Source organism: Bos mutus, chromosome 15 (genome assembly GCF_027580195.1).
Source record: "Bos mutus isolate GX-2022 chromosome 15, NWIPB_WYAK_1.1, whole genome shotgun sequence".
Lineage (NCBI taxonomy): Eukaryota > Metazoa > Chordata > Mammalia > Artiodactyla > Bovidae > Bos > Bos mutus.
The window spans coordinates 23,807,016-23,879,104 of NC_091631.1; the positions used below are offsets into that span (position 1 = coordinate 23,807,016).

Genomic DNA, 72,089 nt, shown 5'->3' on the forward strand with positions numbered 1-72,089 from the left:
ATCCAGTCATTTTCTCAGTCAGATCTACGCGTAGGGAGGGGAGGGGAGGGGCTGGGAGGGGAACGGGGCGGGAGGGGCTGGGCTTGGGGGCGGGGGATTTCTGATCAGTCTGATGCAATTCCAAGCGTGCTGCAAAGGAACTCCAAGGAGTCCGCATCACCGTCGCCGCCCACCCTTCCCAGATGGTGCTGTTTTAAATACGGATCTGCAGGGCTGAACGCAGAACTGGGAGATTTATTGCAAAATCCCGAGAAGGGGGGGAAACGGGGAACGGAGGGGCAGAATTTAAAGGTGCAACACTTGCTTTTCCCCAAATCAAGCGGCAACCGGTCGGCATTTTTTTTTTTTTTTTTCCTCGTCTGCCTGTCTCTGGATTCTAATTCACCAAGGAAGAGGTGTAAATATTGTGACATTTTGAGGCGGTTTGATGGATGAGAAAAAAATCATCTGTCACTCTAAATTGCAGAGTTCCCTGTCTCCTCGAAATGCTTTGCTAGCGAATACTCGCTGCTGCCTAATACAGTTGCTAGGGCTTCAAATGAATGCACCGTTAAGGGAATATTATCCTTTTAGTCGACTTGCCAATTTATCTGACAGTCAAATGGAGAAAATTGTAGATTTCGAGTCTTCGGGAGACAAGGAGGGAAAATGCTTACCTAATTCTTGTAACCTCGGGATCTTTAATAACTTAAACCTCAAAAGTGTCACGTCATCCTCTCTCACACGCGCTCACATGCGTATCCTTGACTTGTAGGTGAAATGGTTTCGCCTGCTGTTGTGAAAATGAGTGTCACTTTAAGAATAGTGCACCTGATCGTCACTGTTTATGTGTATTTACATAGAGCTCTTCAGTACGAACGCAAGAAATTTCAACTGTCCTGTTTGAAACTAAAGAAAACATTAGAAGGTGTTAAAGAGAAGAGGGGAAGAAAGAGGAAGGGGGTATTTTGACCTTAAAAAAAAACGAAGAGTAAACTAGCCTACTTTTGTGCCCCCTGGTCTTGCATGTTAATATTTCTGTGTGAGAGACTTCAGCTTGGTCTAGCTCCCCCAATGGAATATATCAGTATTGATTCAGATGAAAATATATTCATTTTGCCTGTAGCTTTTTCAGTGTCATTGATAGTAAGACCTACAACACAGCAATTTTTGGAGGATAGAAGAGAATGTCTGAAAGAGCTTTGCAAACTGGGAAGAAGACACTCCATAAGGGGGAGGTATCACTATGCCATTCTCTGCCTACAGCATTTCCATCTCAACCAGAGTGCTAGTTATTTTTAAATATCATCTAATATGTATGGTAAGGCAGTAAATGGGATTTGAAAAGCAAGTTCTTGTTGGCTTACAAAATATTGTTTGTAAAATTGCCTATCTGTAAATTGGAAAGAATACCTTTAAAAGATTTAAAATCAACATTCATATGCTGCTTCGTTCATTCACCAGACTCTTTCCCTATTGAATCTGTAATATGTATTCTTAATAAGAGGAGAAGCTAGTGAATTTAGTTTCTTTCCTTTTCCTGGCCTGTCCTCTAGGGGAAGCTTAGTAAGAAACAACATTCCAGTATCAGGCAATGTGAGAGGCAAAGGCCTGGATGACCACAAAATAGATAATAAGCCACAAAAACCAACAAATAGAAATGAGGAAAAAATCATCACTGTGGCATGACTTACAAAGGATTTTCATTTCTAATTCTGTGATTTAGGGACAAGGCTCCAACTTGCTCAAATAACATTCATTTAATCAAACTGCTTACAATATGTCAGTTAAAATGATGTCTAACTGAACATAGTTTTTATTAAATATACTTCTATCAAAAGCCGGGAAAGCTAATTCTTTTCTTTAATTAGGAAAAGCTAATCTAACCATCTAACTGATTCTAGTGAATATGAACTGATATAATCTGATTTTAAGATTCTGCTTAAAACTAAATTTGTTCTAAAAAGCACTGACTTGCCAGAAAAATATCTATTTTTGTAGCTTTCTTTTCACTCTATGGATAATTTAATGAGTTGCCTATTTTAATTTTACAACTGCTACCTCAGAAGTATCTCAAATTATCTTTCTTTGGCTGGTGTCTTTCTCTGCTGATCTGCTACTGCTGTGTATGTGTGTGAGTGTGCACTTGTGTGTATGGGTGTGTTTGTGTGTTTCTAGAGAATTTAACAATCGGTGAGTCTCTTAAATTTACATGCCTTGATCCATGTAAAGGATACTTCGTGGCATTTAATAAATAACAATAAACATTAACATTTAGTGAGAGCTTACTGATATTGAATCCTATGGAAATGGGGAGAGAGGCTGTTACTTTTAAGGGGAGAAAGATTAAATTCCTAAATAATAAAAAGAAAATTTCTCTCCTTTTTGGCCAAAGAGTGGCCATATTTCAAAAATATTAAATCTTCTTTTACTTTGGATGTTAAAGCTACTGCTTGAACAAGTGTGTCTTGAGAGAAACATGTAGTCCCTAAAGACTAATACCCCCAAACACCAGGGTGCAAAAATGAAAATGTCAAATCTTTATCCCTGCCTCCATTGTCAGTTGGCAATTTTTGGAGTGTTCATTCTGAGTTTTCTAAAGTTCAGATTGACGTTTCCCCTTTTTTTCTAACATTCTAAAGGAGTCCTATAAAGAATTCAGGATAATGCAGACTTTATGTGTATTTCTACTAATAATACTTTATACGCACATAGTGGTTTGAAAGTTCTCACAGGTTTCCTAATCTGATCTCAGCCAGGAGGGAAGGGTAGGAATTATTAGTCACCTTTCACAAATGAGGAACCTCAGGTTCAGGGTTTCCCAAGAGCACATTGCCAGTAAGAGGGAAAGACTGACTCAGAGTCTTTCTTCAGATTTCAAGGACCACACTTTAGCTCTCCAGCCCATCCTGCCTCAAACCCCACTCTGGCATCTGAGGGGCTTGTAGGCATTATTTTCTCCTGTTTTGATTTCTTTGATTTAAAAGGGGGAAAAAGTTACCTACAAATCATTCCCACAATTCTATAGGCCAATGAAAAGTTTTTGCCAGTCTATGACCTTTTCTTTCTAAGCCATTCTTTCACTCTCCCATAATTGGAGGCTCAAAGAAGGCAAGGATATTTCTAGGGTTGATATACTGTCTAAGGAACAGGCACTAATTCCCCCCAAAACAACACAGAGAATAAGAACAGCTGAAGACAAAACAGGACTCTTGTGAGTTGTAGAATCTGGGGCCTGGGAAGGTTCTCAGGGGTCGTTTCCGATGTGTGGATTCATGCTGGCATATTTTCTTCTTGTTGTTTAGTTGTCCAGTCGTGTCCAACTCTTTTGCAACCCCATGAACTGCACCCGGTCAGGCTTCTCTGTCCATGGGATTTCCCAGGCAAGAATGCTGGAGTGGGTTGCCGTTTCCTTCTCCAGGGGGTCTTCCTGACCCAGGGATCAAACCCATGTCTCCTGCATTGGCAAGCAGGTTCTTTACCGCTGAGCCTCCTGGGAAGCCCTGTTTTCTTTTAACCCTCTGGAATTTCATCCTAGTGTTGAATGCCTGGGATCTTGCTTCTCTTGGTAGGTACTCTGATATTTATGGGGATCATGAGCTTAACAGGCCATTTTCCATTTGCCCAAGAGGAATGCTTTCTACAGAGACTCTAATGTTCATAAATTTATTTTGTAAGCTTTAACTGACAATCTACTATGTGCCAGGAACTATGCTAAAGTCTGGAAATTCAGCAGTGTGTAAGACTAAAAGGTGCTTAGCTTGGTGGACTTACAGCTTAGAGATCTGATTTGTCCTTTAATTTCCCTAGAAGAAGATAGACTTCTGGATTCTTATCTTTTCCAAGAGAACACAGTGAAGTAGATTAAAAGCCTGAGTTCAAGCTCTGCTCCCAACTAATTACCAGTAGCTAGAAAAATCAATTAATCCCCCTTGATCCATATTTCCTCACACAGAAAACAAGGAGGATGTTCTTAGGATAAACTCTGAGTTCCATTTTAGCTCCAAGTTTGAGTGATATGATGGCTAACTTATTTCTTGGGCCTAAGTTACCCTAATCTTTGATGATGCACAATTTTGGGTGTCACCAATTTTTAACTTTTTTGTTAGGAAGTACATTATGAAAAATCAAAGCAACTTATTTGAATCTAGCATAGAAAGAATCTGGATATTGAACCAATCATTTTTTGAGAAAGAAACTTGGAAAGTTTTCATCTGAATGATGATCTCAAACTTCTGCAGGTTATTTTTTAAAGGGATGGGCTGATGAGAGACTCACTAACAAATTAAATGCTTATTTTCTTTGTGCCAGCAGAAGTTCTCATTTTTCAGGTCATTTCCTTTTAAAATCAAAGATATTACACCCTGAAATTGTCTGGGCCTCATGAATAATGCATTATATACACATGATAATAGGTAATTAGATAGACCAACCAGGAGAAACATGAAAGGGAGCTGGTAGCCCAAGGATTGCAGAAGGTGTGTGGGCATTTTGACATCCAGGAAATGCTATAGGTCTGTCCTTAGCTAACTCAGCCTGGTGGAGATAATTAAGAAAAATGTGGGTGTAGAAAGGCTGCAAGCCATTCCTTGGGATTGGCTAGATCGCTGCAGTAGTTCAAAAACAATTGGCACAGCCACCCACACTGGACATGATTGCCCTTTGATGAGGCAGCTATTGACTTTTATAAAGATGCCATATTTAAAATAACTTCTGATGCACTCAGGATGACATGCATCATTCTCGAATTCTATTTTAGACAAATGGGAAAATATATTCCAAAGTATTAATTTAAAAATAAAAAACTTAAAAGTCGAGTTGCTAAAAATCAACAGTTTAGCAGTGTGTGACCTCCAAATTTAACTTTCGTCTGTAGCTAGGAGAAACCTATGGCCTGTGTGAGGCACTTTTGACCATTTGTGAACATTTTCTGGATCACCCCAGGAGGTAGAAAGTACTTTGCCACTGTTTTTAACCTCTGAGTGAATGTTAAATGCACTTAAAAACCTTCTCACACTGGAAAAGGGAAACCCAATCAATTGCCTGTAACAGCAGAAGAAGATGCTTTGAGATCTTTGTGCCCAGAGTGCATGCTATGATGGTATGGAATTCAGGATTCCTTCAGAGTATGCTAAACCCCATACCCATCAGCACCCGCAGGAGTTGGAACTGACTTGTCGTATCTCCCTCTTCAAGGACAATAGCAACTATTACTATCCCTAGGTAATAACGTGACTGTGGGAAAAAATACCTAAACTGAGGGATTGCAGAAAGGCTCCATAAACATCTGAAGCCTGTGGGACAGGACATTACAGGGCAAGTGAATGGGAAAAAGAGAGGAAACATGGGGAAATTTGAGCAGAGAAGTAGAAAAGAAAACCAAAACAGGGTTAGTATTAGAATACTGGATGTGTTCTTAAATAGATGTGTCGTTTCTCAGGGTAATCTTCACATCCATTTGTCCACTGAGCTAGATCTCTACCATCCTTACTCATTACCGTTCTGGTTGTGTTGATAGGAAACAATGATTTCTTCTACTCTTACCTTCCTCCTCCAGTAAGGGCTTCTTTCTCCCCCTACAACTTCCATAGCCAGTGTTTGAGAATGGCCTTGCTATTACTTCTCCTTCGGGTGTGTTGGATTCACAGCACTTGGATTACCACCAAGTGGTTGGTAACCACTTCTGTGCCATGGACTCCCCTCTTTTGGCAGTTTGGTCAAGCCTATAAACCCTTCTCAGAATGTTTCTAAATGAATAAAACTTAAAAGTATACAATCACAAAGTCAATTACATTGAAATATCGTCATACAAATATTTAAAAAGTCAATTTGCATGATATAGTAATAGATACACAGTGCTGTGCTTAGTCCTGTCTGACTCTTTCGACCCCATAGACTATAGCCTGCCAGTCTCTGTCCATGGGAGTCTCCAGGTAAGAGTGTTAGAGTGAGTTGCCATTTCCTTTTCCAGGGGATCTTCCCAACCGGAGAATTGAACCTGGGTCTCCTGCACTGCAGGCAGATTCTTTACCAACTGAGTTATGAGTCAGATGCCCAATATATGTGCTTTCTTAAAGACTAAATAAGATCACACAGCAAGGTGAATACTGTAGTTTTCCAGGAATGATAAGCGTCTGTGTATTTTGGGATATCTGTAACACCTGACATATGGTGTAAAGGTGACTGATTTCTATTGGTGGCAAAGTCTGGCGAATACTACTGAGTTGCATTTCCCAAACATATTTGACAATAGAACACTTGGGGAAGGGGGTACTTATTAACATGGCATAGATTCAGAAATGTTAGTTTAGTCTCTCCCTGCCTTTCAGTATGAGCCATTGAACGTTCCATCCTGGAAAAAGGAAACTGGCATTTGGAGAAAACTTTTAAAGTTCACTTCTGCCATTTAACAAGTTGCCAAGTGGATAAAGAACCAGCAGATGAGATGGCTAAGGTGTAGTAGACATGTTTCTATTAGCTGAGCTTGCTATTGTTGTTGTTTAGTATGTCCGACTCTTTTGTGACCCCATGGACTGTAGCCTGCCAGGGCCCCTCGTCCACGGGATTTCCCAGGCAAGAATAATGGAGTGGGTTGCCATTTCCTCCTCCAGGGGTTCTTCCCAACCCAGGGATCTAACTCACGTCTCCTGCATTGCAGGTGGATTCTTTACCACTGAGCCACCAGGGATGCCCCTATTACTCTGAGGTTTATCCTTATTACCACTAGCACTACCCTCACTGCTCTAGAAGTCCATCACTACACTGATAAAGAGAAAAAGTTCAGACTCTGGTCATTAACTTAGGGAGCATTGCCTCAGATTCCTGGTGTGGCTTCAGTAACCTCAAGAGGTTATAAAGACTTCATTTCTGTCATTACTACACTATGAGAAAGCATGTGCACATTATGATGGGATGGGATAGCATTCATTTTGCATTTATCCAGTGCTAAGTTGTTTCCTTTGCATTTGACATTTATTATTTAACCCTCAAAGCAATTCTCTGAGACAGATTATATTATTGTATAAGGAAGGAAACTGGAGCTCAGAGAGTGTATTTACCCCAAATTATACAGCAAATCTTAAATGGAAAAGCTAAAATTCAAACCTAATGTTCTCTAGTTCCAAAGTCCATTATAATATTATACTTCCCTATGGAATAGCTACCACACAGATTAGACTTAGATTCCTCATTGTCAGGTTGGCACACACGTTTTTGTCAAGAGATCTTTAACACAACCCTTTGGTATGGCTGAGAATCTCAACCTCAGTGGCCACAAATGCTGCGTTAGAATTATATTGAATCTTTGCTAACTAATGAAAGATTTTCAAACCACTGATTGTCCCCTATCCTTTTTAAAACCCCGTTTTCACAATCATAATATGGAGAAAGTGCTACCTCTTAAAGTGGGGGAGGATCAAATAAATTAATCATTTAATTTAACTTTGTTGAGTTCACCACGATGAGCGTTCTACATTCCCATAGCTGAGTTCTTGCAATGATCTTTCTTGGCAGAGATTATTAGTATTCCTATTTTAAAGATAAGGAAACTGAGGCAGTTAATTCCTTGAGAGAAGTCACTCAGTCATGTCCGACTCTTTGCGACCCCATGGACTGTAGCCTACCAGGCTCCTCAGTCCATGGAATTTTCCAGGCAAGAGTACTGGAGTGGGTTGCCATTTCCTTCTCAAGGGGATCTTCCCAACCCAGGGATTGAACCCGGGTCTCCCGCTCTGCAGGCAGATGCTTTACCGTCTGAGCCAATATCCTAAATTAGCAGAATCAAAAAGTGGTTAAGCTTAACTAAACCCAGGTCTGTCTAATTCTAAGCCCTTTCTTTTACTCAGTAAACTAATCTGTAAGTCCCTACACAATCTTAGTTGTTCTTATTATAATTGTTGTCATGTTTAAAACACTAACGAGAGAAATAAGTATACATTGTCCAGAAATAAGTATATAGTCATCAAAGAGAAAGACTACTCCATGGAATACTTCACCTGCACATTCTTCCTTCCACTTACTTTAGTTTATGAACCCCATGGATGATGTCTGACGCTTTTCTTAACTTGTTTAGGGCAGTTCCAAGATAGTTGACTTCTGAGAGTTATTGAGTAAGAAACGTTATAAATTGTTTAGATTAGGATTTAGTATGTTTAGAAGCCTTTTCATAAATTTGCCTTTTCAAACTGTTACTGGCTATAGCACTGCAGATGCTGTGATGAGGAATGCCTTCTCCAAAAACCCAGTGGATGACAAACTTCCAAAGCTAACATGTTGTTTACAGAGATGGAGAAGAAGGGGATTGACAAGCACAATCCTAAACGTAATTACAAGGCTGATAGTCCCTGCTGGGGACTAAAATGTTTATTGGCTTTTCTTGTGCAATTTAACATTCTTCCTCCCAAAGCCCTACTCCAAACTTGGAACTTCTCTGGAATTAGCATCTCGTTTGGGAGAACGCCAAGTATTGGTGTCTGGGTCCTTTGCATCTTTGCACCAACTCAGAACTCAGAATAGCAGCTCTAGAAACTAAGCTGGGGGTAGTCTGGGTAAAGGAGTTAAACATCGACTTGGGCATCTTCCTAATAAATTTCATCCATCTTCCTTCTGGAAAACAACTCTTAGAAAGATGTGGTCTTTAATGAGGGAATGGATGCAAACTGGTAAGTCCAAGATAGTACAAGTCAGTGGTCTTTGCAGAGTTGCCAAAGTCATATACAGAATCAAGGATCTGGAGGCTATGGAAAAACCTCATCCCACTGCCACTGTGATCTATGCAAGGAAGGATGGCCTGAACTCATAATGCATTTGATATGTCCCAGAGCTAAGAAACCAGCCCAGGGGGAAAGGATGATATTAAAGGACATTTTGGTGTATGAAAAAGTCTACCTAAAACCTCATCAGAGATAACTATGTAGTATAAAATGCAGAAGAGTATGACTCCTTACCTTGGCTCAAGGCTCTAAATTTAGGGGAAATAATTACATGAGTTTCAAGTTTAATTTACCAAAGATATACAGTTCCTGTAAGCAGTTCACATTTATATGGAAAAAAAGAACCTTAAAGATGATCTAGTTCACAAATTTCCTTAATACACTAAAATCACCTGAATTATGTATTCCTTTGAGCTGAAGTCTGAATGTGCCGCTAGACTTGGCAACCTCGGCTTACAGCCTGCTGTCCTGGCCTCATTCATTGATCAGGTGACTGAGATGCACAGTAGTTAACGCTGTTCCACTTATTCAATAAACATTTCTATGAAACTGATAGCATTGATGTGAACAAGCGTGGGCTGGTGAAGTGACTTTCCAGGTCACATGACCAGAGAGTGATAGCGTTTAAACAAGAACCCAAATTCTCCTGACTACTGAAGGACTTACAATCATATCATATGATAATGATACTTCTTCTATTTTCTAATAATCAAACATAAGAAAACAATAAATAGCCTGAGCAAGGTTTTGATTATCTTAATTTTTCAAAATATCTTGATTTTTATGTATATACCTTAATTTCTTAAATATAAACATAATTAACAAAATGTTAACAGCATTCCAATAAGACATTGCTAATTTCAAATTGTTGGGACAAAACTAATTATAATATTTTAAGTTTCTTCAATACTCCATTGATCCTACTGGTGGCTCAGATGGTAAAGAATCAGTCTGCAATGCAAGATACCCATGTTTGATGTCCAGGTCAGGAAGATCCCCTAGAGAAGGGAATGGCAACCCACTTCAGTGTTCTTGCATGGAGAATTCCATTCCCAGAAGAGCCTGGCAGGCTTCAATCCATGGTTTGCAAAAAGTCGGACATGACTGAGTGGGTAACACTTTCACTTTCAGGACAAAACTAATTATAGTATTCTAAATTTTTTCAATACTCCATTGTTACTTTATGATTATTGAGACATTAACTAAGACAAGATGAATTGAAACCTCAAGTTTTCATTGATTCTTATATTATTCCCAGTGTTTTCAGTTGGTTCTAGATTTTTATCTGAGGTTTGGCAACAGCTTTATTTATTTATTCTTGTAGCATACTCCCCTCTTACCCTAGGAAAACAAAGCAAAACAAAAAATTGATATATTTTTCTTAAAACAACAAAAAATAAGGAAAAAATTCTAAAATTCCTTAAAATCCTTTTTCTTAAAAATGCTAGGAAATGTTTACTAATTTAAACTTTATATTTTTTAACTCATATCATTTTCCAAAGAAATATTCTTTGAGACTGTTTCTTTGTACTTCATATGATATTTATACATGTAATTCTGTTTTCAAGATTAATTTTATTATTAAATACTGTCCTGAAGTTGTGCTCTTATCAATTCATTGAAAGGTAAATTAGACACTTTATAAATTTTTCCTAGGAATGGAGGACAAAATCATATCAATAAATAACAATTTGACTTATCAAAAACACAGTAACAAAAAGTAAAATTAGAAAAAATGTTAATTAGTCAAGCAAATAGTCAAAAATATGTCAAACTTTGACATATTTTCTGAGATAAATTGGCATCATGTATGTTAGCATGATTCTTTTTTATGGAATTCAACTTATTTTTACTCACTTTAATTAGTTTTTGTGTGCAGATAAAATGAAAGGCAATGGAAATTTGGCTTGCAAAGTAGTTCTGAGATGATCTACATCCACAATCTGGTTGTAATACCATAAAAATATGTTTATTATGTGAGAATGGTAATTCAAGTTAGCATTCATCATAGACATAAAGCAATGAGCAATGCAAGTTAACTTCAGTTATTTATCCTGGGAACTTTTTTTTTTGCTAAAAAGGCCAGAATGCATGATAGCATTGGCTCATTCTTCCCAAAGCCTCCTGGAAAACATGTCTCTGAAATAAAAGCTTCTCAATGCTAAAAATTTTACTGCATTTGGGAGAAGCATAAAATTTGATAATAAAGAGTTGGGTCTTCATTTTTCTAATTCAGTATGGAGTCTGTTTTGAGGAAAACTGACTGTGAGCTGAATTTGCATCCTAGAAATATATTTAATTTGTATCATAGACTCAAAATCTGACTTCCAAACTTGGGCATCTATTTTCCCCCACCTCTTATATATCACCCCCTCTCCCAGGTCATGACTTCAGTCCAAGCAGAGAAAAATAAATTTCCCTGAAGATATACATAACCATAACTAAAATGACAATAATAATAATAATGAAGAGATCTTGGAATTTAAATGTGTGGCTCTGCTTTTCCCCATTCACTTCCCACTCTACCCCATCTCTTTGTCCTCATGTTTTATGAGCTATTATATTTGTCTTGTCCATCTGTATCACCATCACTCTTTCTTAGGCTCAGCCAGACTTTGCACTTCTTGGTACCCTTCTTGGTAGACTAAAGTTTTAGAAGCAAATCTCTTAGTAATCTTTTGGCCACAGAGTGCCCTGACAGTTTCTCCAAATGATGTTAGGAAGGGGAAGTAAATGTTACCCATTTCTACTCAGTTTCTTTTTAGGGTATTGATTTCATTCCGTGTCTGGCTTAATTTCTTTTACTCCATTGCTGGATTGATTTTGAAGTTACTGTTGAATTCCTTCAACATGGCCTAAACAGACAGCCAGGAGTAGTGGGGATGATATTTATACTAATCTCATGCTCTTCAGCTCTTCAAGAATTAGAAGTCCCAAAATAGTTGGTCACATTAGATTGTGAGATCATAACAGAGGTATTCTTGACAAGTGAAATTATCAGTTAAACTTGATTCTAGGAATCATGTAGGTTAGCTTGATTCTCTTTTATGGACTTCAACTTAGTTTTACTGTATTCTAATTAGGTTTGGAATGCAGATGAAATGAAAAGACGTGGTTTAATTTAGGAGAAAGTTCAAAGTTCAAAAGTCATGTAGTGTTTTGTAGACCTTACCTTCTGAGAGAAATTACTTGAGACTATGAAAGTACTATCCTAATTTATCAGATAAAGTCTACAACTTGGGACATTAAGTGGAGAACAGAAAAATTACTTGTTCTTAAACAATTTTGCTGAGAATAAATAAAAACAAAATGTCCTATTAAAGATCTGTTTCTTTTGAAAAATGTTTCATCTGAAAACTAAGGATAGAATATATAGCTTTGACATAAAGGCTCATCTTTTTATGAAACAACCACTTCTGTCTCCAAGTTGCAAGGAAAGGATTCATCAATCTGGTTGAATCTTCCCTTTAGTTTTTCCCAACAGCTGTGTTCAGATAATTCATGACTCCCATGTTTCCTGAGCCCTGGATAATTTCACAGACATGTCTAATACAGGCCTCTACATTTTCAGAAGAGTATGGAAATCTTGGAGGAGGTCCAGGGTAGACCAAAGAACATGATTAATGGGTTGGAAGTTGGAGTTTATGAAGAAAGGTTGTGAGATCTGATTTCTCGCTATGAGAAAAGCTGAGGGGTGACTTAATAACACAAGATGGTTAGGAAGCAGCTGGTCTCTATCTTCACTAAGGTTGGATGAAATGAAATAAAATATAAATTGCAACAAGAACAAAAATATGTTACAAGTGGGAACTTCCAAGCACTATGATGACTGGATTCTTAGAAAGGTTGTCAGAAGAAGTATGTGTAGTCTATATTCCTGGTCTGTTGTGATAGGCCTGTGAGTAGTGAGGAAGAGGAGATGATCTTGAAAGATCCCTTCTGGATCTATCTTTTTATAAGTCTGCATGTGTACATGCTCAATTGCTTCAGTGGTGTCTGATTTTGTGTGACTGTATGGACTGTAGCCTGCCAGACTCCTCTGTCCATGGGATTCTCCAGGAAAGAATACTGGAGCCAGTCACCATGCCCTCCTCCAGGGGATTTTTCCAACCTACGGTTCGAACCCTTGTGTCTCCTGTATTGGCAGGTGGGTTCTTTACCATTAGCGCCACCTGAGGAGCCCATTTTATAAGTCTACCTAATCATATTTAGAAAAATTATTTTCCCAAGCTATGTCTTATTTTCTCCCTATCACTAACTCTACCCTAATTTCTTATCCTTTGTCTGCCTTCTGTAAAACACTGCTAACCAAAGATGGCTAGGGCACTGATCAACCACGAGCGGCCCTCCCCAGCTGCTAGCTGCCCTTTCAGCTTTGGGAGCAGGTTTCTTGACCATCACTACTACCCCTTGACCACTAGGGTCATGCTGACGGTCATCTTTCTACACAGTAAACCCATGGCAAGGGAAAACTAAACAAAGCATAATTTCCTACTTTTAACTAACTCATATGTGGCCCAATGGATTAAAACACAAACCTTAGGTGTAGAATTTGAGCAGCTGAAGGGCTAAGATGTGTTTTATTCATTTGCATGGATGCTAGTCCATAGAGCATTGTCTGGCAGGAGGTACTCAGCAAGTTTTCATCAGTTGAATGAATGGAACTATGAAGCGAAGGTAGTAAACTGAAGTTAAGAAGATCAAGCGTGTCAGAGGTTTCTAAATGATTCTGTATGTGACACAAATCTAAAACCTAATCCTTGCATGGGTACCACTGGGGACTTTATTCCTACCACATCTGGGTTACCCAGAGGATTTTGACAAGAGTGCTTGAGTCTTTCCTCCCAAAAAATATTCACCATAGACACTGTGTAGATTCAGAATCATGGAAAAATAGGCCACATTCTTGGTGTGGTTTTTCAAATATGACTTTAGGAAGTTCAGTAATTATTTTTTCTAAATTATCTTTTTGCATATGTTGCTAACTTTCTCCATGAAGAATATAAAATTTAGCAGTAGAAAATCTCTCACTCCCATCATCACATAACCTAAATAGTTGGGTTTCAAAAATAAGGTAACCTGCTCCTTATAACCTGATTCAATGTCCTAAAACACTTTGGTTTAAACTTGCTAAAGTTCTTCCTGGCTCTTCTCCCTGCAAAACCAGCAAAATCAGCTACCATTGTCAGTTCTAACTTTTGTCCTGAAGCCCACAGTCAGGTCCCTTCTGACTATCCTTGTAGAAACATTGTAACAAGTAAACCAATTTATTGCTCATTATTGGTTTTTAAATGTTCTCAGAGAACTCAGGTAACTTGGAGGGCTTGGAGTTGATGACTCTCATATGTTTGGAAGTTAGTTGTTTCATAATGGTTTTTGCTTTTTTTTTTTGATCCAGCTAAATATTATTCCCAGATGGGATCAGTTTTTGACCTTTTTGCGCTGCTCTCCTAATCTTGGCCCTTCTAACATTTTCTTACTGTGCTTTTCTTTTGTTCATCACTAATGACCATGCTATGCTAAGTCACTTCAGTCCTGTCCGACTCTGTGCGACCCCATAGACGGCAGCCCACCAGGCTCCCCCGTCCCTGGGATTCTCCAGGCAAGAACACTGGAGTGGGTTGCCATTTCCTTCTCCAATGCATGAAAGTGAAAAGTGAAAGTGAAGTCGCTCAGTCGTGTCTGACTCTTAGCGACCCCATGGACTGCAGCCTACCAGGCTCCTCCGTCCATGGGACTTTCCAGGCAAGAGCACTGGAGTGGGGTACCACTGGTTACATAATTTCTGTAACAGGTGTTGACCCATTTGGATGTATTTCAGTATGGCACACAGTTATTCTTATGGTTCATGAAAAGCTTACCAGTAAGAAGTACACCTCATATTAAGGTACCATCCAGTGAATAGGGATATTATTTCTCCCATAAGATTCTCAGGACAGGCCTTGCTCAATAATTTGGAGGATTATGAGTGACAGTTTCACACTGTATTGGCCCTTTGAAACCATACATCATGAATTTGAAAACATCTTTGCCACTCTGCTCAGCAGGAGAGTTTTCTGTTTACTTATTATTTCCGTTATGCCAATTTTCAGCAGTTTTTGAGGTCAGTTGATTTGATCCTAGACATGTTTTGGTTTTTTTTTTTTTGCAAGGAAGACTGAAGACAGGGGTAACTAGGAAACTTAAGTAAACATAATTAAACACAAAATGCTTATAGTGATAGTAGAATTGACCTCAGCCAATTAAAATTATTAATAGAAAAAAATATGTCAGTGTCACATCTGAGCTTACTGCCTCTGCTCCCACTTGGGTAATGAGGATTAGTTCATATTTCCTGACAAGAATAGATGGGAATTTCTCCCTGACCTTTGTCCTTCTAAATATTCTGTTAGAAGGATTGATTAGATCCTAACCAAAAATAGCGGAGAAGGCAATGGCACCCCACTCCAGTACTCTTGCCTGGAAAATCCCATGGATGGAGGAGCCTGGTAGGCTGCAGTCCATGGGGTCACTAGGAGGCGGGCACGATTGAGTGACTTGACTTTCACTTTTCACTTTCATGCATTGGAGAAGGAAATGGCAACCCACTCCAGTGTTCTTGCCTGGAGAATCCCAGGGATGGGGGAGCCTGGTGGGCTGCTGTCTATGGGGTTGCACAGAGTCGGACACGACTGAAGCGACTTAGCAGCAGCAACCAAAAATAGAGATTTTGATTAATTCAAAATTAATTTTGTAGGTCCCACAAAAGTAGAATCGAGAGCATTTTCTTTTCAAGCAGTGAAATTCTCCCCCGTTTTGGTGACTGAGAAAATATTCAGATTACAAACTTGGAATCTTTGCTCCCACAGCTATCATGTTAGAGACCAATCTTTAAAAAGAATCAGAAATACGTGCTCTATATTTTCAGCATCACCCTTGATCACAATAGGAAAATGATTTTTGTAAAGCATTTGATCTTAGACCTCTAACACTATCTCTATATGCCACCTGAATTAACCAAATAAAAAAATTATTCAGAATTCCAATCAAGACACTGGTACAACTTTATCTTGGCATCATTGTTTTTAATGTAAGATGTATTTTTAAGGCAAATAGGCAAGCATTTAAGTCTGGGTTTTTATTGTTTTGGTAACACCATTATCACAAATCAGAAAGTTGGGAAATGCTCAAAAGTGTCCAGAGGTCTGATTCATCAGAAGGTTTATCTGAATTGGCATTTGATCTTCTTTTATTTCTAAATATTCTTGCCATTTCTGGCTCATCTGTCTTTTCCTCAGTAAAACTGCACCACACACTGGAAAGTAAGGATATATCCATCTGTATAACATAGAGGGAGAGTAGGAATAAGAAGATTGGCTATACATAAAACCAGAAGTGTCAGAAATAAGAACACTCCTTCCTTCAGCAGAAATGCTGACGTGGCAATGTGAATTTAGTAGGTAGATTTGCCATAACTTCTCATTTAGCAACATTGAGAATGCTCAGATTCTTGATATTCACTGATTAGGTATTTCTCCAGAAGGAATGCAATTACAAGTGAGCTTAAAAACCTGGAGAAATAACTCATTTTCAAGCAAATTTAAAGTTGGAAAGTAAGCACTGGTTTGAAGTTATCATAAAGTCATAATATATATATATAGAGAGAGAGAGAGAGAGAGCTTAGGGTAGGGCTCCTCCAGTATTTTATAAAGCAGTACAGTTTTTTTTTTTTTTTAATTTATAAACTAGCCTCTCAAATTGTTTTTCCATATTAAAAGAAATTGTGTCTGCACTCAGCCTACACCCCTAGAAATCAATTTGTTGTTTAGTCACTAAGTTGTGCCTGACTCTTTTGTGATCCCATGGAGCCTGCCAGGCTCCTGTGTCCATGGGATTTCCCAGGCAAGAATACTGAAGTGGGTTGTCATTTCCTTCTCCAGGGGATCTTCCCAACCCAGGGATTGAACCCAAGTCTCCTGTATTGCAGGCAGATTCATTACCATTGAGCCATCTGGGACGTCCTAGGGAATCATACAGAGGTTTTTTGAGGGGGCCAAGCTGGGCTTCATGACCTCTGTCCTTCATTGCTCCCAACTAGCCTGTATATTTCACATACATTAAATATTCCACAATATACTTCACCATCTGTGCTGTAGGGTAGTTTGTGCTGGTCATGTATACTGTCAAGTTGATAGAGGTGCAAAGCTAAATGTGTGACACTCTAAGAATATGCATATATTTGAATAATTTGACTATTCAGTCCAACAATTTGCAAAGAGGCGCTAAAAGATTGCACATCTCGATAACACTTCCAAGAAACATAGCTTCCCTTATTGGGGGTGGGGAGAGGCAGGGATATTTCTAGCTGGAGATCCTGATTTATTAAAGTCTTGTCTCTGGCATTTTAGCTGTGTGAACTCGGGCAAATGATTTCGTGGCACTCAGACTCCGGTTTTCATTTATAAAATAAGAATAGTAATTTCTGTGACTGGTCTTTAGAAGTTCTAAAACAGCTAATATAAGTGCACTCATTTTTTTTTTAACTGTAAACCCTTAGGCAAACTGAACTGAGTATATAATGATATTACATATTCAGTTCAACAGCACATTCTTGATAACCACAGAAGGGTTCAGGGGAGGAAGCTGTTTATAATCTTTCCCTTTCCCCAAATTAATGTTGGAGTGTTTAGAAAAATTCTTAAAGCAATGAGTCTTAGCAATGATTAGGTCAAACTCCTTTGAGATTACAGAAGAAATGCACATACTCATAAAAATGCCTACCAAATTTGGGGGGAAATGAGAGATTCCAATGACACCCAAATATGCATTGCTTAAGAAAGAGTGCTTCTCAAAGCTGACCCCAGATTTTCTGCTTCCCAATCGCTAGGGGTGATTGTTAAAATGCTAATTTCTGGACACTGCTCCGCCCCTACTAAATCACAGTTTCAGGAGGATAAATCTATATTTTAATAGGCAACCCTGGAGGTTTTTTAGGCTTCCCTGGTGGCTCAGATGGTAGAGTCTGCTTTCAATGCAGGAGACCTGGGTTCGATCCCTGGGTCGGGAAGATCCCCTGGAGAAGGAAATGGCAACCCACTCCAGTACTCTTGCCTGGAGAATTCCATGGACAGAGGAGCTTGGCATGCTACCGCCCATGGGGTCTCAAAGAGTTGAACACGACTGACAGGTGGTTCCTATGCTCGGAAGAGGTCCCAGGATTACAAGTTAAATGTCAGGGTCTTTTCCCGTTCCTTACTCTAAAATTTAAGGTCTGTACTCTCGCGCAGGAACTGGTCCAACTAGTGGGAAGAAAATTCCGCCTTCAAGCTGGAACCTAGACAGACGGTTGAAAGCGTTTGTCCGATAGTATATTGAAAGTGAATATGAAGTTCTCTGCAAGAGTCTTGGCTACCTGCAACTAAGAATCCGAAAGACTGCTGCGGGGGAAGAGGGGCGAAGTGAGGATTAATTGAGACAACTGCCCACCCCGACACACACACACACACACACACACACACACACACACACACACACTAAAACAGAAGGCTTTTTATTTATCTTTGCTACCCAGGTTCTTTATTAAAAGGGTTGGTTTATGTGTGTAAGTTTGCTAGGGAGGGAAGTGAAAACATCTGCAGAACCATGCAATGCCCTGGAACGGAACTCTTCTAATAAAAGATGTATCATTTTAAATGCGCTGAATTTTGATTCTGGTAATTCGTGCACTAGAGTGTCTATTTCGAGGCAGCGGAGGTATCATATGACAGCGCACGTCAAGGCACCGTGGAGCCCTCTCGTGGACTCCCACCCACTTTCCCATTCACCCGGAGAAGGCTGCTCGCGCAGCCGCTCCCCCCACCCCCACCCCCCCACAAGCTAGCATGAAATCTCCCAGCCTCTGCCGAGATCAAATGGAGCTCTTCGCTCAGGGGGTGCGAGTATTACCTCCGCCATGCAATTTCCACTATCAATAATTTAACTTCTTTGCTGCAGACCAGAAGGAGTACATAGCGGGCACCAAAGACTCCCCTCAACCCCACCCCTTCTTTTTAACCAAAGGGAACGTGAAAAAAAGAATAGAGTCTGGGAGTTTCGGGGCCGAAGTCTTCCCCAGAGCAGCTGCCTTGATGTTTACTTTGACAAGTAGTGACTGAAAAGGTGGGTTTCTTTTCTTTCTCTCCGTTTTTTTCCTCTTGTTTGGTCGACTAGAAAGCGTGTGGCTTGAGTGAGGTCTGTCATTGCCTCGGCTTCCCGACTGGAGCAAGTAACTTGGTGTAACGTTATCTGGGGGTGTTCATGAATAAAAAATGCCGTTATTATCTTGATTGGATTCCTATTAGGCAAACTCCGGAGAGGTCAGTGCACGAACTCTGTTTAAGCCGCGGCGTGTTTAAGGCAGCGGAGTAAACCAATAGCCCCCCTGCTCTGTGCGATTTCATTGTGTGCTCGCGTTGGCAAGCTCCGTCGTGCGGGAAGGTGCGGGAAGGTGTGTCCGTGGCCCGGGAAACGCACGCCCTCTCCCACAGAACTTAGGTGCCGGGATGAAGCGGGGGGGAGTTGCCACAGAGGGGAGCGAGACCCCGGGGGCGCCCGATGCGCGCTCGCTCCCTTCAGTCCCGGCGCGGACCGCCCGGGTTTCCGCGGAGGGCCCGGGACGCGGGGTTCCCCCGGGCCGGGGCTAGGTCACCCATCGGAGCCGCGGGCGTGGCGCGCGCGTCCCGTTGAGGCGCCCCAGGGACGGGCGCGGGGCTTACAGGGCCACATCGCAGGGCCCCGGGGACTGGCCGAACGGGGGTGCGCGGGTCCGGGGCGCCCGGGCAGCCCGGGGACTCCCCGGGGCCGAGCGGGGGCGAGGAAAAGGCACAGCGTTCCCTTTAAGCGGCCGCCCCGCACGGGTCTCGGTGGCGCGGGCGAGTTGGGGGAGGGGGGCGGGGGGCGGTGCCGTTTGACCAATCGAAGCTCAACCGAAGAGCTAAATAATGTCTGGCCCGAGCTCCAGACGCAGGCTGGAGCTCCGGGTCCCCGTTGCCGCCGCGCCCGGGCGCACCCGCCCGCTCGCTGTCCCGCGCACCCCGTCGCGCCGCGGGCTTCCGGGCGCGGCCGAGGAACCGGCCCGGCGCGCCCCCCACCTCCTCCACGGGAAGCGTTGATGAGACGCTTGAACTGCAGCTGCCACCGCTGCTGTGGGGCCGGCGGCGAGCGGCTCCGCGACGGGGACCTGGGCTGGGCGCAGGGGCCAGGAGCGGGACGACGATGTGACTCCGCCGCCGGGGACCCGTGAGCTTTGTGTGGACCCCGAGGTAGGCGAGCATCGGACCTGGGGCTTGGCTCGAGAGCCGCCGGTCCGCCGGGGAAAGTTGGCTGGGGCGGAGAGGGGTGGGGGCGAAGTTATGGGGAACAGGCCAGAACTCCTTTCTTCCCCTCCAAGAGAAGGGGGCATTTTGAGTTGTTCCTGCTGAGCTTTCTTCTCCCACCGCACCATCCAGAGGGGTAGCCAGGACGCCCGAGAGAGAGCGGGGACCCCGGGAAGCCCAGAAGTGGCGGGGAGAAAGCCAAGAAGAGACGCAGAGCTGCGCGATGGGAGAAGACGGCGCCCCGGGGACCCCCAGCAGAGGAGGGGTCGTGAGAGCGATTTAGGGCGCCAGCTGTGGGGGGCCCCGACTGAGGTGACGGGGTTGGGGCTGAGATATGAATCTTTCCCAAGGGCTGGGTGGCCCCTGCGCAGGTTTTGGGGGGCCGCTTGCTCCTTCAGCCCGCATACCGCGTCCCCGGGGCTTCAGCAGGGCTGCACATTATCACCTGCTCCCCAGGAGCTGAGTTAAAAGCGGACGTATACGGGTCCAGTACGAGTTTATCTTGGGAAACTTGACACACTCCTGCAACTCGGACCTGAAAGGGGCTGAGGGACTCCCGGGCTAGTTGTGCTCACGCCTTTCCCCACCCCGGGCACCTCCCTTGAGGCACCTTGCAGAAAAGTGAAAAGTTTTGGCTTTCAGGGGCTGGGAGGGATGTGTATGTGTGTGTGTTTGGCGGAGGGTGATGTTCTGACTCGGGTAGGTCCCCAGGGATGCCATGCATAGCCGGCAAGAGGAAATGGGTGAATTAGCCGTGCCTGGAAAGAAATAGCTGAGGGTTGGAGGCTCTTTGCTCGACGGGCAGAGAAGGGGACTTCCAGACTGGTGGCATCCCCTAGGGAAGAAAAGCCTTGGGACTGCTGGGGTGAACTAGAGTCACCGTCTAAGGATGCTGTTTGTGTGTTGCGGGTGGAGCGGGGTGGAGGGACGCTGATGGAGGGGCCGCGAAGAGGAGGGGGTGGGGAGAGCGGTGCTAGGGAAGGTAGAGGGTGCCCTCTGCCGGCCAAGCTACCCAGAGCGGCTGCAGGGGCGGGAGGCTGGGGGCTGGGGAAGTGGTAAGAGATGGCTTTGCGGGATCTCTTCGGTAGCTGGTAGGAGGGACTTGTTGAATGACGCTTCTGACTCCCGACTCGGATGAATTTCGACTCGTCGCGCCTCCCTGGCTCCAGTGCAAGTTTTCCTTGAGCTGGGGGAGCTTTGACAGGCTATGGTTGGTGGTGTGTTAGGGATTCCTGGATCTCAGTTTAGGGTCCTTCAGGGATCTTACACTTACTCCTCGATGTCTGCAGTAAACAGCGAATATTTTCTGACAACAGTGCAGGAATGTTCTTGGCCAGAAGCAAAGAAAAGCATATTCCTGAGTGTTTATTAATTTCCTAGTACAGTTATCTTTTTCAAGCAAAGTCATGTGTAATTGGGAACATTGATTTCTTTTTACTGCATATGAAACTGCATATTGATTTTAAATAGGATATAATGTTATTAAATGAGACCTTCAAATTGGTTTAACTTCTGGGAAAATACCCCCTTACCTTTAATTTTACCCCCAAAAAAGTATTTTTATGTGAGTCTGTTATAAAGTCAGAGGCTATTTTGGCCTTAAAATTATATTTGTATATACTTATATTTTTTTCATTTTAATTTATTGAGGTACTGATTTAATTCGTCTACATGTGTTTGTTTACCCATGCAACATTATGATTTTTAGGTTGAAAATTTATGAGATTATGACATGTAGTACTCCAAATTATCACAAGCAATAGACCATAAAGTTTTGACCCGAGGGACCACACCCCTTTAAAACCGTCATTAATCCTGTTTATCGATTTTGCAAATACCTTGCTTAAGGTCATTAACTCCTGTCCCTTGATTTTGCAAATACCTTGCTTAAGATTCTTCTTTTGCAAGTTTACTGCTGGAGGTAAGGAAAAGGAAAGAGACACTTGTTGAAATGTAACCATAACCTTTACTGGAATTTAAAACTCGTTGGTCACCATTACTGGAATTCCCAGGCCATAAATTCGTCTTTTTTTTTTTCTTCCACTTTATTTTGCAAAATGTGATAAATGTTGGTAAATATAGACCTGTACTAAGTATTATGACAGGAGAAGCATTATGTATGTAGAGTTATTTTAAGTCATTACAAAACGTTTTCTATTTATAAATGATATAAGCAGAAAGAAATGATTTCCAGATAAACAAGACTTACGTACATGTTTTGAAGCATTAGAACATTGCAGACACACTTAGACATCACATTTTTTAAAAAAGGAAAATAACAGAGTAATTTTTCACATACCTTTGGAGCCTTTCATTGCCTATTCAGAGCTGAATTAGTAACTGGAAATCTCATTTATTTTAAGATCATATTTAAGATTATTTAAGACTTACAGCGGGTTAACATTTGGGTGTCCAGAAAATAAAACATTTAGGAACTCTGTTTTAGGATGTCTTTTCAATAAGTGTAACTTTTACTTGCAAACAGAAGGAACCAAGAAAATGATCATTTGCCAGAAATACAATGACCTCACCTCAAATGATTCATTTATACTTATCTGAGTTAATTGCCTAAATCTGAAAATAGCCCAAGAGAGGTGGGGAGATGCTGGAATGTTGCTGGTTCATTTGATTCACCTGGAGAGAGGGAAGTTCTGCAAATAATGCAAATTTCTAAAATCCTGGCTCAAAATACTTGAATTTTCGGTTTAATAGGGGCACCATTAGAATGTAAGTTATTCTCTTCCTGGAATCTTTCAAGAGTTCCAGCTTTTCAATAGTCAAAAAGCAGATGATTGATAATCTCATTTCTTTTAAAAATAAATAGCTCTGGTTTGCAGCTCACAGCAAGTTGAGCATGCCCACCTCATAGTACAGCAAAGAGCTTGTTAATTTGGGGTACTTTTGTCTTTAGAACCTGCTGTTAGTATCCAATACCTCCCTCCCACCCTGGTCATACACACACATCCACAGCCCTATATGCAGGTGTGAATTTGTGGAATGTAAGAGCCAACAGCTTTGGGGCTCAACCATAGACTTAATCTTCTACTAAGCTTTAGAATATTGAAGATGTACGCAATGGAAAGGTAATCTACAAGTACTTCATTAACATTTTAGTTTTAGGAAGTTAGTCCCACAGCAGACAGACTGATTTTAGGCTGCTTGAATGAAAACAGAATGGAAAAGTACATGAGAGCTCAACTCTGAGTATCTTTTAAAATGAAAACCATTGCTGTTTCTGATGTCCATAAAACTGAGTTTATTTTAATGGCTGAAACATTTACATTTACATTTCCCTGTGTAGAAGAGTTCAGCTTGTGTGAGGGGGGCTCCCCTAGCCTAGCTCTGCCCAATGCATGTGAATGTATCCCTTTAATAGGGTAATTGCTAACTTGTCTCAACTTGTTGTCAAATGATTGTTATGGTTCCCTCAGTTTCCACTAATTGCAAAATTGCTGCTTAATTGAAGGACTCTCAGCCGTCTAGTGCAGTCATTCAGCCACCAGCAGACTCTGTAATCTCAAGCTGTGAATTGCATTTTAAAAGAGGAATGGAGGAGAAAATTCCGGGGAATTCTAGGTTTCAAACGGCTAGCTGTTGCTTCATGGAGGAAGAAATCATTTGAATGTTTAACTGCATTGTGATGAATTTTCTTTATTAGGATGAATAACATGCCCAGATGGGCTTCAGAATTAAGTGAACTTCTTGGTTACACTCTGCATCCATTTACTCTGTTTAAGATGGAGTCACGTTAAACAGTAAATGATGTTGGCAAATGAAATCCGTATGTCATTTGTACATGGGGTTTAACCCTAGGAAACAGTGGAAGCCTTTGGTATTTTTAAGCTTAGACATGTGCGTCCTCAAAGTCTCCTTAAACTTCCTCTTAAGTCATAAAATTATTTGCTGCTGCTGCTTAGTCACTTCGGTTGTGTCTGACTCTGTGTCACCCTATGGACTGTAGCCCACCAGGCTCATCTGTCCATGGAATTCTCCAGGCAAGAATGCTGGAGTGGGTTGCTATGCCCTATTCCAGGGGATCTTCCCAACCCGGGAAGCAAACCCTGGTCTCCTGCATTGCAGGCAGATTCTTTACCACTGAGCCACCAGGGAAATCCTAGAATTGCTTAATCGTAAATAATGCATCTCTGGCTTTCCAGAATACTCACACCAAAGGCTTAGAAAAGTCATGGACCTAGTTATTAAATATATGGAATCATTATTGATGATAGATATGGAACAGTGGAGTTCACTAATATATAGACTTGGGAAAACTTACGGGGGTGATGGAGTGGTAAATGGGCATGTTTTCTAAGTGAACTGGAAGGTATTCTTGTTTCTGTAAGAAAAACATGAGTATCTTGTCAAAGAAGTAGTGTGAGAGCTTTCTTTAAATGTAAGTACTCAAATTCAAGTACAAACTCTGCGACACTACGCTTTTGGTGAAACAAATCTGACCCGATAACACTGGATGCTAAGAAGTGGCTAATTGCACTGATGTCTCATCTGTACATTGTCTAAAGTTTAAGCATGGGTTTCATTAGATGAATTGGGGGGTGGGTGTCGGACAGCAGAGTGACTGGGGGTGGGGAAGCAAAGTCATTTCACAAAGTTCCATGACAGCCATCATAAAATAAAAGTTTATTTCCAAAGAGCCCAGAGAACAACATGTGTTATGCAGTTTTCCCCAAAGGTTCACTTGAAAAAACTTTTCATTGGTTGTCATGGTAGTAATGTCCTGATTTTGAGAGCTCGCAGAACCTAGTAGCTCTTAAATGTGCTTTCATCTTGGTTCCTTTGGTCTGGCTGAAGCTTTATGATGCCCCTCTGTGTTTCTGACATGCGTCTGCATTTTAAAGGGAGGAGGTCAGGCAAAGGAAGATTCCTTAACTCTAAGACAACATAACTAGGAAATGTGTAACATCAAGTGGTGAAAAAGTCACTTTACTTCAAAAGAGCTTATTGAAATCAAACTGGAAGGCAATCTGTCATTTAATTACAACTAGTACATATAAAATTAAGATTTATATGATGGAAATAGAAAATAAACGGACAGTTGGAAGGAATTTAATCAACTCATCAAAAGTGGAATAGCGCCACCTAGAGAACAAAATCACCAGCTTTACCAGCCAAACGGCTTCTGTGCCATATGAGCCTCTTTTCCAAGACTATGGTTACTAGGATTGCCTTGCCACCCTATTCAGATTTGGTGAGTGTATGTGTTGGTAGGGGTGTGGTGTTTGTGTGTGGGTGGTTTAGGATGCACTTGGGGTTGTAGATGAGATTTTTAAAACAGGCAGATACATACCTCAATATCTACACCAAGTCCTTTTAGTGTTTTAATAGTAGCCAAATGTAGAATAACCCACCAGGAAGAAGAGCTGGCCTCCTTTTTAACATTTTTTATTTTCAACGATATATGCTGAAGCACTGAGTACAAAGGTTCTGATTTTATTTACTTGCTACAGAGAGTTCATTGCCCTTTCTGAGATATAATAACACCAAATAAATTGAATAGAATGACCTTAAGAATGCCTTTGATCTATGATCTAATTTTAACTTTAATGATTTGAGAATAAAAAAAGGGTCATATATGTAGCAAGACTTTAAACACCAAAAAAGTAAGGGGGAAGGTGGAAGACAAGGAGAAGGCATTGTAAGAGCTGCCTCAACCTTAGATAAACCTATACGTCTGAGCCAGCACCAAAAATTTATGGAACCAGGAACCAGTCATTAAAATTAGCTTAAAATTATTTGATGCCAAAATCTGCATTTCCTTCATTTTTGCGTGCTTCCGCAGTAGTATCCAAAATGGTTCTGGTCGTAGAAGAAACACTTCAACAAGTATTGTTGAATGAACAAATAGATTGATTAATAGCTGCCTCAGATTCTGACAGTGTGAACAATGAAGAAACTTTGTAATTACAACAAAAAATATTTTTTGCTGGCAGAGAGGCAGAAATTGGAGGAAATAAGTGTAATATTTTTGTTTTCGTGGTAGGTATTATAAGTGTCCTTCAGTTGGGTGAATTCTGAAGTTGCTTGTGCACAGTTTGGTTCACTCATAAAGTTGTCATGCTTGGAACATATGAAATGTTAAAGCCAATTTAGATAGTAGCAACTATAAACCTGTTGGTAAATTTTCACTTAATGTTTTCAATTTGAGGTACTGGTGGCGATGCTGATCATTGTGCTTCAGGGAACAGAAAACAGTGTATGTTAAGTGAGTGTCAATTTCTGGTAAGCAGATAACCAAAGGAAGGTATTATATTGTCTGTGCATTGTGTCATGCATAGGAGCAATCAGGTGCAGAAAACTTAACTTTTCAGGAGAAAAATCTATATTTCTCACACATACAGAGAGAGCGAGATGGGGGGTGGGGTGCGAGAGGGAGATAGAAAAAGAAGGAAACTCATAGAGTAAAATTTTTGCCACATGGCATTTAGTCTAATCACTCTTGGTTTGGAGCTGTTACCATCAGCATTTGCTGCCTGTTCTGATACTTGCTTTCTGCTTTTGAAAACTGAACCTATGCCCAAACTGAAACAAGTTTCCCTGAATTTTCACATGTTCATTTATTTCTTGAATTATGGGGAGTGTTTTTAAACACAGATAAATTTCTTTTACATCACACAGAATCTGAAGGTCGAGAAATTTGCTTCACGCTGCTGGCAGAGATGCTTGGCGGAGTCCCAGGCCACATTCCTAGACCAAACTGTTGAAGGTGTTCTCTCTTATGCAACATGGTGAAGGCACATTCAGCCTTCTCACGCCGGCTGATAATGTATCTGAAGGCACAGACGATGTGCTTATCATTTTGAAACATAAAGCCAGCAGGCGTTCTGTTGAATGATAGAATCTGGATCAGCTAAATGTAAAATACTATGATTAGTTAGGTTAAAAGTCAACTGTAGAAATTGAGAGAATATGGAGTTGGGACCAGATTCGGGGGGCTGACTTAGACTGCACAAAGGAAACTCAGAAGTTTTAAACAGCCGCCGGCTATGAGTGTGAGACAGTGGTGTGTCTATATGGTGATGGGGGTGGAGGGACTTGGATAGAACTACTGCCGTTTAGGGCCTTCCAGGCAGCTCAGTGGTAAAGAACCAGCCTGCCCATGCAGCAGACCCAGGAGACACAGCTTCAATCCCTGGGTCAGGAAGATCCCCTGGAGGAGGAAATGGCAACCCACTCCAGAATTCTTGCCTGGAAATTTTCGTGTACAGATGAGGCTGGTGGGCTACAGTCCATGGGGGTTGCAAAGAGTCAGATACGACTGGGCGCACGCACGCACACACACACACACACACACACACACACACACACACACTCTGCAGTTTTGGTCTGCAGTTTTAGTTTGGGGAAACTAATAATTTCCCCCCATTTCTCAAGTAGACTATACATAGAATAGCGCAGGGAAGTCTGCTCAATGTTAAGTGGCAGCCTGGACAGGAGGGAGGTTTGGAAGAGAATGGATACATGTGTAAGTATGGCTGAGTCCCTTTGCTGTCCACCTGAAACTGTCACTACACTAATTGGCTATGCTCCCATAAAAAAGAACAAGTTTTTTAGAAAAAGTATTATCTTCAGTTCAAGAAATGAAATAGGTTGCTTTCGGTACAGCACTGACAAAAGGGTATATATTGAGATCAATGTGACCAGGATGCATAGGAAGTTGGAAACCATCGCAAGTAAGCAATGACTGAGGAAACTTGGAATGGGTAGCCTGGGGACAGGAAGACTTAGGCTGGAATGGCGAATGTATTTTTGTCTTCTTTAGTCTAAATTCACATGATGGTAGCTCCCAGAAGTCTGGGTTAAGAAGAATTCTGAACCCAACCCGGCTCAATAAGAAAGAATATCCTGTCGCTGCCCACCATGTCTGGGGGACTAGGGGGCCGCATGTCTGACTTGTTCTTGATGTCCAGTCTAGAGGACCGTCTTCACAATTGTGAAGAACTGGCATACGGAGGAAAGAGAGAATTTACTTTATGTTGCCCCAGAGAGCAGATCTAGAACCAGTGATATAAATTTAAGCACTGTACGTAGTATCTAGAAGAACTTTCAGTTTGATTTAATTAAGTAAATATCACAGGCTCACCACATTCAAGGCATTGAATTGAGTGAATTTATGATTTAACAAAGAAAGAATATGGAATATGATCAGTTTCCTGTTATAAGCACAGACTGAAACCCTTTTAGAAAGGATGGATATTAACGTGGAAGCTTGGAGTTAGGTATATTCTGAAGTACCTTTGTACTCCTAAGTTTTTTCAAATATATTGGTCATATCATCAGTATGCTCCTTGTTTTAGTTCACATACAATCCTGATGACAATCACGTATTTCTTTGGGTCTTCTGCCTGAGATAGGTGCAGCATCATGAACTGAGCATCAGAAATCCTTCCCATTTCTTTGAAAAGTGCTGGACTTTTGCTTTTTTCATACTTTCACGTGGGTTCTCAAAAGTAGTTATTTTTCCTTTGGATCATACAGAATGGAATGTTTTTAAAAAGAGTCCTGATCAGGTTCAGACACCCAAATTGCTTAAGAAATTAGCTTTTGACATTAGATTTTTTTAGAGTTCAGTAACTGAACTCAAAAAAGCCCACAGCACTCACCTTCCCCTTCTCAAAGTATAGCACCCTCGGCTATTAACAGTTTTCCAAAGAGTTTCCTTTTCTAAATGTAAACTGTCCAAGAATTGGCCCCTCCCTCAACCTTTTCATGTTTCAACATGGATAGATTAACTTTCTTTTTTTTTTTTTAATAACTTATTTTGCTCTTCTGTAGAACAGTCAGAAATTAATTAACCCACATTTAATATGCAAGTTTAGACCAGAGGTTACACTCCTAGGAGTCATGACCATTTTATTCTGCATGGTCTCATCAAATATTCATATTTTCAGTCAGCAAAGCAAGCAGTTTACTGTTTACATACTCTTTAGAGCTTCACATATTTTATAGTTCATGTTGCTGCATGCATGTTTTCTCCTGTTTCAAAGCTTTTCTTTAAAGAAAGTAAAGGTGTTATACATGGGGGATGATTCTTTTATTTATTCATTCATCTAGCATTAATTTAGTGCCCAGTGGGTGCCAGGCACTGGTCTAGATGGATCCATCCATCATCAGGTGCTTCCTAGTAAGCCACTCCATTGATTCTCCCAGGTAAGGCTTCCATTACCTCCTTATATACTCACTTCAAAAGAGTATTTTAAAAAGCTGTTGAACAAATTCTCTGAGTCATTTCAGAACTCCCTGCCTGTCCTGTATTTTCAGTTGTAGATTGTAATATTTTGGAAAAGCTTATGTCACTCTTAAGAGAATAATCTCTTTTTTATATATAACAATTGAGTATCATTTTGTGTTCAAATTAAAGCAATGAAAATGCTTAGACATTGCCTTAAATATTTTGCTATTATTTGAGGCTATTTCTGGAGGAACTCATGTTAATGATGCTGGTAGAAGGCACAGTCGAAGAATTTCTGGACTAAAAATGCCATTCATTTCCACTGGTGTTATGATGGAGTTTTTTACTTACTTACCAGGGCATGTTTGGGCCTCTTAGTTTCCAGGAATGTGTCTTTTATTTGACAGTGTTTATAAATCCCATGTGTTTCCCCCCTAAAGGAGCTAAAATGTGAGAATGTTTCCATTTACAAGAATCTGGTTTCATGATTATGCTGAGTAAGAAAAAGAAGGAAAGATCAGTGTTGTGAATATTATCTTTAAATGTTAGTCAATAATATGTTTAAGTTTAGTAATGGTATTTTTTTTAAGAGTTTACTGAAAACCACTTTTCAATCCATTGGGTGGTCTCCTTTCACCATGAAGTCAGAAGGTGTTTTTACTCAAATATATGGAATAAATAAGAATCCGTGTGTGGTGTTCATGGATCGTGTAAATATGTCAGTGGAACTAGAGCATAGTTTGGCACCATCAACTCAGAAATATCTAACCTCTTGATATACAACAAGGAAGCAAACTCTCACATAGTTCTCTTGTGAATCTCAAAACAAAACAAACAAAAAAACCCCACACACCACCCAACCCAAAATTAAAAACAAAAAACCCACAGGACCAGGAAGTGGTAAGAAATCCCATTTTCCTGCTAATACCAAACCTACAGCCGTGTTTCTAACCTTCTCTTTCACTCCTGAGCAGGGCAATCAGATTAAACTGTAAATCCTTAAATACAAAAGAATAAGCCGTAAGTACATAATGACAGAGACCTTTGCTTGCGTTCTTTGAGACAAAACCAGAGGAGTAGACACAGATCTTCTAACCTCCAAATTAGTAGTATAGGTGTAAATAAGTAAATTGTAGGACTGGATTTTTCTCCTTCTGACAAAATCTCCAGTAGAACCCCAATGTATAAAACAAAATAAACAGTGCTGGGCTAGTTGAACTATAAGTGGGAACAGCAGAGTCCTGCCTCCTTGACCTTGACTTTGCCCCTTGCAAGAAGCCTCTTGATACTCTTCTCTGCAAAACCCAGTTGGAAAACTGTTGTTCTTGAGAAAAGTCAATAAGTAGAAATCCCCAAGTCCTAAATCTTTCTTCCCTCCTCATGGAAATGACTGTCCTGCCCATTCTTGCAGCCATTCTCTCAAATTCAGGATTGTGTTCATCCACTTGTTTAAATTATTCAGAAATGGTAACTCGGTAACTTAGATATGGATATGTGAAATTTTCCCTACTGGATAATTTTTGGAAATAATCATAGACATGTAATGGCTGAGAAGCAATGCAGGATGACCTTATCTTAAAGATTTTAATAATCATTTAAGTTTATCATAATTAATAAAATTTATCATTAATAAAATGATAAATTAATTTTAATGATTTATTAATTTATCATTAATAAAATTTATAAGGAATTCCCTGGAGGGCCAGTGGTTACAGGCTTTCACTGCTGGGGCCAAGTTCAGTCCCTGGTCTGAGAACTAAGATCCCCGAAGCTATGTGACACGGCCAAAAAAATAAATAGAATTTATTTTAAAATGTTCTTCCTAAAATACAAGTGTATTTTTCTGGTTTTCACATCCCTGGCAATGATTTTCTTAAAACTTGAAAGTGTCTATTATTCCAGAGTATTTGATTGTTCTTCAAAACTAATCTCATGTTGAAATTTAGGGGAACCCTCGCCATCACTGCTTCAAGCAGTATCCGAGGTTTTGATAGCTTGTCCTAGTACAGTGCCCCGGTAGGCATTGGTACTGGCACCAAAATGTAGTTGACTTGGCATCATTAACATTCCTACATGAATTTATTGTCATATGTAGGTAAGATTGTATGTACATTAAGTCACTTGGGTTGTGTCTGACTCTGTGACCCCATAGAAGGTAGCCTGCCAGGCTCGTCTGTCCATGGGATTCTCCAGGCAAGAATACTGGAGTGGGTTGCCATGCCCTCCTCCAGGGGATCTTCCCGACGCAGATATCATAACCCACATCTCTCACATCTCCTGCATTGGCAGGTGGGTTCTTTACCACTAGCACCAAGGTTGTACATTTCAGTAAAAATCTTGTCCAAAGGTATAGTGTTCCATACATTAAGAAAATGCATCCACATGTTCCACTTGATCCTATAAATAACCCTTTGAAAAAAACTGGGCACATCTTATTCCCATATAACAGTTGAGGAAACTGAAGCTTGGAGTAAATAACTTGATCTAAGTGGCACAGCTATAGAACCAGAGCAAGGATTACAGCTCTGTGATCCTAATCCAGCCCTCGTACCATCACACAGGCTCTCTAAACCATGACCTGCAGAATTCAAGTAAGACATCATATTTCACCCTTGTTAATGTGAGTGCTTGGCACAGATGGAGACCAGTGTCATCACCGTGACCTCGTCTCTGCTCTCTAGAGAAGAGATTGGCAAAAAGTGATGGTGGGAAGATAAAAAAATGTTTATTTTAAGGACTTTTTAAAGTTCCTTGTTTTAAGGAAATTAAATACTTGAAGAGAGAAAAAGGGTATGTCTTGTTCTTTGAGCTCCTTAGTAATCATTTTGCTTAAAGCTGAGGATCCTATAAGTGAACTATTGGAGAGCATAGCATGGAGCAGTGGTTCTTAAAGATGGTGATCATCAGGGCCTTTCCTTGGTGGTCAGGTGGTTGGGAGTCCGCCTTGGAGTGTAGGGGACGCTGGTTCAATCCCTGGTCCAGGAACTAAGCCTGTGTACCACAACTACTGATCCTGTAAGCCCTAGAGCCTGTGCTCTCCAACCAGAGAAGCCACTGTGATGAGATGCCTTGCTGCTGCTAAGTCACTTCAGTCGTGTCTGACTCTGTGTGACCCCATAGACGTCAGGCCACCAGGCTCTCCTGCCCCTGGGATTCTCCAGGCAAGAACACTGGAGTGGGTTGCCATTTCCTTCTCCAGTGCATGAAAATGAAAAAGTGAAAGTGAAGTCACTCAGTTGTGTCCGACTCTTAGCGACCCCATGGACTGCAGCCTACCAGGCTCCTCCATCCACGGGATTTTCCAGGCAAGAGTACTGGAGTGGGGTGCCATTGCCTTCTCCAGAGATGCCCTGGCATCACAACAAATAGTAGCCCCTGCTTACAGCAGCTAGAGAAAGTCCGCGAGCCACAATAAAGACCAAGCACAGCCCAAACTAACTAACTAAATAAAAAAAAATTTTTTTAAAAGGTGATGATCATCAGAATTACCTTTGAAACTAAAAAAGAAAATTCACAGAGACTTCTCTGGTGGTCCAATGGTTGACTCCGTACTTGCAATGTAGAGGGTGCGAGTTCAGTTTCTGGTTGGGGAACTAAGATCCCAAATGCCACCCAGTGTGGCCAAAAAATAAACATTAAAAAAACAAACAGATATCAGGTCCTAGTCCCTGAGATTTGGAGGTTTGGGCTGCGGCTTGGGCATGTGTTGTGTTTAGAAACTTCCACAGGTGGTTCAGACTTGCAGGAAGGTTGAAGAATTGCTGAGCTTGAACCCGAATACATTTTAAAAGACCCATTTACTTCGTCATCCAAATACTTGGATTTGAGCATGGTTAGAAGGGATTAGCAGCCTTGTAAATAATCAGAAACTCCAAAGCTTTGAAGTGGGAAGCCTGTTGAAGATAATCTCCTGACTTGAAAGTTGTTTCCTAATCACAGACTTCCATACGGCAGCAGAAGGCCTGGCCCAAGGATGGAGTAGGATTCTATGGCCACCACTTACTTACAAGGTCTGGGACCTTGTACAAACTACATCTAATCTCTGTGCCTCAACCTCCTAACAGGGTTGCTATAGGGATTGTTGTTGTTTAGTCACTAAGTCGTTGACTCTGTGTGACCCCATGGACTGCAGCATGCCAGGCTTCCCATGGTGAAGGATTCTTCACCATCTTCCAGAGTTTGCTCAAACTCGTGTCCATTGAGTCCATGATGCCATCCAATCATCTCGTCCTCTGTCACCCCCTTCTCCTGCCCTCAATCCTTCTCAGCATCAGGGGCTTTTCCAGTGAGTCAGTTCCATCAGATGGCCAAAGTATTTTAGTTTCAGCTTCAGCATCAGTCCTTCCATTGAGTATTCAGGGACATTTGACCCATGTCCTTTAGGATTGACTGATTTGATCTTTCTGTCCAAGGGACTCTCAAGAGTCTTCTCCAGCACCACAGTTTGAAAGCCTCAGTTCTTCAGCGCTCAGCCTTCTTTGTGGTCCAACTCTCACATCCATGCACGACTACTGGAAAAACCATAGCTCTGACTATATGGACCTTTGTTGGCAAAGTGATGTCTCTGCTTTTTAACAATCTGCTTATGTTTGTCATAACTTTTCATTTAAGGAGCAAATGTCTTTTAATTTCATGGCTGCAGTCACAATCCGAAGTGATTTTGGAGCCAAAGACTTATTATTGAGACTATTAAAAATTTTATCAGTGGGCTTTCCCGTGGTCCAGTAGTAAGAATCCACCTTGCAATGCAGGGGGACATGGGCTTAATCCCTAGTCCGGGAAGATCCCATGTACCATGAACAACAAATCCCACGTGCCACAATTCCTGAAGCCCGAGCGCCTAGAGCCCATGCTCTGCAACGAGAAGCCACTGCAATGAGAAGCCTTCATAGCACAACGAGCAGTAGCTCCCGCTCTCTGCAAGTAGAGAAAGCCTACACACAGCAACGAAGACCAGTAAAATTAAAAGAAAACTTTATTAGCATGCTCCAGGTCTAAATCTGCTTCACTTTGTTCCTGCGGTAACAAGACCAGAACCCTTTTGTTGTCATCTTTGGAGGCTAATTTACTTACTCATTGACTTTCTCTTCCTTTCATCCATCTAAATCCGACTCATTGTTTAGACTCATCTCGAATTCGACTTCCTCTGGAAAGACTTCTGCTCAAGAGAAACCTACCCTATTTGGATTCCTGAATCATTCACAGTCTCTATCTTACAATAGTTAATTATATAAGCAATACTTGTGCAACTGTTAAACATTGGGTACCTTCTCTGTATCAGGTTCTCTGCTAGGAGCTGTGGATGTGAAGTTTAGTCTAGAAAAACATTCTAGAATATCCTGCTTAGGATAGTCTGTGACTTTAAAGAAACATTTCTTTCTCTCTCTCTCTCTTTTTTTTTTTTCGGTATACCTTAAAGGTACATTGTGTTTTTATTTTTAATTTTTTTAATATTTATTTATTTATGGATTTTTGACTGCGTAGAGTCTTAGTTGTGACGTGCTGGGTCTTCCTGCAGCCTGTGGGATCTTTCATTGCCGCACACAGTCTTAGTTGCTTCATGGCTTGTGGGATCTTAGTTCTCCCACCAGGGATTGAACCCCTGTCCCCTGCTTTTGGAAGGCGGTTTCTTAAACAAGGCCACTAGGGAGGTCCCTAAAGAAACATTTCTTAAATAGAAAGTTCATGAAACAGTCTCAGCCTGGGACCCTGCATCTCTGGAGCTGATGATTGAGTTTCATTCCATTGCTCAATAGATCTGTGATCTTGGGCAAGTTACTTAAATTCCTTGTGTCTAAAATAATGAAGGAAATCCTCTTCCCTCTCCTGTGTTTCCATGAGGGGACTTGATCTGAGGTAGACTTCACTTTCCCTTTTCACTTTCATGCATTGGAGAAGGAAATGGCAACCCACTCCAGTGTTCTTGCCTGGAGAATCCCAGAGACAGAGGAGCCTGGTGGGCTGCCGTCTATGGGGTCACACAGAGTCGGACACAACTGAAGCGACTTAGCAGCAGCAGCAGCAGTAGGAAATAGGCCCCACTGCATTTTCTAACACAGCTTTCCTAACATGACTCTGACCCTGTATTATTCCCATTTGGCATCTTATTTCTATTCTGTTCTCAGCAGAAAATCCCAAGGGGATGAGGTGTGGTTAACCCAAACATGTACTAGTGGGAAGTTGAAAAGAAGTGGTAATTTTTTCAAAGTTGAATGAGCTATATGTCCCAAGGAAGTTGTGTTTTAAGTTAGGTTTTTTCTTTTGTGTATTTTAATCAAAAACTTTTAAGCAAAAGCTTTATCTCTTATATTGTCTTTAGTCTCCATAGCGCATAGCTGACTGATGTGCACATACAAAGTAAGGGGTTCCACAGCTATTTGCTAAATAATTTAGCATGTCTTTTTCCCTGGAAAAGATAAAGATTCCAGCATTGTGATATTCAGCTAAAAAAGCACTCTAAATGGGAAATTGGTTCTATGTAAATATTCATAAATGAGCCTTTTGGTTTCCAGTTTATAAAGCTCATCAACTCTGGACTTTTCGTGGGTCCTTCATGGGTAAATCCCAGAGATTCACCTTCACTACATTACAAGCAGGTAATACAATCTTTTAGTCTCTGAAACATGGTCTATTGTAAACAAAAACTTGTACTGACAATTTCCTATTCTCTCTCACCTTACCTTTCTTTACATTTTCTCTTCGGGGAATCCCCATGTGCATACATCAATTACAGTGTGTTCTACATTGAACCATAATTGTCTGTAATGTGTCTAACCTGTTCTCCACCCCTCACCCTCCTGCCCTGCACTTTAATAGTGAAGTCCTCAAAGGCAAGGATTCTGTCTCATTCCTTTTGGTGTTCCCAGTATCTGTGCTCAGAGAATGTCTAGTAAATGAACAAAAGTTAAAATGTCGATTTTAGGAGAATGCTACGTCATAGTCATCCTAAGTTATAGTCACCCTAAGCTATAAATTTGACAAGTTGACATCCAAATAGAAGATAATCCAGCCATAGAAAGATGATGACCTTTGTAGCTGTGAAGGGAGAAGAGGCCAAAATGTAGCTTTAAAAATATTTGTAGGTTTTTTTCCTCATGGAATAAACATGGAGTACAACTTAGTTTCCTTCTCATGAGGAAATGACAGAAACATAGCCTGTTATGACCTTCAACTTCAATCAAATGACCAGAGCTCTGCTGATGAAATATGAGCTTGTATCCTTGACCCTGACATATACCTTGGAGGTGTTAACGCATTGTCCCTGTGTTTCTATGAACATTTTTTTAAAGAATTGTTTTTGATCTAGTGAATCTCTAACTCAGTATTTAACCATATAGACCATTTAGGGGTAACATTGAAACACCTCCCTTGAAAGCTATTGAGTTAGCTGGGAGTGCACCCACTTCCATAACCAATTTTTTTGTTATATTTGAAAATCAGTGAGGATTTAAACTCAGGATTCAGTCACTTGAAGAATCTATTAAGAGTTACCAAGTTAATTATTCCTACTTTACAAGAAACTTACTTGAAATGGTTTTCCTAAAACAAAGTACATCTAAACTTTGTAAGTTCTTAATAACCTGTGCTGAATGAATAAATGAATCCTGAACTAAAACAGAACACATTCTGATTCTTAATCAGAGGTAGTTTAAGCCTTTTGTGCAAGAGGGGACTCTGACTTGAAATAATACAGGATAGTAAGCCTCCTAGAGAAATTTCTGTAAGGAAACATGGTTGATTGTGAAACATGAAGCTGAAAGTGAGAGGAGATGGCATTTGACCCCAAGCAGCCTGAGAACATCTCAGCAGGGTTCATCGAAGTCATTAAGTGGTGGTCTCAGAAAGCATGGTACTGTTTAGACCACCTAGACCCAGCTGGAATCAGGAACTTGCCCAAAGACCTTCCTTAATCAAAGCAGAAAGGAGTTCTTCACTTTCTTCTGAGTTCCAAAGAGGCTTCTGGTTTCCAGGCATCTAGATGGCAGTACCAGGTTAGGGCACCACCAGTGAACTTCCTCCTGTGGTTATTTCCTACTTCTTGGAACGTTTTACTTCAGGAAGGTAAAGGAAAGCAACCTTGGGGTTTTCATGATGAGTTTAACACTGTGGTGCAGCTTTGGCCATCCATTTCATAGGAGATCTGCTTTCCAGATGATGTTCAGATGTACATATGGAGATGAGTGTTTTTTTTCTTTCTTGCCTTTTTAAAGAGTTTTTTTTTTTTTCATCCTGTTTCTAAATTTGGGGTGTAAGGTCCTCCAGGGAGCATTTTTAAAAGTATCTGAAGTTTGCATCTGATTTTGGAGGAAAGTTGGAGGCCTACCTGCATGTGACAGACACACGGCTCCAACAGCTACACTGATTGCAAAGATAAGGGCCATCCTTTTGAATCATTTGTTTGACATTGATCATGCGTCTGTATTCAGGTCTGAAAGTTTGCTCCATATATGTTTCCCTGATTTCCCTGTTGAGGCTTCTGGATTTTGCAGTATATTCTGTTGCAGATGACCACATATGGAGTCATTTAACCACGTGTTTTTCTCTTCAAAGTCTTTCTTTGGCATTCTACTCTTATGTTCCGTTTAATTTAGGTTCCGTCTTTTAGAAGTTTTCTTTCTTCGCCACCATCTGACTTTGGGGAATGGGTCTCATTCTCCTCCTATGTTTGGCCATGGTCACCACTCAGCTTGGTGTTATGCTTAACTTACAAAGGTTCTTTATAGGATTGCCCTTTGTTGGTGACCCTTGGCATGATGCTGTGGCAGGTGGGGTGAGAACTCTAACCCTCTGCCTGTCACAGAGCTGAGGCAGCAGAATCCTTGAATGGGCTCACTCAGGAAGGTTCACCCACAAATTTGTCTACTTTGTTGGTTAAAAAAAAAAAAAAGGCCAGTTATCAGCCATTTCATAGGGTCAACTTAATAGCAAGTGGGAAAAGTAGGACCAGAACTCAAATCTTCAGCCCCTAGCCCCAGAGACTGTTTTCCACATCCAACCATTCTACTTTAGACTGGTTTCTTCCAGGGAAATGTCCCCAAAGTTGATATGGGTTGCCCCCGCCACCCAGAGTTTTTCTTTAAATATATATATGTTATATGGACCATTTTTAAGATCTTTCTTGAATTTGTTACAATATTGCTTATATTTTTATGTTTTGGTTTTTGGCCACGAGGCACATGGGATCTTAGCTCTCCAACCAGATGTTAAACCCCCTGCACTGGAAGGTCAAGTCTTAGCCACTGGACCACCAGGGAAGCCCCCCTTCCCCCGACCCAGACTTTTTATTTTAGTTACCACCAGGCACCAGAATTCTGAATCTCTGAAGTGTCTGTTGCATCAGAGCATTGTAAAGGATTCTTTGGGGCCAAAAGTGAAGCCTCTAGGTTAAACATTTTTTTAATTGGTTATTTTTTAAAGTTTTTGATAATTTATTGACATGATTCAAAAATCAAAATAGTATTAAAATGTGTGCATTGAGAAGTCTTGTCCCACCTGTGCTGTGCTCACTTGTAATCCCACCTGACACATACTTCCTGAGGGGTGGTTATTTGTTTCCATCTCATGTGAATCCTTTACAGTGTGTTTATATGGAAATACAGATAAATATGGATATTATTTACATTACCCCATTTTAAAGCAAAAGATAGTATGTATATGTATACATGTGCTGATCTGTATCTTGCTTTTATTTCCATTTCAGTATATGGAAGCTAACTTGTTCCTTTCAATTGCGTGAATTTATTATGAATATGTACTATAGTTTATCTATTTTCCTTTAGCTAGAAATGGGGCTTCTTTTAGTTGCTATTCTGTGCTTTATTGCAATTAATAACCTTGTGTATTCATCATTTTGTACATATGTACCTACTTGTTGCTGCTGCTGCTGCTAAGTCGCTTCAGTCGTGTCCGACTTTGGGCGACCCCATAGACGGCGGCCCACCAGGCTCCCCCGTCCCTGGGATTCTCCAGGCAAGAACACTGGAGCGGGTTGCCATTTCCTTCTCCAATGCATGAAAGGGAAAAGTGAAAGTGAAGTCGCTCAGTCATGTCCAACCCTCAGCGACCCCATGGACTGCAGCCTTCCAGGCTCCTCCATCCATGGGATTTTCCAGGCAAGAGTACCTACTTGTTACTGTAGATTTATTCTCAGTAGACTTGCTGGATCCATAGGGAAATTCATTTAAAATTTTGATAAATATTGCCTTATTGTACTGCAGGAAGGTCTTGAACTGTTTGTGTAGCCACCATTGGTAAATGAGAATGCCTGTTTCAGTACCAGCCTTACCAACAGAGTGCATATTAGTCTGAAGGATGAGAAACAGGAGGGGACCTTATAAGTGAGGTCTCTGTCTCTTCCCTGGCCCCTGGTTTGCAGTGGGGATGCTGCCCAGTTCCAAGAACTGGTGCCGGCATCAGTTCCAATGGAAATAATGCCTCGCCATGGCCGTGGGTTTGGGCGGCTCTAGTGACACACGTGGAATGGACCCACGTTGCCACTTGCAGAATTTCCTGCAGTGGAAAGTTACACCTGCATTCATTATTCACCTAATGGCAATACTGGGTCGAAAGAGCCCAGCAGTGTCTGCTGGGGCAGAAAAGGCAACTGTCCCACTGCAGCGTGCTGCGTACCCTGCTTTCAACACTTGTTTCCCAGCTGCTAACCTTATTTCTTGGAGAATGCAATGGCACCCCACTCCAGTACTCTTGCCTGGAAAATCCCATGGACGGAGGAGCCTGGTAGGCTGCAGTTCATGGGGTCGCTAGGAGTTGGACACGACTGAGCGACTTCACTTTATTTTTTCACTTTCATGCATTGGAGAAGGAAATGGCAACCCACTCCAGTGTTCTTGCCTGGAGAATCCCAGGGACAGGGGAGCCTGGTGGGCTGCCATCTATGGGGTCGCACAGAGTTGGACACGACTGAAGCGACTTAGCAGCAGTAGCAGCAGCAGCAGCAACCTTATTTCTAGGAACTGAGTTCAAGAGAGAGATCCCAAATCACAGTGGAAGTCTCCCTAAGCTTGAAACTTTCATTCCCACGGGGACGCTCTTTTGAAAACTAATTTTGCACTTCCCCTGAGAATGGCAATCCACTCCAGTATCATTGCCTGAAGAATCTCATGGACAGGGGAGCCTCGGGCTACAGTTTATGCGGTTGCCAAGAGTCAGATACAACTGAGCAACTAACACTACTAGTACTAAGTCCTTTATAAGATAAATTAAAACTATAGGATACAATGTTACAGTATTGCTAGACTTCTCCAGCTGTAGGGAGTTTCCTGCATGATGCAAATAGACTATCCTGTAAATGCAAGATTTATACCCTAGACAACATCTCCAACTGTTGAAGAACATACATATATTCCATGTCATCTTCGCAGGACTCTTTGGCATTTTCACTGGTAAGATTGATTCTCCATTAATTTTCTCTGTGAGTTCCTGAGTTTAGGGGAAAAAACTCCCTTGCATTCCACTGCATAGAGAAGTTTGCCAAATGAAACTGGCAGGATGGTTATTCAGTCCAAATGAACCTTCTTCTTTCTCATAATTTGTGATGGGGCCACTTTAAAGCAGAAAGCCACTCCTCTTCCCCTGTGAGGACCAGTTGCACTTGGGGAGTTGATTGATGACTGTATCTGGCTACACGAGAAACACGAAATGATTCCTGGGCATAAGGGTGGACTGCCAGAAGCTGGCTGACACACCACTGACAAATGTAGATACACATTTTCTTTTGTTAATACCTGTCAAGGCTTCACAACAGGCATTTCCAGTTTTGTTCTCAGGTTCCTTACGGCTGCTTCTCTAGAAGCTTGCTCTCTTCTGAGGGCTGACTATTGCCAGAAGCAAAGTGTTGTTTTATGCCATCAACATCTGACCCACCACACACATTCAGGACATCATCCCAGGTATATGTTCTGCATCCGCTCTGTGGAGCCATGGGGTCTGTTTTGCCTAGTCATTCACATGGAGGGCCTCAGGGTACCAGCTGGGTGGCAGAGAAGATGCATGAGACCTGCATTCCATTACCCTTGTTCCTTTGGCTTTTTGACACGATGGTTCCTATTAGCACAGTCTGAGAGTCCGCTGTTCTGTCTGCACTGGACCATCTGGTCTCCTGTCTTTGGGGCCCTAACTTGTCTGAACTGCTCCCTGAGGATAAATTTAACACTCTCTAGCCTTACTTTCACTCCTGTCTCAGACCCTCAGCTCTACTCTTTTTTTTTTTTTTTAAATTTTTGACTTCACTGGATCTTTGCTGTGGTGCTCAGGCTTTCTAGTTGTGGAGCATGGGCTTGGTTCCCTGTGGCATATGACATCTTAGTTCCCAGACAAGGGATCAAACCCGTGTCCCCTGCATTGAAAGACAGATTCTCAACCACTGGACCACCAGGGAAGTCTGCCCTCAGCCCTGTTCCTGAAACAGGAAAAACTGCATGAATCAGAAACGGGGTAGCCTAGTTTGCCAGGTCTCTACACTTGGAAGGGATCAGGTTGAGATACTAAAAAGAAAGGTTTTTATGTCACAAGTATTTTTTAAAGGCACTCGGGTGCTTCTTGATTGAAGTCATTCTTACTCATGTGGAGTTGACAGGCGTGGCCTTGGTAGCTGTGGCTCCTAGTCTGAAAAGCATGTGGTTCTTTTCCAGTGCCTGAAGAGACCTCAGGGGGAAATGTCCAGCAAATTCCTGCAGAATTTTGACACTCTGCCTTGTTAAGTATGCATGTATGGTTGGTGCCTTGAGGGATAATTCAATATTGGGAAGAGGGTAGCGAGGAGGAAACCTTAGGCTTATATTCAACCTCTGTGGAATTAGCATGTAAACAAACTACTTATCAGGAATGATCACATGGGGCTTTGCTTAAATAAATAAGAAACTGGGGCAATGGACCTCCCTCAAAATATAAGACACCACATCCACATCTGACCCCGTATGGATAAAAGCACGCGAGCCAGCCGGGTTCACATTCCATTTCCACCACATGCCGGGCATATGGTGTTAGGCAATATGATTTATAAATCTCTCTGAGTCTCAGTGTTCTCAGCTGTAAACTTACTATTCATAATTAGATTACCTCCAGAACCAATAAATGTTAGCTATTATTTTAAGTCACTTTCTAATTCGAAGAGAAGTTTGACATTACTTATTTAATGTAATGTCCCAGAGCATCTTCCCCAAATCCCCACTATATACACCGCTACCAATACTGTATGTCTTTATGGTACTGTGTGGAAACACAGCCTTCCTTACCTTGCTTAGATTAAATATATTAGTGTTAAGAGTTTGCATGTCTTATGTAGGAGTCAATGTTGAGTGAAAAGGATTGGAGGCAAGCAGATGTTCTCACAGTCCTCATACTCATGAAACCACAGACTTGAATGTTTCCTATAGGTACAGTCTATGATGTGGGTATTTCCTGACCAGCCATATAGATCTTTTGCCATCTGAGATGTTAGTATTTTCCTTGTATCTTATAGTAGCTCTGGAGCACAGCCAGTTTCTAGAATAGGTCCACACCTGGTTCATTATGTTTCGGGCCCACAAACTAGATTCCTTGTGCTCTTCAAATGAACGGTGACACACAGAAGGGTTAGGGGCTGGGGTGAGGGCAGTGGGCGGGGGACTGCAATTATTCTTGCTCCTGCATTAAGCTACAAATAATGAGCACTTTCCTGTGCTTTACAGTAAGCAATTAAAAGAAATTATAGTTAGATGCAAAAATAACCCGAAGGACAACTCTGTGTGTGGAGCCACCAGTTTGCACCGTTTGTGGAAAAGGTTAATCCTCGTGAACGCGCGGAACACTGTGTTGCTACAGAAAGGGTGGCGTGTCCACACACGTTTCGGCCTCTACCCACACGCTCCTGTATATGACTGTGCATCCCAGAAGAAGGGCTGTGGAGTGTGTATTGGTGCTGCAGTGGAATTTAACAAACTGATTCCTGAAAATGGTCTCATAAAGGTGAGCTTTTCTTCTCTTGCTCACTTTATCTTTCCCCTAGGATTTCTTGGTAGTGGCTTCTAAAGGAATGTTATTCTTTTGATTCTAGAGGCAACTTATCCGTCCACGTTCTTCCCCTACCTGTTTTCACCTCCTTTGCTTTGTTAAAAATTAAAATTTTGTGTATTTCCAAGGATGGGGTCTAATCTAGAGGGAGATCTCTTCATCCATCCTATTCTCTTTCCACCCCTTCTGACTTAATGATGTTGAAGCCTTCCGGTTTGGACCTAAAATGGGTCTAATTGTGTGCAGATATTCTTTATGGGAATTGCTCAGATAACTAATTAACCACAGGCATACATTGGGTATGGAAATTTCCAGGAGCACCATCTGTGGAAACACTGAGAAGGGCATGCCTTTACCGCAGCTCTGGGGTCCATTAAGAGCGTGTTTGTGTGGCGACGGTGTCGAGTGGGTGTTGGCTCACAGCTGTCAAAGTCCCCGTAGCATCTCCTGGCAGAAACTCCAGAGTGTCAGTCCAACAGCACCCTGAGAGCAGCCTGTCGATGTGACATTGCCACTTCCGAAGAAAGAGGCAGAAATAGGACAGACGGGTCTTAACTTTCTTCTCTGCTTTTTTTTTCCAATTGTTCTGGCATGTTCCCAGTCTTCACATTGTGGCAAACTTCTTAAAGAGGGCTTTTCTTCATCCTCTGGTTTGAGTTACTGCATGTTCTCCCCTTAGGGACAGAGAATGCAGTTGTGTTACCCCTGCATGTTTTTTTAGTTAAAGCATGCTCCTTCCTGGATCCAGAAACTGGAAGAAGATCCGAGTTCTGTGCTTTCACGACAGCCCCTGTCAGTAGGTGCCACCGCCTTGTTTAGGGAGGCAGTCCCTAACAGTGCTGACATCTGTGTCAACTCTGTGGGGCTCAAGGTGGATCTCCTGGGAGAACAGGGTCTGTGGCATCTCAGCCCCACCCATTCGCCAGTGATTTAACAGCCACATTATCGGGGTTCTCCGTGTGAGTCATTTGCATTTGTACCGGTGAACTTGGTGACTTCTTGGGCTTTGGAAATTAGCCATCTTTTCAGTCCTTTGTAAAAAAAAAAAAAAAAAAAGCCTGAACAGTGGACCAGTCTCCAGTTCTGTTTATGAAACTACCCCATCAATTTCCTGATAATGTCATTCAACTCAAATTTTTTACTTTTCTTTAGAAATCTTTTTTTTTTTAAATCATTTTTGGTGCTTCCATCTTGAAACAAATGATCCTAGATGCTGGAACTCAATTGAGAAATGGGTTGCTGCTGGGTACCTTATTGAAATAAAGACCGACTTGAGTTGTGGAGGGGATTTTGATGCTTTATACTTTGAGTTGGACTATTTGCTGCTGCGGCTGTTGTTTTTGTTTGTTTGTTTGTTTTAGTCTCACCATTTGGCTTGCAGGATCCTAAGTTCCTCGACCAGGGATTGAACCCTGAGCTTGAGCCTCAGCAGTGAAAGTGAGGAATCCTAACCACTGGATTGCCGGGGGATTCCATGTTGTAGTCTTCTTTTGTGAGTTTTTGTTTTAATTTCATAGTACTTGGTAGGAGAGAGCTGGATCTGTTTGTTTTAGGACAAGCCTAGAAATAAGACATCTCCATTGAGTGGGTGAGTCTGTTCTTTCTGCCTCTGTTCCATTATTTCAAGACAGAAGAACTTAGAAGGATCAGAGACATCTGGCTGAAAATATTTGCCTGGAAATCTACTAGCTGCTGTAACTAGTCATATCATTTCCAGTGTCATTCTGCTTGAGTCACTGGTGTTAAGGTTGCAGTGATTAGGGAAGCCAATTATGCTTGCCCTTGCCTTGTAGCATTGAGATAAAAATTAGCGACTGAGTGGAAGTCCAGATTTAGGTCAGTAGTGCTCTATAAATTTTCATTCAACCTGTCACATTTATAGGTATCCTGCACTTTATGGTATAAACACAATAGTGGAAAAGCCAGTTGACATAAAGGGAACCCAAATTTTACTTAACGTTACAGAAGCAAAACTACTTTCCCACCTAATAAATGTCCAAACAAAACAAGTTGAACCAAGGAAGATACTTAAGTTGATGTTAACCCTATCATTTCTGTGTCTTATCACTTAGTCCGGTGCTTCTCTACTTTTAATAAGTATGTGAATCACCTTGAAGTTTATGAGCCTTGTTGAAATGCAGATTCTGACTGAGTGGGTGTGTGGATGGGATGGAGGCGGGGAAGCCGAGAGTCTGCTTTTCTTACTAGCTCCCAGGTTTTGCTAATGGTATAGGCCTATGGATTCCACTTTGGAAAGCAAGACTTCATTTAATTTCAGCCCGTGGAAACTGATCCCATACCTCTATTTCCTAAAACTTATTTCAGGCTCCACAGGTTTTTCCTTCTGTTGTAACAGATTGGAATTGCATTAATACACTTAGCTTATAAACGTAGCACTAAAAAAATTATCTGAAGTTTGAGACTTTAGGTTGCATGAAATAAATTTTATGAGTAAATTTTTTCTGTAAATTCAAAGCCTGTGTGATTAAATATAACTTAAATGCCTATGTTATAATGAGGTTTGCATCTCCTTATTTACTATCTCCACAGTCATTTCCCTTTGTAGGATAATTTTCCCTATGATTTCACAGCATTTGTAGAGATCAACACTTGATAATTTTTTCAGGCCCTTCCTTACACAGTGGATTACTAAAACTTCACAGCACCAGGTAGACAGTGTCTTCATAATTAATATTACTGTCTATCCTGTGTGGAAATTTGATAAATAATTCCTTGCTTTTGGCCTTTTAATAGTCAGAACATTATTAAATATCAACTTTATTTTAGTTCATTATGACAAATTCCACCAGAAATTCTAAGGAAAACAAAATCCTATTAATAATTAAAGAGGTTAGTTTTTTAATTGAATGTTAACTGCCATTTGGTTCTTATAATCTAACAATTGGTAGTTTTTTAAAAGCATTTTTTAAACAGTCTACTTACTTGATATGCATGTGACTTGCATATGCTTGAGACTTCTTTATTAGAGGCTAGAGATGTGCCCTGTTGGGGCAGTATTAGGGTGCAGAGCATGGGTAAGACTGCCAGCTCTGGGCGGCTGTGGCTTTCAGGGATGCTCCCTTGGTTCTAGTAGAACAGCAGGTTTCCCAGCGCAGTAATGATGGGAGCTCTTGGAGACCTTCACACGGTGACAGCTGTGCCCGGGGTTAGACTGCCAGGTGGGATGTTTTCTGCCCAGACTTGGTTCATCTGCCAGGCATTTTCTGTCTCTTATTCCAAAATTCATTCCATCGTTGTCACTCACTTGAAGTCTTACTGCTCTTATTTTAATTGTGCTCAGTCGCTTCAGTCCTGTCCAGCTCTTTGCGACACTTTGGACTGCAGCCCACCAGGCTCCTCTGTTCATGGGATTTTCCAGGCAAGAATTCTGGAGTGGGTTGCCATGCCCTCCTCCAGGGGATCTTCCTGGCCCAGGGGTAGAATCTGAGTCTCCTCCATCTTCTGCATTGCAGGCGGATTCTTTACCTGCTGAGCCACCAGGGACGCCCCTTACTTTAACTGCACCTCCCTACTTTACTTGTGCCTCCCTAAAAACCACGCAAATATTGCCAGCACAAAGGGAACGGAGTCATTTAGCATGTGTGAGGACATAGTTTGTGCAAGGTACTGTACAAATTGCATTCTTTCAGAAAATGCCTAATCCTTAGCCTAATGGAGAATATGATCTAGTTTGACTCCTGGATAAGGTAGGTCTCCAACCAGTGGAAAAAAATCATTTTTCAGAAATAGGGTGGTAAATACAAAGAGTGAATAAAGGACCAGAGTTATACGGCTTTCTATCAAAGAGTACATCTACATATTAAATTTATGCTTCAGGGAAATATACTTTCTTTTCACGGTACTCACATGTATGTATCACTCTGGGTTTGAACTAAGAATCAGCAGTTTCTCTGGCACTCCTGGTGAGGCTAATGTCTCCAGGTGTCACTCGTCACCATGGGCATCCTTGGGGATCAGAGAGTAGTGTGAAGGACTGTGTTTCATAGGAAGTATAATCAGGTGCTCTTGGACGTTAACTATGTTTTGGTTAAAAAGAACTACATTTTTAAAGGAACTTTCTTCACAGCTTTGGAACATATACATTATCAGATATCATTTACTGAAATATTTATTAGTTTCAATTGATTGGTCATTCAGGTAAGTAGGTGAACGTCTGAGCTTTTCCCTCTCCATTTTATTTGTGGATTCCAGCGACCCATTATTTTAGTTCAGGAATGTGAGGTATTTCTGTTTTTAAGTCTTCTGGGCTAAACAACATGTACCTAATGGGCAAACGATACAAAAATAATGCAGAGGGATGGAAGAGTCTAGTCCCTGTAAGTGAAAGCCTGGTTTTCCTTTGGAATCTGAGATTCTGACCTTGTTCTATCAGGGGACCCGCAGCGAGTAGATGAGTTGATTAAAAACTCTGGTTCTCTTTCCTCTTAGATGAAATGGGGATAATTATAGTTACCTGCACCTCTAGGGTACTATGAGTCTTAATTACTTAATATTTGCAAACCATTTAGAGATCTTTGAATTGAAAGTGCTGAGCAGTAGAACCCAACTTCAGTGTAATCATAATTGGAATGAGAGTTTATATTCTCGCCTTCCCTCCATCTCTCTCTCTGTTCTGTTCTTTTGACCAAGACAGACATGGCTTGTGGCTACCACCTAGCTCTGCATACTTCTCTCTAACCCCTTTGCTTTTGGCAACTTAAGCCTAAAAACACATACATAGAATAAGTTAAAAGATATGTCCAGACTTTTAACCCCTACTCCATATGTACTCCTTAATATTTATTTTCAAAGCTCAATAGCCACTAAGAATAAAATCAATTAATTAACTTGTCTCTTCCAGTGCATCATTTCTTTCAGTTTCTCCTACATATGGTGATAAACTGAACTTCTCAAAGCATTCCTCCCACTCAGAAACTCTGGTTGATTCTTCCATGCTTGTTTGGCAGGTTCCAAACTCTTGAGCATCACCCTAAAAGAGCCTTTCAAAACCTGTCAGTCATTCACTCTTATTCCTCACTGTTCTAGAACTCTTCTCCCCAGAAATGTTGTTGTTGTTCAGTTGCTAAGTCATGTCCAGCTCTTTGCAGCCCCGTGAACTGCAGCACACCAGGCTTCCCTGTCCTTCACTATCTCCCTGAGTTTGTTCAAACTCAGATCCATTGAGTCAGTGATGCCAACCAACCATCTCATCCTCTGTTGCCCTCTTCTTCTCTGGCCCTCAATTTTTCCCAGCATCAGGGTCTTTTCAAATGAGTTAGCTCTTCGCATCAGGTGGCCAAAGTACTGGAGCTTCAGCTTCAGCGCCAGTCCTTCCAATAAATATTCAGGGTTGATTGCCTTTAGGATTGATGTTTTGATCTCCTGGCAGTCAAAGGTACTCACAAGAGTTTTCTCCAGCACCACAGTTTGAAAGCATTAATTCTTTGGCACACAGACTTCTTTATGGTCCAATTCTCTCATCCATACATGACTACTGGAAAAACCATAGCTTTGACCATATGGACCTTTGTCAGCAAAGTGATGTCTCTGCTTTTTAATACATTGTATAGGTTTGTCACAGCTTCTCTTCCAAGGAGCAATTATCTTTTAATTTTGTGGCTGCAGTCACCACCCGCAGCAATTTTGGAGCCCAAGAAAACTGTTTCCACTGCGTTCCCATCTTTGTGCCATGAAGTGATGGAACCAGATGCCATGATCTTAGTTTTTTGAATGCTGAATTTTAAGCCAGCTTTTTCACTCCTCTTGCGCCTTCTTCAAGAAGCTTTTTCATTCCTCTTCACTTTCTACCATAAGGATGGTATCATCTGCATGTCTGAGGTTGTTGATATTTCTCCCTGCAATCTTGATTCCAGCTTGTGAGTCATCCAGCCCAGCATTTTGTATGAGGTACTCTGCATATAAATTAAATAAGCAGGGTGACAATATACAGCCTTGATGTACTCCTTTCCCGATTTTGAACCAGACTGTTGTTTCATGTCCAGTTCTAACTGTTGCTTCTTGTCCTGCATACAGATTTCTCAGGAGGCAAGTAAGAAATGTACTCCATGCCTCTAACCCAGCTGCTGTCCATCAGTGGGGTCCTTTCTGGATATATTTAAATCCTTTCTATCCTTTGATATCTTTGCTCACAAAGTATTCTTCATTCTCTAGCTAGAAGTAACCTCTTTCTCTTTATAGAATTGTACCTGTAATTTCCTGGGTCATTTCTACCTTTATATCTTAGTTACTTTACATATATGTCCTACTTCCCTCCTAGACTGTAAAGCTTGAAAACAGATCCATGTCTGATGAATGAACAACAACAGTAAGCCTAACCTATGCATGGAATGAAACTGGATACAAATTAAAGATTATTGATATTGACTTGAAAGATTTTGTTAAGGTGGCTCTTAATTGATTTGCATCATGTATGTTAGAAATTAAATATTAGTTGATAATTTTGCCAACATTACCATTATTGTTGCTTATGGAACTAACATGAGCAAGTATATCTTTAAACTGTGTTTTCTTTGTCTACATGCTCATAGACAGAACTCAAAGGGATTGGGGAACAAACAAAGCTTTGTAGTTTTCTCCCTGTATGCCCAAATTATCCATATTATTGTTTGGTTCCCCTTCTTAGCTCTGGCATGAAAACTTGGCTCCAGCATGCATAAATTTTTGCAAAGCTTTCTTTTAGAGGAGGACTGAATTGTCTGAAATTCCATCTGCTGAACTAATCAAGCCTTAAAATTGAAGGGTCTTGAAGGTCAAAATATCTTAATGGTGCTGCCTTTAGAAAGTTGGACCCCAAGATATATATAACCAGAGAAAATTGTGTCCACACTTTATAAGCTTCTTCTTTGACCACTTTTCATAGCACTGCCTCTCCTCCCTGCAGTTAAATATTTTAAATTAAAACAATATTTAGAAATGTTTTTTTCTGCCTCCTGATGGTAAAAATGTAGACAGTGAAACAGGTAACCTTTTATTAATAGCTTTATGATGTCTGATAGGCTACTTGACCTCTCTGAACAGTAATTGTCTCATCTGTATAATGTGGATCATAACACCTGTTCTATCTCCTTGTGACAGTCAAATGCTGATTGTGAATATTCCATAGTCTTTTAGACAAATAAAAGCTATTACTACAGCATGCTGTCATGGATATTCATCTGGTTGAATGTTTAAAACTTGTGAGTAAGGCTTAAAAGCAAACCTCATTTCTATTTCATTAATTTTCTTTTTAGCCCTGTGCACTATGTTTAATTTTTCAAGAATGGGGCTAAAAACAACTTGCCTAGCATTTTATAGATGTGGTTGAGTTGATTGTTGTAAGGCTTGGAACAGAATTAGCAGCAGTGAATTTTGTTGTATATAAATAGATATATAGACTAAAAATCTACTTAGTAATTTTGCATAGCCTCTTTTGTATCTTGCACAATAAAGGCTCATCTGAAGACATTGTCAGAGAAGAAAATTGTCACGGAAGCACTTACTTAACCTTTTATGATTTGCTAATATGGTATATAGAATTACTCATTAAAGAGGTAAATAGAAGAAAGGACATTAAAAGACTGAAAGTTCTAATTTTTGCTATAATTATTGTTACTGCCCCCTTTTCAAGTCTTCTCTTAGAAACAGCTATACAGGAAGTAGTGGGGGCAGTTAGTGTGTTATAGTACTATTTGTTTTTAAAAATTATTACTCAAGTAAAATTTTATCCTATTAGAGAAACTCCATGGCTGATAATTACCATCTATCAAATACTTTAGAGCTTATAATTTGAGATTAGCACAGCCTGTACTTGACCTAATAATTTCAGTGAGTTCACTGGTATGTGCCATGTAGAAAGACTTCCTATGAAAATGATGTCAGAACTGTGTCTTCTCATGATTTAATAAAATCGTCAGTATGTTTTGACTGAGTACTACTGTATTATTCTGTATATACTACTGTATATATGTTAAGCATTATGGGGGAATCACCTATGATTCAGTGAGCTTATCATCCAACTGAAGACTTAGCATAATTAACAAACACTGTTAACAATTAACAAGTGAGTACGGAATGAAGTACTAAATGAGACGTCATGTGGAATTTTATTTATTTTTTAAAATTTAAATTTATTTATTTTAATTGGAAGCTAATTACTTTACAATATTGTATTGGTTTTGCCATACATCAACATGAATCCGAGAGGCAAAGAAGGTCAGTGTGTGCTGGAGCAATTAGAGAAGGTGACACGTGTGATTTGATGCTTGAAGTGGGTCATGAAGAATAAGCAAGATTTAGTCAGATAGAGAAAAAAGAATTTGCCAGAAGAAAGGAACAAGTCACTTCCAGGTAATGATGTGTATGGGACTCCCAAGGACACTGGCTTGATCAGAGCAGAGGTGATGGAGCACTGAGTAACATAAGAAAGTCAGCTAAGTAGGATGACGCCAGGTTTTGGAAGGTGTTGAATACCAAGTAAAAAAAGGTTGGATTTGATCTGGTGGAATAAATAGTCATTGCACGTCTTCATATAAGAGCCTAAGATGAGAGGTTAGTCAGACAGTGGTCATCAGAGTTAAGTGGAGCAGAAAGGATGTCCTGCACACTGAAGGGGATGAGAGGATTATAGTCAAAATAAGATGGTGAGGGCTGTGTGCCGAGAGAGTGGCAGTGGGATGGAGAAAATAGGATGGACAGGAGACATATTTTAGAAAAATGAGCAGGGTTTCTTCATTGACTGGATTTAAAGGCTTTGAAAGAAATACATTATCAGAATTGATTCCAAGATTTCTAACCTGCACCCTGGGTGGTCCAAAGTATCAAGAAACCATTGTCAGAAACAGAAGAGTTAGAAAGGAACATTGTTCCTACAGGAAATATTGACCTTATAAGCCAGCAGGCAGGCAGCATTGTAGAAATGTGTTGGGGGGCGGGCGGGGGGGTGCTGGGAGGGCTTTATCACCAGGTAGGTTAATTACTGAATGTCTACAGATGTTCTGCTCTAAGGAAGGCCCATGTTTGGGCTCAGGGTGAAAGCCAAATTATATTTACTCAGATGCCATTTGTTCCTCTGAAGTACTTGCTTGTGGAACTGATGAGAAAGTGATATATTGGCCACCTCATGCGAAGAGTTGACTCATTGGAAAAGACTCTGCTGCTGGGAGGGATTGGGGGCAGGAGGAGAAGGGGACAACAGAGGATGAGATGGCTGGATGGCATCACTGACTCGATGGACGTGAGTCTGGGTGAACTCCGGGAGTTGGTGATGGACAGGGAGGCCTGGCGTGCTACGATTCATGGGGTCGCAAAGAGTCAGACACGACTGAGCGACTGAACTGAACTGAACTACTTTTATAAGCAAAAAGTTTTTAATAAAAAGAGACAAATGAGACAAGTGAAAAGCAGTAACTTTACAGTGTCAGCTTCTTTAAGCTAAGTATAGAAAAAAGGATCATTTAAAGACTCAGTATGATAGTGATAATAAAATAATTTTCCACCTGTATAGTTTAAGATATCTCAATACCTTGGGCCATTTTAAGCAGCGAGTGTGGGCACTTAGTAAACACGAAACTTACCCATTTTGTTAATTCTAAGATGCACATTTTCTTACTAATTTCTTTAAACATCCCTGAATTGGGTCATGTCTTACAGTTAATGTCATTTTATTGTCATGGGCTGTGCAGCAGTTGCAACATAGTTGTCATTGCCTTAACCAAGTTATTTTGCTTAATTTTCTTTTTTACATTTGTACAAAAGTTATCTATGATAAAATATGTCCAAATAAGTCTAAAAGAGCTCTTTTCCATTCTAAGTGGTAATGAAAGCGATAGTTTATCTGGCTGCATTTTTTTGTATTCTAGTGGTACCTAAAATGATATGTTTTATGAGGATGGCAGCTTAGATTTCAGGGAATATGGTACTAAAAGATAGCTCAGGGACTTTCTGGTGGTCCAGTGGTGAAGACTCTACACTCTCATTTCAGGTGACCCAGGTTTGATCCCTGGCCAGAGAACTAGATCCCATAAGCTGCAACTTTGACCTGGCACAGCCAAAATACAATTTTTTTAAAAAAGGTAGCTCATCACAGCAAATCTCAGCCAGTATGATATAGAGGGCAGGAGTAAAATATTCTAAATTTGTCTTTTTTTTCAGTGACCTGCATTTGAAGTGCCCCTCGGGTTGCTTTAATTTGGACAGGGAATGCTAGGAGAAAGGGTTTTCATTCAGTGTGTAAATACCGCCTGCCAGGAGTAGAAATCTCCTTGGAGGATCCAGTTCTTTGATGGTGTAGACTCCAGAATCTTTCCAGAAGTTCAGGTATTAGCAGAATGGATATCTGTGTTTTTTTTCAAACCTTTGTGTCTGTGCTAATCTGAGACTGTGCACTCCAAGGAGCTCCAAGCATGCTTGCTGTTTGCACAAAGCAGGATTGAATCTGCAAGGAAATTGGTTGGTGTCTGGGGACAATAATTAAGCTTCATAGTAGTAGAAACTGTGATTTCAATAAAAGTGGAGGACAGACACCTTGGTTCCTTATGCCCAGAGTTTCAGCTCTTTCTGCAGTATGACCTACTGACTGGAGGTAGGTTACCTTCCCTGGCAAGTGATACTTCATGGGCAGACAGGCAGTCCCCTTTCCTACTGATTGACAATATAACAGCTATGGCACATGAGTGTCTTTTTGTAAGTCCTTGCTCCAGAACTGAGGAGTAGGAGTAAGTTAGAGTGTCCAGGTGGGGCGGGAGGATGCTTCTCGTTACTACTCAGGGACGCGATGCCTCAGGTAAGTGACTCTGATGTCCTCTACCACCCGACGGTAACCTTGTGTCTGTAGGTATGTCCTCACTTCACTTGTTCGCTCATTCTAATTGGCTTCCCAGAGCATGCTTGCAGAGAGAGAGTCAAATTTAGAGTATAGCTACCCTCTGGCAAACAGGAAAAGATTAATTTTGTGGTGTGCTCTTAAGGGACTTCCCAGAAAACTTCAAAAGCCCAGAAAGAACCACCAGCTGCCTGTACCAAAATGTATACAGTGCTACTCGGCCTTTTAAAGGTACGATCAGCTTAGGGCTTGCACGCACCCACACGTGCACACCGGCCACATTCCAATAAAAAGAGGCTACGCTCTCTTAGATGGGTCTGCATATGCGCCAGAAAAGCTGAGGGGCAAGGGGCCAGGGGAGCTGACATACACATGGATGTGCATATGGCAGGCACTGGAAATTGCCTTCCAAGCTTTTCGACGCCTCCTTCTTCAGCTCTCTCTTAAGCAGACACGTTCCTTTCATGATATCAGCCCCAGGCATAGACACGTCATTAAAATTAACATGTAGAAAATGACTTCTGTTTGGGAATAAGCAAAACTTATATTCATTACGGCCACCCAAAGTGTAGTAAGAAAAATAAGTAGAAAGACACTGGAGCTTGACTTGGGAGCCCTGAGTTCTAACAGAAACTTTCTTCATGATGGGAGGCAAGTCCTCCGTGGCCTTTGGTTTTTTATCAGTAAAACTGGATGGCTTGATGAAATGATCTTTCTCTGTTCTGGGGGGTTTTTTTTGGCCATGCCACACAGCTTTGGGGACCTCGGTTTCCTGACCAGGGACTAAACCCAGGCCACAGCAGTGAAAGTGCCAAGTCCTAACTCTAGACCACCAAAGAAGTCCCTCCTTTCTTCTAATGTATTATCTCCGTGGGAGGAAAGAGAGTCAATGGGAAGCCTCCTTGTAGCTCCCTGACTCGTTTTCTCGTTCATGCCTGGATGGTCTGTAGGTAGAAAGGCCCACCCCCCACAGGCACTACTGGTCCCATCACACATTCCTGCCTTAGAGCCATGCTGCCAAGTTGAGGGGGGAAAATTACTATTACCCGTGCAGTTGTTGCTTGGTAACATTTTTGATGTGTTTCTTGTGACAGCCTGAGCAGAGATCATTAAAAATTAAACTTACAAAGCTGCTCAAGTGGGAGAAAGAAAGCACACTCGAAGCCATAGTTCTTTTTCACTTGCTCAGGAGCCATCTAATCTAGGGTTTACATGCTCAACCTTGGGACCAGGGCTGCACAGCTCTGGTTTATATTAAAGCCTATTGGGCACACTACTGACATTAACCCGTGCCTGGTGCAGCTGCAGGTTTATCACCAATACAGCAGAAACCTTGACCTTGCAGAATGGCCTGGAATTACAATCAGATGGCTGCCCTGCCTCCCAGCAAAAGAAAGCCCTAAACCGTCTTTGTGTCCTGTTTCTGCTCTCTCCCCACAGTTCCACCAGGTGAGAAGAGTGATGACCATCCTTTTCCTTACTATGGTTATTTCATACTTCGGTTGCATGAAGGCTGCCCCCATGAAAGAAGCCAACCTCCGAGCCCAAGGCAGCTTGGCCTACCCAGGTGTGCGGACCCATGGGACTCTGGAGAGCATGAATGGGCCCAAGGTGGGTTCAAGAGGCCTGACGTCCTCGTCGTCGTTGGCTGACACTTTTGAACACGTGATCGAAGAGCTGTTGGACGAGGACCAGAAAGTTCGGCCCAGCGAGGAAAACAATAAAGACGCGGACATGTACACGTCCCGGGTGATGCTCAGCAGTCAAGTGCCTTTGGAGCCCCCTCTCCTCTTCCTGCTCGAGGAATACAAAAATTACCTGGATGCCGCAAACATGTCCATGAGGGTCCGGCGCCACTCGGACCCCGCCCGCCGCGGGGAGCTGAGCGTGTGTGACAGCATCAGCGAGTGGGTGACCGCAGCGGATAAAAAGACTGCAGTGGACATGTCGGGCGGGACGGTCACGGTCCTTGAAAAAGTCCCCGTCTCGAAAGGCCAGCTGAAGCAGTACTTCTACGAGACCAAGTGCAATCCCATGGGTTACACGAAGGAGGGCTGCAGGGGCATAGACAAGAGGCATTGGAACTCCCAGTGCCGAACTACCCAGTCGTACGTGCGGGCCCTCACCATGGATAGCAAAAAGCGTATTGGCTGGCGGTTCATACGGATAGACACTTCTTGTGTATGTACACTGACCATTAAGAGGGGAAGATAGTGGCTTTATGTTGTATAGATTATATTGAGACAAAAATGATCTATTTGTATATATACATAACAGGGTAAATTATTCAGTTAAGAAAAAAAATAATTTTATGAACTGCATGTATAAATGAAGTTTATACAGTACAGTGGTTCTACAATCTATTTATTGGACATTTCCATGACCAGAAGGGAAACAGTCATTTTTTGCGCACAACTTTAAAAAGTCTGCTTTACATTCCTCAATGTTGTGGTTTGTTGCCGTTGCCAAGAATTGAAAAACGTAAAAAAAAAAAAAGTTTAAAAAATACTACTAATAAATTGCATGCTGCTTTAATTGTGAATTGATAACAAACTGTCCTCTTTCAGAAAACAGACAAAAAAAGAAAGAAAAAGTCTAACAAAAATTTGAACCAAAACATTCCGTTTACATTTTAGACAGTAAGTATCTTCGTTCTTGTTAGTACTCTATCTGTTTTACTGCTTTTAACTTCTGATAGCGTTGGAATTAAAACAATGTCAAGGTGCTGTTGTCATCGCTTTACTGGCTTAGGGGATCGGGGATGGGAGGGGTATATTTTTGTTTGTTTTGTGTTTTTTTTTGTTTGTTTTGTTTTGTTTTTTAGTTCCCACAGGGTGTAGGGATGGGGAAAGAATTCCTTCCATCTATATTCTGGTTGATAAAAGATTCATTTGTCAAAGATTCATTTGCAGAGATGTTGGCAGTATCAATCAGATGACTGGAAAGTGAATAAAATTATGACAAACAAATGAAGTGCTCACTCCACTCCCCATGGCGCACCACTTAGGCGCCCACTCACCCTCTGGGCCTTGGTCGGTGGGTGGGGGTGGGGAGGGCATCTTCTTTGGTCAGAAAGATCTTCATTTACTCTGAGCACATTCTTTCCCCCCCACCCCCTCTGGTCCCCTCCTTGTTTTGTTTCCTCTTAAGGGAGAAAAACCAATCGCAAGCCCTGAAGTAGTTTACCACTGCTGCAAATGAGTAGACAGGTTTGTCACACCATGGCACTCAGAAGCCTAGAGAATAGTGATTTCTTTCTTTTTCTTTTCTTTTCTTTCTTTCTTCTTCTTTTTGTTTAGAGGAGAGAAAAACAACAAAAAATAACTCGAAGATGAAGATTCTTTTAGATGAGGGGTAAACATTTGGGTCAGTCATTATAAGGATTAAAAAAAAATCATGGTAAAGTTTAAAACTGCCTTGGAAGCCAAAGGAGAGTTCTATACAGACCCAGAAACACCTAGATAGAGCAGGAGTCCACACTGCCAGTGAAATGAGACTAAACAGCCATCTGGAGGCTGTGTGGAGCGGATGTATCCTGTCCAGGTGGTGCAGGAGAAATTTCTGAGTGGTCATGCTGAGGCCTAGGTGGGGGTGGGGAAGGGTACTTGAGACATTCCAGAAGGGAGACCTCTAAAGGACTCATCAGGGGTGGCTCTGGCATGACACGTGTCAAGTTGCTTGGACCTCAAGCTTTAAGTGCCTACATTATCTAACAGTGCTAAGAGGTTCTCGCTGGAGGATCCCGCTCAAGCTGATTATACCCTCTGCCCCTGAATAATTTTGCGTAAAGCTGGATTAGCCCGGAGCATTTTTGGAACCACATGGGTGGCATTGTGATCATGAAATGGATTCAATGAAATGGGAGATGTTTGCTACATGAACATTGATTGCTTTGAAATTAGACATGAGGAAACCAGGGTTTTGTTTTTTGAGAACTCCGGTAAAGGGGAAGGAAAAACAGGAAAAGGTCCCCCCAAAACTCAGGTTGGATGACCACAGTTACCAATAGAAAATCTTGTCCAGGGACAAGACTTTGGAACAGTGTCTGCCCATCCAAGATACCAAAGGCTTAAAGGCACCTTGCTCGGTGGGAGAGACCAGGACAAGCTGACAAAATGTTGCTCCCTGGTGAAATGATGCTCCCCACCTCCTGACCACCCTGTCTGTTCATGGAGAGGGTCCCTACCTTCCCTCTGCCATCTTGGGTTAGGAGAAATCAAGTTGGGAGCTGGAATAATGGTCCTGGGACAAAAGGGATCCCAGTGAAAATTAGTGCTAAGGTGCATTTAGCCCATCATGTAAACTTGAAAATCTCCTGGGCCAGTTCTGGAGTATCAGAAAGCCTCAAGAAATTTGCTGCATCTTAGGGTAAGAGATAAACAAAAGAGGCTGTCTACCATGACCCAGGGAATGAAGATACCATCAGCAAATAATGTGTAACTTGTTCAGTCTTTCATTTAGAACAAGCCTATATTTTATGGTACCATCCGAATACCTGTCTTTAAAAGAAGGGATAACTTTATGTAGTATAGTTATGTTTTGTGCTGTTTGAAATTATTATCTTTGTAATTATTTTTAACATGTAATGAATTCTCAGAATATCTGCTGTCAGTTTTTCCCAGCCTCCTTTTGAGGGGCAAAATTCTAAAACCAGAAAAAGTCCCCTTCACAGTTTCAAAGAGTATTGCAAAGGCCGAATCTGTGGCTGAGTAGGAGACGTTTCAGCAACCATGTGGTCAGTGGCAGTCTCTTACTCAACAACCTACATCACAGTCACATGCTTGGTGGTTTACATTGACCTAAGGTTGATTTTGTTCAAATCTTTCTCTGTTGCTGTTCATTTGTGTTCCGTTTTGTTTGGTTTTGTTTTTTTTAAAAGTCTTGCTGTGGTCTCTTTGTGGCAGAAGTGTTTCATGCATGGCAGCAAGCCTGTTGCTTTTTTTATGGTGATTCCCATTGACAATGTAAGTAAATGTCTGTGGCCTTGTTCTCTCTATGGTAAAGATATTATTCACCATGTAAAACAAACCAACAAAAAAATATTTATTGTATTTTAGTATATTTATATAATTATGTTCTTGAAAAAAATTGGCATTAAAACTTAATCGCATCAGAAGCCTATTGTAAATACAAGTTCTATTTAAGTGTACTAATTAACATATAATATATGTTTTAAATATAGAATTTTTAATGTTTTTAAATATATTTTCAAAGTACATAAAATCTGGGGGTTCTGGGTTTTTTTCTCTTCACTGTAAAACAAACATGAAAACGTGTTTTGTTAAATACGTGTGTTCCTTGCTTTAAGATCAACCTGACCAGTTTCAGCAATTGCACAGCCCTCCAGAAAGGTTGCTTATTTCAAAGCATGGGAGGCCAATCCTGCAGTCTGCAAGCTTTCAAGAAGCTCTAGGATTGGGCCTGTCTTCCACAGTTGAAGACGGGGGAGTGTCATTTTCTAGGACACTTGAAAGTTTTCCCCTTTGAAGTGATATACTTTCATCAAATACCAAGCCATGTATCCTAGCAACACCAGGATCCATGAATCAGGGCTGGCTGGCTCTATTTGATTATAAAATAACTGTTTAAAAAAATCAAAGTAGGTTTACTTAGGGATAATGAGGATAAATTGGCCCAAATTTAGAAAGTCAATGACTGAAAAAAAACATAGAAATTCAATATTTAGAGGCAGGTCATGTACCCTTGGTTTAGAAATGGTGCCATTTGCATTATGTGCTCACATCAACTGCACTGATTTAATTTTTCTACGTGGAACATGCAGATTTTATATCACAGTACCCACAGTCTAACAGATTGCTAGGATTTCTAAAAAGATTTTGCCTCATTCATGGCTGCCAAGCCACTGGGTAATTTAGTTAAAGTGTTTAAAGTTATCACTAAATCTTAGGGAAATAAATGGAAGGATTTTACATGAGAGAAAGGGCCATTAAGGGAAAAAAGCATCTGTTCCTACTCTTTAGACTCCCCGTTTGAACACTGGCAACCCACCCCAGAACGTGGTGAACTATATCTGTGCAATGTATCATTTCTATTTCAAACATATACACACATGGTTTCCTCTTGTGTTGTCTTATAAATAAGGATCAAGGAAGTCATAACAAACAGACCTGTGGATTTGGAAGAGCAGATCCAAAGATAGAATTCCTCAATCCTAAACAGTCCAGTGAGTTTGCAAAATACTCTAAATTCTAGAAGTCCCAACAGCCAATGAAGCCAGGAGCCCAGCCATGGAATTAGAAGTTTGGGAAACTTTGAATCTTGAGTGAAAAGACATGAGAATTCAATGTGACATTCAAACTCCTTAAAGGAGTTTGGTAAACATGATGGGAAGTTTTCATCAGAAGAAGAGGTCCAAGGAACAAACAAACAACAAAAGATGGAGACATCAAAAGTATCCAACTTGAACATAACAGGAGTAGTCAATAGGTACTCAAGTCACTGGGTAAGAAGGTAAACCTCCTTCATCACAAAGATGCCTGGAAATAACCCAGACCATTGCTGTTGTTTATCACCTTATTGATAAGCCTCTTTGGTCATAAGCAGTGTCCATGAAGTCTTTTTTATTAGCTATACTGATTCTGAATACTGAATTCTGTCACAGTTCTGAGTGAGAATCTGAATTCTTAGAATGGATCAGTGTTAAGTTTTCCCTGGTTCAGTGGTTATTAAACTCTGGATAAAATGTCAACACCTTATGAACTGTAACAGAAGCCTTCATGCCTGGCTTCAGCTCAGCCAGTACCCCAGCAGCATTAGGGCTTAGGCTTAATTAAAACGTACATGTCTTCTCCATGTTCATCAAGCCTGTCCTGTAAGTCAGCTAAAGTGGAGGTGGCTGCATGTTTTGGTAAGCCATGGTTAAATAAAGGAAGTTGATAACTCGGATAAGAAGCAACTTACGTACATAATGTAGGTAGATAAATTATTTAGCTTGGAAACAGTGATCCACAGATTTGCGCTAACCTTAAAATGTTGAGCAGCAAAATTAGTGATGGAATCTGGGCTTTTTCTTTTTTAAGCTGTGGGTTGTTTTAACTTGTTTTAAAGATTAGGTGGTTGGTTTTGGGGGAGAAATAATTGGGAAACTGACTGCTGTTGGTTACAATAAGCTAACTGGTGACTGGGGCTATGAACTCCCCACCTAAGAACCAAACTCTGGTTAGAGTAGATGCAGCCATTCCAAACCAGCCAGCCTTTATGTACATTTCAGCTAATAAATATCTGACCCACACCTCTATCCCTTGTTCCTTCAGTTCTAGCCACTGTTTAACTTGCACAGGGTATGTGGCGTGGTGGGAGAGGAAGGAGGCAACCTCCTTGCTTTTTGATGTGTGAGTAGATGCAGTAAATTGCCTGAAGAATGTATTTAAATATTACAAAAGTATGTGGTTTTACCCATGATGTTCCTCATTAAGAAAAAAAGCCATTTATGTGGCTCTATAGGATTTCCATAGGCCTTTACCTCAATCCCTCTAATTATTTGCTAGGCACAAAATCCTAGATCAGGACCTGTGCAACCTGACATGTGCTTTTCTGATAAACAATCCTGTGTGCTTAGTAATGTCAGTAGCATAGACTTGTAAAAGCTGGTCTTCCAGTTCATTAAATCTTATCCCACCCATCACACACATGCAAAATAAACAAATAGGACCTTTGCATTCATTGTATATTTAACTGTGAGCTGCTGATTTTTGTATCTGGCAAAACAAAAGTACTTTTCCTTTGCAAAAATAAGCCCTTCCATCCTAAAACACCGCAAACAACACTGTAGTTAATGACAGGGTATTAATAATCATAAGCCTGTAAGTGACAAGAAAAAAATGTTGGTTGAAAGACTGAGCTTGGGGTGCATGTTCTGCATTTAGAAATCATCACCAGGATGCTTCTGCAGCATCGCATTGTGGTGCTGTATGCTGTTCAGATGGTTCCTTAGGAACCAGGAGCTGGTCTGCCTAGAATGGCTGAACTCAGGGGAAATATTTTTGTCCAGCTTAAGTGCTCACATTTTGGAAAAATCCATATCACATACCGAGGTACACAATCAAATTAATTTAGTCTACAGTCTCCATTGAGCCTTAACATTAAAAAATAATCACAATAGTTTCTAAACTCTAATTTGGTGCTTAGTGTCAGGGGAAAAGCGAAAGACACAAAACGAAATAAAAATCCTCAGACAGTAAAGAGTCTGCCTGCAATGCAGGAGACCCAGATTTGATCCCTGGGTTGGGGACATCCCCTGGAGAAGGGCATGGCAACACATTCCAGTATTCTTGCTTGGAGAGTCCCATGGACAGAGGAGTCTGGCGGGCTCCTCTGTCCCAGAGTTGGACACTACTGAGTGACGAACATCGGACCTTCTTCAAAAAGTACCGAGCTGTGTTTACTTGGAGATAGTTCTACCTGTTGTAAAGTCACTCGGTCGCCCCACTCTCTGCGATCCTACCTGTATGTGCCTCTCATTCAACTAAGCAATGGTTCTCAAGGTGCGCTCTCCAATCAGCAGCAGCAGCACCCCCAGAGACTTGTTAGACATGCACGTTCTCAGGCCTTACCCTAGACTTACTGAATCAGATGCTCTGGGGGCAGGGCCAGAAATCAGAGTTTTTAACAAGCTCTCCAGGCAATGCTCATGAATCCCTTGCCTGAAGGGGGTAAACAGCCTGCTTCATATGCTAGACAATAGGAAGACTCCACAGCCCAAGAAGTTGGAACTGTGAGTTTCAATCCCAGCCACACCTCGACCTCTTTCCAGGGCCCTGAAAACATCACTCAAACCATCTAGACTGTCGTTTCCTAAAAAACACCAGAGCAATGGCTGCTCCCAGGTGGAGCAGTGTTCAGTGGTGGGAGACGGTAATGTTAATTTAAAAATCGAGCACGAAAGAAGTGCTGGGAAAGCTCACTGCAGTTGACAGTCAATATTTTTTTTTCCCAAAGCTATAGCAATAGTGGATTCAGGACCCAGAGCATGTAGTCATTTGTAACACATTTGGAGTGACTGTGAGAAATGAGAAGCAACATACAGCAAATTAATAAGAAAAAGATTATTCCATCTGGGGAGCTGGTCTCTGCATCTGCCAACACAGCCCTCTCTTTGCGAAACAGAGCTATATTGGTCACAAATTAAATAAGCTTTCTGAATTAATCAGCTATTAACGTCCAGCTGAAGAGTCCTAGGTTCACCCCTCCAGAATGACCAGATTGCAAATGCAAAGGGCTTCTCCAGTCTCCGTGGCAAACCTTTTCCTAATCATAGGAACTATTTCTGGAAAGGAGGACAGGAGAATAATGTGTTCTCACCCTCACCCCATCTGTGTGTGTGTGTCTGTGTGTGCATATTCCTGCACATTTAAGACACTGCAAACTGCATTTGAAGAGTCTCCATTTATGGGCTGGGGTGGAGGGTGTACACCTATGTTACCTATTTATTAAACCACATGGAAACCTGAGCGCTGACAAGCCTACCTTAGGAGCCAGGAATCCTGGTAGTCCAGTCTTTAACTAGAATGGCCAAAGCCATTTCTGATTTCTGAAACTTCAAGCCCTCATCTGTTGCAGGAAGAGGCTGAATTGGATGGTCTTGGAGGTAACTTCCACGCTGAGTCTATCATTCTGACCTGGGTTCGATCCCTGGGTCAGAAAGATCCCCTGAAGAAGGAAATGGCAACCCACTGCAGTATTCTTGCCTGGAGAATCCCATGGACAGAGGAACCTGGCAGGCTACAGCCTATGGGGTTGCAAGTGTCGGACACAACTGAATGACTAAGTGCACAGTGCAGCATTTATCATGAGATTGAAATCAGGAGGCCCTGTCAAAAGGAGAGTTGAGGAAGCGGGGGAGATGCCCCAGGAAGTTTTCCCTTCACACATAACTATGAAAATGTTACCAACTCTGACAACTGGGCAGGAAATTCCTTGGCAAAGGTACCCATATATTCTTCAAGGTGCAAACATTTTCTGCCTGGCTCTAAACTTGCTTTTGAAGCCAGACAATGATATGTGCCTATGTCGTATGTCACTCTGTGATGGAAACGGTTCCTGGGAAAGAGAGATCTGGTGTGTTTTGCTGAGTTATGGTCAGGAAACCCCGGATCAAACTGCAGGATTTGCATCCTGTGAAGTCAGGATGCAAGAACCTCCAAAACAGAAGAGACTTGCCTTTTGATTCCTTTGGGTTTATAACTTCACCAAGGTCATGCAGCTCTCAACATGCTTCTCCCCGCAGCACTCTAGGTATAGCCTCTTTCTGGAGACAATGACAGTGAAAATAAGGGTGTCACATGATAAATCATGGCAACACCACACCCAACAGACTTGTTAACAGCAAACTTTTAGGGAAGGTCAGTCTGAAAAGAACTTTGGCCCGCTTAGGAGACAAACCTCTCTAGGTAGGCGAGAGTCTGGAATTCCTCGTCTAGTCTCCCAACTTTGGCTTATTCCTGGCCCAGAACCCTTTGGGCCTGAATCTCTGAAAACATAAATTTTCTTTCTAGTTCCATGTATGTCTGCTCCCAGTTCATGCTGATTTTCCCTTCTTGGTGACCTCAGGACACTATTTATTCTGGGATCCAACTTATCACCCCCATCAGAGCACAGGACCATGGATTTTGAAACCTGAGGGCAGGGTTCTGAATTTTAGCTCTGATACTAGAGCTGTGTGTCTGTGGGCAAGTTACTTAACTTCTCTGTGTCCCAATTTCCTCGCTTGGAAAGGATAGGTAAAAAATACTATCACTTACCTCATAGTATTTTGTGAAAATCAAATAGGTCAATACACATGAAACCCTTAAGAAAAATTATGGACCCATGGAAAAGTCTCAAACTCTATTGACTGTGGATAAGCTGTGCTCATCTAGAGCAGATATTAGAGACTGTTCTCTAATATTCTCTGACCCCTAGAGGGTATCCTATTTCATCTGTGTTTCATTAGCATCTAAGACTACTTTGTCTTTTCTGGAAGACTCAGGAAGGCAACTCTAGTGTAGCCCCTTGCAATATTCCTTGACAGTTAAACTGTGACCAATACTCACACTTAGGCAAATGGAGAAGGAGATCTACTACAGTCAAAGATATCTTTCTAGACTGTATGTTAGAAATTATCCTTTAAGTGTCCATCCCAATTGAATGGAAAAAATGGAAGCCAGGGTAAAACGGATGAACTCACAGAGTCATCCTTGGAAAGAGATACAAGGCACCAGAGCCACACTTATAAAAATAGTCATGTCCCATGAGGAAGATCCCACCTCATCGTTGAGCTGCAGGTCATCCAGCCCTTCACACAGTAAGAATGATTTGTGCTGACTGCAAGCAGGCAGCATGCAAGGCACCTGGTGAAGATGTGCTCACTTAATCCTCCTAAGAGTCCATAGACTAGATAGTTGGATTAGGTCTCCCATTTTAGAGATGAAAACACAGGGTAGAGAGTTCACTGAAGTTGCTAAAGGTCACTAGTGAGTAGCTGAGCAGGGTCTGGGATCCAGACAGTCTTGGTCTGGAGCCAGTCTGTTAATCCCTGTAGAATTTAATAGAAGCCGTGTAAGGGCTAGTAAAGTAATGCTCAAAATTCTCCAAGCCAGGCTTTAGCAATACATGAACCATGAACTTCCAGATGTTTAAGCTGGTTTTAGAAAAGGCAGAGGAACCAGAGATCAAATTGCCAACATCTGCTGGATCATGGAAAAAGCAAGAGAGTTCCAGAAAAACATCTATTTCTGCTTTATTGACTATGCCAAAGCCTTTGACTGTGTGGATCACAATCAACTGTGAAAAATTCTGAAAGAGATGGGAATACCAGACCACCTGACCTGCCTCTTGAGAAACCTATATGCAAGTCAGGAAGCAACAGTTAGAACTGGACATGGAACAACAGACCATTTCCAAATAGGAAAAGGAGTACGTCAAGGCTGTATGTTGTCACCCTGCTTATTTAACTTATATGCAGAGTACATCATGAGAAACACTGGGCTGGAAGATGCACAAGCTGGCATCAAGATTGCCAGGAGAAATATCAATAACCTCAGATATGCAGATGACACCACCCTTATGGCAGAAAGTGAAGAGGAACTCAAAAGCCTCTTGATGAAAGTGAAAGTGGAGAGTGAAAAAGTTGGCTTAAAGCTCAACATTCAGAAAACGAAGATCATGGCATCTGGTCCCATCACTTCATGGGAAATAGAGGGGAAACAGTGGAAACAGTGTCAGACTTTATTTTTCTGGGCTCCAAAATCACTACAGATGGTGACTGCAGCCATGGAATTAAAAGACGCTTACTCCTTGGAAGGAAAGTTATGACCAACCTAGATAGCATATTCAAAAGCAGAGACATTACTTTGCCAACAAAGGTTCGTCTAGTCAAGGCTATGGTTTTTCCTGTGGTCATGTATGGATGTGAGAGTTGGACCATGAAGAAGGCTGAGCGCTGAAGAATTGATGCTTTTGAACTGTGGTGTTGGAGAAGATTCTTGAGAGTCCCTTGGACTGCAAGGAGATCCAGCCAGTCCATTCTGAAGGAGATCAGCCCTGGGATTTCTTTGGAAGGAATAATGCTAAAGCTGAAACTCCAGTACTTTGGCCACCTCATGTGAAGAGTTGACTCATTGGAAAAGACTCGGATGCTGGGAGGGATTGGGGGCAGGAGGAGAAGGGGATGACAGAGGATGAGATGGCTGGATGGCATCACTGACTCGATGGATGTGAGTCTGAGTGAACTCTGGGAGTTGGTGATGGACAGGGAGGCCTGGCGTGCTGCGATTCATGGGGTCACAAAGAGTCAGACACGACTGAGCGACTGAACTGAACTGAAGGGCAAATATGGAAACAAGAGAAATGGAAGTAGCTACATATCTCAGAAGAGCTGGACCTCCATCAAAAAGGTGGCACACTAGTGGTGCTTACAGCTTTTATCTTTGAAAGAACACTGGCTTGCTCTTTTAAGGGTTAACATGCCAAGAGGCTCATATTGGCTGGTGTCCCTTCAGAAGTGGACACACTCTAGTCTGTGCTGAACAACATGAGGGTATGGTTTCTACAACTCTGTACCAGCTGTTTCCAACACCTGAAAATGAGACAGCTGTCACCCCTTCCATCTCATAGCAGCTCAGAAGGGTTTCCTATGAGTGGCCAGGACTGAGTAGACAGGCAGACTAGTAAGTAGACTTACTAAACTTAGGAATGCCCAATCCTTCTAGATCAAAACTTTATAAAGTTGTTCTGTGTTTGGGTTTGGTGGAGGAGAGAAAAGGTGGTGATCCAGTCCCTGCTGGGTTGGCATCAGAAGAGGGCCTATGTCCCCTACTCATCCATGTTGTCCTAGCAGAGTTTAGGTGTTACGCTCTGTGACCTTAAATGGAACAGAACTGATGCAGGAGATGAACTCAGTTTGCAGTTCAGATTTCCTCAATTTCTCAAGAACAGATCCAATAGGTGATGGGATCCATCAGGCAGCAAAGTCAACATGCCAAGGATTGGATGTGCCCATCAGGTTGGAGCAGAATTGGGGCATGAAAGGACAAAGCATGTTCTACAGATGTGTTCACAGAGAGTGAATTCCATGAGCTTCAGACAGGTGATCTATACGGGAGAAGCCCAGAAAGAAGTGATGACTCTAGGACTTGATTGAACATGGGAAAGAGTTTGACATTTGCAATGATTTACATCGCTATTTTGTACCAGATGCCAGGCTAGGTCCTTTGCATGCTATCTAAAATACTTGTCAACTGTGTGATACATATAATTTTAGAGACAAGGAAACTGACAATAGATAGCCTACATAACTTGCCCCAAGGTCACACAGTTAGAAATGATAAAGTCAGATTTGAAGCCTCATCTATAAAATCTCAATATCCCATTTTTTTTCAAATCAACATTGTTTCCTTTCGTTGTTCATATGCTACCTACAAGTTGCTGCTGCCTCTATGTTAATAATCTCTTGGCATTCTCATTATGACCCTGGCATTTTTCTCCCCACCTAGCTTTATTAAGGCAATGGCACCCCACTCCAGTATTTTTGCCTGGAAAATCCCATGGACGCAGGAGTCTGGTAGGCTACAGTCCATGGGGTCGATAAGAGTTGGACACGACTGAGCTACTTCACTTTCACTTTTCACTTTCATGCATTGGAGAAGGAAATGGCAACCCACTCCAGTGTTCTTGCCTGCAGAATCCCAGGGACGGGGGAGCCTGGTGGGCTGCCGTCTATGGGGTCGCACAGAGTCGGACACGACTGAAGTGACTTAGCATAGCATAGCTTTATTACGGTATAACTGACATGGAACATTGTGTAAATTAAGTACAAGGTGTTCTTTTGATACACTTATATATTGCAAAATGATAACCACCATAATGTTAGCTAACACCTGCATCACATCACATAATTACTGTTCTTTTTTGTGGTAAAACTATTAAAGATCTATTCTCTTAGCAACTTTCAAGTGTACAATAAAGTATTGTTAACTATAATTGCCATGCTATACATTAGCGTCCCCAAAACATATTCCTTCTAACAGTTGAAGGTTGTATCTTTTGCCTTGACCCCCAACCCCTGGTAGCCATCATCTAGTCTCTATTTCTATAAGTTCAGTTTTTTATTTTTGTTTATTGTAGAATTGATTTACAATGTTGTGTTAATTTCTGCTATAGGGCAAGTGATTCAGTTATCTATATTCTTTTATAAAAGAATATAAAATGCATATATACACATTCTTTTTATATTCTTTTCTATTATGGTTTATCATAGAATATTGAATAAAATACACATATACACATTCTTTTTATATTCTTTTCTATTATGGTTTATCATAGAATATCGAATACAGTTCCATGTGCTATAAGCTTGCTGTTTATCTGTTCTATATATAAACGCTTACATCTGCAAACCCCAACCTCCCAGTCCAACCCTTCCCCAACTCCCTCCTCCTTAGCAACCACAAGTCTGTCCTCCATGTCTGTGAGTCTCTTTCTGTTTCATAGATAAGTTCATTTGCGTCGTATTTGAGATTCCACGTATAATTGCTATTATATGGTATTTGTCTTTCTCTTTCTGATTTACTTCACTTTGTATGATGATCTCTAGTTGCATCCACGTTGCTGCAAATGGCATTATTTCATTCTTTTTACGGCTTAGCAGTATTCCATTGTATATATGCACACATCTGCTTTATCCATTCATCTGTTGGTGGACATTTAGGTTGCTTCTATGTCTTGACTTTGTAAATATTGTTGCAATGAACATTGGGGTGCATGTGTCTTTTTGAATTAGCATTTTTTTTTTCTGGACGTAGGTCCAGGAGTGGGATTGTTGGATCATGTGGCAATTCTATTTTTAGTTTTTTGAGGAACCTCCATACTATTTTCCATAGTGGCTGTACTAACTTACATTCCCACCACAGTGTAGAAAAGTCAAAGTGAAAGTCACTCCGTCATGTCTGACTCTTGTGACCCCATTGACTGTAGCCCGCCAGGCTCCTCTGTCTATGGAATTTTCCAGGCAACAATACTAGAGTGGGTTGCCATTTCCTACTCCAAATAGTGTAGAAAGGTTTCCTTTTTTCTATACCCTCTCCTGTCTGTTATTTGTTGACGTTTTAATGATGATCATTCTGACTGCTGTGAGGTGGTACCTCATTGTAGTTTTGATTTGCATTTCTCTAATAATTAACAGTGTTGAGCATCTTTTCCTGTGCTTATTTACCATCTGTATTTTTTCTTTGGGAAAATGTCTATTTAGGACTTCTTCCCATTTTTTGATTGGATTATTTGATTTTTTTGTTATTCTTGAGTTGTACATGCTGCTTGTGTGCACGTGTGCTGAGTTGCCTCATTGTGTTTGACTCTTTGTGATTCTACGGGCCACTCCTCTGTCCATGGGATTCTCCATGTAAGATTACTGGAGTGGGTTGCCATGGCCTCCTCCAGGGGATCTTCCTGACCCAGGGATCAGTCGTGCATCTCTTAAGTCTCCTGCATTGGCAGGCAAGTTCTTTACCACTAGCGCCACATAGAAAACCCAGCGGCTTATGTAGTTTGGAAATTAAGCCCTGGTTGACTGCATTGTTTGCAATATGTTCTCCCATTCTGTAAGTTGTCTTTCTGTTTTATTTATGGTTTATTTTGCTGTGCAAAAGCTTGTAAGTTTAATTAGATCCCATTTGTTTATGTTTGTTTTTATTTCTATTGCCTTAAGACTGACCTAGGAAAACACTGGTCTGATTTAAGGTTCAGCTTTTTTAGATTCCATATAAAAGAGATCATATAGTATTTGTCTTTCTCTGTCTGACTTATTTCACTTAGCATAATGCCCTTATGGTCTATTCCTATCGTTGCAAATGCTAAGGGCCCCAATCTTAATCACCAGACCAGTGGCTCTTGATCAGGATCTATACACTTGAATCATTAGAGAACATTTAAAAAATATTTATGCCCAGGCTCTACCCCAGATGAGTTAAATCATAATCTCTGGAGAGGGGTGCAGGCATCTATTAAAGTTTCCCAGTGGTTCTCTTGACCAGCTAGGGCAGAACTACTGCACCGAACTCCACTTCCTTCAGGTAAGCATGACTAGGAAACATCAGAGAATTCTAGTCCTAACCTGGTGCCTAGGACTTGGGCATGGGAGTTAAGGCCTATATATTAACCAGCTAGGAACCTAGGCCCAGAGGAAATCAAATAAAGTAGAAGCCTGACCATAGAAACAAGAAAAACAATTCTAGATGTAAAAGTCAGCATTCAGAGTCAGGATGGGATGACCAGAAAGCTCAAACACTGAATCCCAAACTAGGGTCCTCAAATTTCTTCAAATTCACTGTGATCAGCAACAGGAGACACAAACTCTGAGGGCTGAGGCTGCAGATGAAGGCCGGGTGGTGGCAGTGCAGAGGACAAAGCTCCACTGGCCAGAGGGCAGACAGGTCACCACCTGTCCCACCTCCGAGCAGCCTGCTCTGAGAGAGATGAACTCCCATACGTCACTAAAGCTTGGATTGTTCTGCGGGACTCCTAAGGCCTTTGTAAAGCTCAAGCAATACTAAGATTCAATTGTTTGAAATATCTTCTCTGCTTTCAGATTGACCATTAGGTTTACACTTGGGTTTGTCTTCTGCCCCTTCTAATTTTTCTGTCTCCCTCCCAACCTCTACCTCAAATTGCCAAGCAATCAGTCTGATTGACTCCTAGCAGGAAAAACATCTCTCCTATCTCACCCCTGCCAGGAGGGCTTCTTGGAGCAGCAGTGCAGGACACAGCCAGCTTTGCTAGGCCACAGGGCTCATCGGAATTGGCACATGCTCTGTGGCAGCAGGCAGCAGGGTCAGCTGGTGAGAGCGTGAGTGGGCAAGTGCCTGGCTTCTTCCCCGAATTTTTCAGAACAGGAATCTGAGTCCCAGGAATCACCCGCCTGTGGGACCAGAGGCTATTTTGGGCTTCCACTCATCCAATGGAAAGTCAGGGGTGGTGTCATCTGAAACTGCCAAGGAATATCTGATTTCACCGTTATCTAGGACATGTCCCTAGAGGAAATGGAAGCAATGTCAAAGGGACCAACTCCTGGGGTCAGAACTTTCCTTTGTTTTTATTTCAGGGTCATTTCTCCTCATCCATTTCTTCCATTTTCAGCTCACCCTTTCTACTACTCTGGTTCAGGTCTTCATTACTTCTAGTCTGGACTCTCAGAATAGTCTTCTGGTGCATTCTCTACCTCCACTCTGTTACCCCCATCCCAATCTATTCTCTCAAGATAGCAGAAGGATCTCCCTGAAGATTCAATGGAAATCACGAGAAAACACATCTGAAGGAATAGCAACACCTGTATACTGACTTGGCAGGAGAGAGAGATGCTGCCCTTACACACTGGTAAGGGCGCTGGTAAGGGATAAAGTCCAGTGCTTTTGCAAAAGGTTGAAACTGACAGACTGAGTGGAATGTTTTAGGGTAATAAGGGTAACAGTTGGTAAACACAGTATTGGAGCTTTTGAGGAAGGCCTCAAGAAGTCATTCAAGATGACCTTGTTTGCTCAGCACTTGTATGATAGCATGAT

At 41.5% G+C, this 72,089-nt stretch overlaps 1 protein-coding gene across 8 annotated transcripts; it reads left to right on the plus strand.

The window, feature by feature from the left end:
* Positions 1-18,567: 18,567 nt before the first annotated feature.
* BDNF (brain derived neurotrophic factor) lies at positions 18,568-59,266 on the plus strand. Of its 8 annotated transcripts, none has more exons than XM_070383636.1 (4): positions 18,568-18,827; positions 49,498-49,545; positions 54,185-54,270; positions 55,480-59,266. In XM_070383636.1, exons 2-4 carry the CDS (start codon positions 49,533-49,535, stop codon positions 56,251-56,253), a joined length of 873 nt encoding a protein of 290 aa, XP_070239737.1. In that variant the 5' UTR covers positions 18,568-18,827; positions 49,498-49,532; the 3' UTR covers positions 56,254-59,266. The 8 variants fall into 8 exon arrangements, with proteins under 8 accessions (XP_070239737.1, XP_070239739.1, XP_005890732.1 ...); XM_070383640.1 differs by lacking the exons at positions 18,568-18,827; positions 54,185-54,270 and adding exons at positions 19,653-19,969; positions 53,370-53,534; XM_070383635.1 differs by lacking the exon at positions 18,568-18,827 and adding an exon at positions 19,653-19,969.
* The last annotated feature ends 12,823 nt before the right edge of the window (positions 59,267-72,089 follow it).

Bases quoted from the DNA above. Each gene is read 5' to 3' on its own strand.
- BDNF (XM_070383636.1), top strand. The intron at 54,271-55,479 runs GTACGATCAGCT...CTCTCCCCACAG, and splicing joins TGCTACTCGGCCTTTTAAAG to TTCCACCAGGTGAGAAGAGT.